The sequence below is a fragment of the Macaca mulatta genome, chromosome 6, assembly GCF_049350105.2.
Source record: "Macaca mulatta isolate MMU2019108-1 chromosome 6, T2T-MMU8v2.0, whole genome shotgun sequence".
Taxonomy (NCBI): Eukaryota; Metazoa; Chordata; class Mammalia; order Primates; family Cercopithecidae; genus Macaca; species Macaca mulatta.
This window is the reverse complement of record NC_133411.1, coordinates 178434190-178506278: the sequence shown is the minus strand read 5'-3', so window position 1 is coordinate 178506278 and position 72089 is coordinate 178434190. Positions and strand designations below refer to the sequence as shown.

General features: G+C 38.0%; 1 protein-coding gene across 6 annotated transcripts; it reads right to left on the bottom strand.

The window, feature by feature from the left end:
* Window positions 1-19869: 19869 nt before the first annotated feature.
* On the bottom strand, window positions 19870-40722 carry SPDL1 (spindle apparatus coiled-coil protein 1). Of its 6 annotated transcripts, none has more exons than XM_015141384.3 (12): window positions 40585-40722; window positions 36062-36243; window positions 33417-33593; window positions 31124-31318; window positions 30377-30526; window positions 30178-30276; window positions 29989-30099; window positions 27972-28112; window positions 26023-26126; window positions 25448-25635; window positions 23007-23352; window positions 19870-20591 (listed from the first exon to the last, which is right to left on the bottom strand). In XM_015141384.3, exons 2-12 carry the CDS (start codon window positions 36218-36220, stop codon window positions 20444-20446), a joined length of 1818 nt encoding a protein of 605 aa, XP_014996870.3. In that variant the 5' UTR covers window positions 36221-36243; window positions 40585-40722; the 3' UTR covers window positions 19870-20443. The 6 variants fall into 6 exon arrangements, with proteins under 6 accessions (XP_014996870.3, XP_014996869.3, XP_028705740.2 ...); XM_015141383.3 differs by lacking the exon at window positions 40585-40722 and adding an exon at window positions 40232-40409; XM_028849907.2 differs by lacking the exon at window positions 40585-40722 and adding an exon at window positions 40310-40409.
* Window positions 40723-72089: the final 31367 nt, after the last annotated feature.

The following is a 72089-nucleotide window of genomic DNA, read 5'->3' as shown; positions in this document are numbered from 1 at the left end:
AACAGTGAGAAACCTTGTTCTAGTTATGCACAATGTATTTAGCTATTTGTTCATTCTTTAAATCCCTTTGCAAGAGTTTCCCTAGTCATCTTGTGTTGAAATGATTCCTCTCCAGGAGATTCTTCAAGGAGGATCTGTGGGTACAAAATTTCCTAAGTTCTCAAGTACTTAAAACTGTTTTATTGTAGCCTTGATGAGTAAAGAATAGCTTTGATGCATATAAAATCCTTGGTTACATGGAGGAAGCTTAATTGCAGTTTCTTTATTTTTAAAAAGTTGTCTCATTAATATCTTCCTCTGCATGTTGTTTTGGGAAAGTTTGATATCAGATTATTTCTCTTGTCTTTGCAAGTGACTTGATCTTTTCGCTTAAGTTATTGAGGAATTTTTGTTGTTGTTGTTTTTTCAGACAAGGTCTGGCTCTATTGCCCAGGCTGCAGTGCAGTGACCCCATCACAGCCCATTGCAACCTCCGCTTCCCAGGCTCAAGTGATCCTCTTGCCTCAGCCTCCTGAGTAGCTGGGACTACAGATGCCCACCACCACACCCAGCCAATTTTTGTATTTTTAGTAGAGACAGGGTTTGCCCGCATTGCCCAGGCCTGGTCTCAAACTCCTGGATTCAAGTGATCTGCCTGTGTCAGCCTCTGAAAGTTCTGGGATTCCAGGTGTAAGCTACTGTGCCCACCCAAATTATTCACTGTTTTAAAAATCTAATAAGGTGTTCCCATTCAATTTTCTCTATTTAGAGTGTTGTGCCATGGTTTACTTCTTCTTCATTTTGGCTTTTGTGGGGGTGATGGGAGGAGGAGCTCATCAACTGAGTTAGTCTTGTTTTCTGTTTCTTTCATATAATAGTTTTGTATAGCTTTGGTTTGGTTTTGCCTATTTATGTCGTAGAAATTTGGCCTACAGCAATCCCCCCAGTAGTCTGTAGGGGACACATTCCAAAACCCCCAAAGCCATAGATAGTATCGAACAGGGTTGCTGTCAATCAAAACACGATTCTGTTCATGTCTTCCACCCACAGATTTAATGCCTTTTCCATGTTAACTAAGCATTTATCCCGTGCTATGGCTATAACGTTTGCAGTTTGACGTGTGACAGCAAAGCTAGTATGAATTTCTTTTTCCTTCATGACAAATAATTTCACAAATAGAAGATTTGTTCCTAATGTAGATCTAGAAACTTCAGCATGTGACTTTTTTTTCCCCTTGAGAACTTTCACCCTTTCACTTAAAGGAAGCACTTTATGGCTTCTCTTTGACATATCTGAATTGCCATCATCACTACTCTTGTACTTTGGGACTATTATTAAGTAAAATAAGGGTTACTTGAATAAAAACGCCAAGACACTGCAACAATTAATCTGGTAACCTAGATGGCTACTAACTGACCAATGGCCAGATAGCATCTACAGCATGGATACCCGGGACAAAGGGGCACAGGGCAGGACAAAACAGGATGACAAGAGATTTTATCATGCTACTTTGAGCAATGTGCAACTTAAAATTTACGAATTGTTTATTTCTGGAACGTTCCAGTTAATATTTTCAGACCATTGTTAAACCTGGGTAAATGAAACCACGGAAAGCAAAACCCAGATAAGGGAGACGGCGCTACTGTATTTTACAAGGTTCCAGGTTAAAGTGCTCCCCCTTCTGTCAGTACAGCAAAGCACAGTCTTTAATAAATAATTTTTGTTGTCTGTGGGTGGGGACATGGGAGAGGAGTTGTGAGTCCTCTGATATTTTGGTTCTCTTTTGTCTTACAAGAGCCTAACATAATACACTATAGGAGACATTTTATGTCTATAAGATTAACGATGGCCATCAGGCCACTATAGTATCTTCTAGAAATTTTATAGCTGTGCGTTTGATATTTAGGTCTAAGATCCAGTTTATTTTTCCATGAAACATATGAGGCCTATGTCTAGATTCATTTTGTTTTGTTTTGTTTTATTTCACATGTGGATATGCAGTTGATCCAGCACCACTTGTTGAAAAGACTATCTTACCACCACTCAATTGCCTTTGCTCCTTCATCAAAGATCAGTTGACTTTGTGTGGGTCTACTTCTGGGCTTTCTAATCTGTTCATTCATCGACTTGTCTATTCTTTCACCAACACCACACTGTACTGATTACTGCAGCTTTATATTAAACCTTGAAGTTGGGTAGTATCAATCCTCTGACTTTGTCCTTCTTCTCCCATATCGTGTTGGCTATTCTTTGTCGTCTACATTGCCGTATAAACCTTAAAACCAGTTTATTGACATCCATCAAACAGCCTGCTAGAATTTTGATTTGGATTGCGTTGAATCTAAAGCTCAAGTTGGGAAGAACTGATATCTTAACAATATTGAGTCTTCCTAACCATAATTATGGAATGTTTCTTCATTTATTTAGATCTTCTTTGATTTCCTTCTTCAGAGTTTTGTAGTTTGTCTCACATAGATATTGTACATATTTTGTTATAACAATTTCATTTTGGGGGGTTGATAGTGTAAATGGTATCATGTTTTAAATTTTAATGTACACTTTTTTATTGTTATAATCGTAGATAGGAAAGCAGTGGGCTTTTGCACATTAACCTTGTATCCTACAAACTTGTTATAATTGCTTATCAGTTCTAGCAGGGTGCTTTTTGTTGTTGATTATTGAAAAAAATAGTTTTATTTACTTCTTTCAAGACTGCAAGGCTCTTTATCTTTATTTCCCCTTTTTTGTCTTATTGCATGAGCTAGAACTTCCAGTGCAATGTTCAATAGGAATAGTGAGAGGGGGTATCTTGCCAAGTTTCTAATCATGAGGAATTCACTAAGTTTCTTACCATTAAGCATGGTGTTAGCAATAGGTATTTTGTTGATGTCCTTTTGCAAGTTCAGAAAGTCCCTCTCTATTCCTGGTTTGCATGAGAGTTTTTGTCATAAATTGGTGTTAGATTTTGTCAAATGCTTTTTCTGCATCTATTGATATTATCATGTAATTTTTTTGTCTTTAGTCTGTTGATGCAATGTATTAACTGATCTTTTGAATGTTGGACCAGCCTTGCATACCTAGAGTAAATCACATTTGGTTATGACATATTGTTCTTTTTGTACATTATTGGGTTCATTTTGCTCATACTTTGTTGAGAAGTTTTGCATCTTTGTTCATGAGAGAGATTGGTCTGTAGTTTTTTTGGTTTTTTTTTTTTTTTTTTTTGGTAAGATTTTTGTCTGGTTTTGGTATTGAGGTAATGCTGACCATGTAGAATGAGTTAGGAAGTATTCTGTCTGCTTCTATTCTCTGTTCAACTGTTTGTTCAACTGAATTCAACCGTTTGAATTCTACCAAAAGTTTGGTGCTTTCTGTTTTGGAAGGTGATTAATTACTGATCATTTTATTTAACAGGTATAGGCCTTCTCAGATTATACATTTTTCCTCATGTGAATTTTGGTAGGTTGTGTTTTTCAAGGAATTGGTCATTTTATCTAAGTTTTCAGATTTGTAGGCATAGAGTTGTTTGCAATATTCCTTTATTATCCTTTCAATGGCCATGGGATCAGTGGTGATAACCCTTCTTTTATTTCTAGTACTAATAATTTTTATCTTCTCTCTTTTCTTTTCTCAGTTAGCCTGGCTAGAAGTTTCTTAATTTATTGATCCTGTCAAATAACCTGCTTTTTGTTTCATTGGTTTCCTCTACTTATTTCCTGTTCTTAAATTCACTGATTTCTGCTCTATTTATTATTGATTTTCCTCTGCTTAGTTTGGATATAATTTGCTATTTTTTTTTCTAGTTTCCTAAGGTGGAAACTTAGAGCATTGACTTTTAGATCTCCTGAATGTTCTAATATATGCTTTTAATGTGAGAAATTTCCCTTGAAGCACTTCTTGCATTGCATCCCTCGATTTAGATCAACTGTGTTTTCATTTCCTTTTAGCTTAAACAATTTTTAAATGTATCTTAAGACTTCTTAAACTCATGTTATTTAAAAGTATGTTGTTTAATTTTGAGAAATTTCCAGCTGTCTTTCTGTTATTGATTTCTAGCTTAATTTCATCATGATCTGAGGGCATACTTTATATGATTTTTATTCATTTAGATTTGTTACTGTGTGTTTATGACTTCAAAAATGGTCTATTAAGGTGACAGTTCCATGTGAACTTGAAAAGATTGTTGTATTAGTCCATTTTCACACTCCTATGCAGCTATTACCCAAGGCTTGGTAATTTATAAAGGAAAGAGATTTAATTGACGCACAGTTCTGCATGGCTGGGGAGACCTCAGGAAACTTGTTATCACGGTAGAAAGGGAAGCAGGCACCTTCTTTACAAGGCAGCGGGAGAGGGAGAAGAGTGAAGGAGGAACTTCCAAACACTTGTAAAACCGTAGCATTTCATGAGGACTCATTCATTATCATGAGAACAGCATATGAGAAATCACCCCCATGATCCAGTCACCATCCACCTTGTCCCTCCCTTGATACGTGGGGATTACAGGTCAAGATGAGATTTGGGTGTGGACACAGGGACAAGCCATATCAAATGTGTATTCTGCTGTTGTTCTATAAATGTCAGTTAGATCCAGTTGATTGATGATGCTGTTCAGTTCAACCATATCCTTACTGATTTTTTTCACTACTGGAGCATCTGTCAATTAATAGTGGAGGGGTGTTGAAGTCTCCATCTATAAAAATGGATTTGTGTATTTCTCCTTGACATTCACTTAGTTTTTACCTCACATATTTCGACAATTTTAATTTATCTGGGTCTTTAAACTGGGATTCTTGCAGACAACAAATAATTGGGTTTCAGCTTTTTATCTACTCCAACAGGCTGTCTTTGAATTGCATTTTAACCATTCAGATTTAAAGTTATTTTGATATTGTTGGATGAATAGTTACCATATTTGTAGTTGTTTTTTATTCCCTGGTTCTTTGTTTCCTTTTTGTCTTCCATTCTTTTTCTGCCTTCTTTTGTTTTAACTGAACATTTTGTATGATTTTTATTTCTCTCCTGTCATCTTAGATTATCAAATTAAACTTTAAAAAATACTAGTGGTTACCCTAGAGTTTGCAATATATATTTACAACTAATCTAAGTCCACTTTCAAATAACACTATAGCACTTAACAGGTAAGGCAGGTACTTTATAACAGAATATTCTCAGTTCCTCCCTCTCATCCTTTATTACATTGCTTTCATTAATTTTACTTATCCATAGGCTATAATCACCCAATACATTTTGTTGCTCTTATTATTATGAGCAAACTGTTATCTGTTAGATCAATTAAAATAAGAAAAAAGGTTTTATTTTATCTTCATTCCTTCCTTGTCTAAAGTTCTTTCTTTCTTTATGTAAATCCAAGTTTCTGACCTATATCATTTTTCTTCTCTCTGAAGAACTTCTATGAATATTTCTTGTAAAGCATTTGTACTGTGATACATTCCTTCATTTTTTGTTTTTCTGAGAAAGTATTTCTCCTTCACTTTTAAAGGATAATTTCACAGGGTGCAGAATTCTAGACTTTTTTTCAAGACTTTATTTTATGCCACTCTTCTTTTTCTTTGCATAGTTTTTTTTTTTAAATTTTATTTCCATAGGTTATTGGGGAACAGGTGGTTTTTGGTTACATGAGTAGGTTCTTTAGTGGTGATTTGTGAGATTTTGGTGCACCCATCACCTGAGCACTATACACTGCACCCTATTTGTAGTCTTTTATCCCTCACTCCCTTCCCACCCCTTTCCCCTGGTCCCCAAAGTCCATTGTGTCATTCTTATGTCTTTGCATGCTCATAGTTTAGCTCCCACTTATGAGTGGGAACATGTGATGTTTGGTTTTCCATTCCTGAGTTACTTCACTTGGAATAATAGTCTCCAATCTTGTCAAGGTCGCTGCAAATGCCATGAATTCATTCCTTTTTATAGATTACTAGTATTCTATCATATGTGTGTGTGTGTGTGTGTGTATAGTGTATATATATATGATGTGTATATATATATGTATTATGGGAGAGATAAGGATCCAGTTTCATTCTCCTCCATGTGGCTAGCCAATTATCCCAGCACCATTTGTTGAAAAGGGTGTCTTTCCTCTCTTTATGTTTTTATTTGCTTTGTCAAAGATCAGTTGGTTGTAAGTATTTGGGTTTATTTCCGGGTTCTCTATTCTGTTCCATTGGTCTACATGCCTATTTGTATACCAGTATCATGCTGTTTTGGTGATTATGGCATTATAGTGTAGTTTGAAATCAGGTAATGTGATGCCTCCAGGGGAAACTGAAATTATATTAAGCACTCCCTCAGACCACAGTGGAATAAAACTGGAAATCAACTCCAAAAGGAACCTTCAAAACCATGCAAATACATAGAAATTAAATAACCTGATCCTGAATGATCATTGGGTCAAAAATAAAATCAAGATGGAAATTTAAAAATTCTTCAAACTGAACGACAATAATAACACAACCTATCAAAACCTCTGAGATACAGCAAATGCAGTGCCAAGAGGAATGTTCATAGCCCTAAACACCTACATCTCTTTCTCTTGTCTGATTGCTTTAGCTAGGATTTCCAGTACTATGTTGAATAACAGTGGTAACAGTGGACCTCCTTGTCATGTTCCAGATCTTAGAGGAAAGACTTTCAGTGTTTACCTATTCAGTATGATACCAGCTGTGGAGTCTGCCATATATGGCTATCATTATGTTGAGGTATATTCCCTCTATGCCTAGTTTTTTGAGGGTTTTTATCATGAAGATATGTTGACTTTTATCAAATGTTTTTACAGCATTAATTGAAATTGAATTTTTGTTATTTATTCTGCTGCTAAGATGTATCACATTGATTGATTTGTGTATGTTGAACCATCCTTGCATCCCAGGGATAAATGCACTTGGTCATGATGAATGATCTTTTTAATGTGTTGTCGAATTTGTTTTGCTAGTGTTTCCTTGAGAATTTTTGCATCAATATGCACCAGTGATTTTGGCCTGTAGTTTTCTTTTTGTGATGTGTCTTTGTCTGGTTTTGGTATCAGGGTAATACTGGCCTCACAGAATGAGTTTGGAAGTCTTTCCTCCTCCTCTATTTTTCCAAATAGTTTGAGTAGAATTGGTATTGGTTCTTTAAATGTTTGGTGGAATTCAGCAGTGAAGTCATCAGGCTTTTCTTTGGTGGAAGACTATTTTTTTTACAGCTTCAATCTTGTTTCTTGTTATTGGCCTGTTCAGGCTTTGGATTTCCTCATTGTTCATTCTTGGCAGGTTTTACATATCTAGAAATTTACCAATTTCTTCTAGATTTCCCAATTTATTGGCATATAGTTATTCATAGTTGCCATCAGTGATCTTTTTAATTTCTGTAATATGGATTGTGATATCTGTCTTTTCATCTCTAATTTTATTTATTTGGGTGTTCTCTCTTTTGTTCTTAGTCTAGTTAAAGGTTTCTTAATTTTATTCAGCTTTTCAAAAACTTTTTGTTTCATTGATCATTTCTATTGTTTTCTTCATTTCAAGGTCATTCATTTCTGCTCTGATCCTTATTATTTCCTTTCTTCTACTGATTTTGGGATTGGTTTACTCTTGCTTTTCTAGTTATTTAAGATGAATCATTAGGTTATTTGAAATTTTTTCTTCTTTTTTGATGTAGGTTCTCATAGCTATAAACTTTTCTATTAGTACTGCTTTTGTTGTATCCCATAGGTTTTGATATGTTGTGTTTCTGCTATCATTTGTTTCCAGAATTTTTTTTTTTTTTTTTTTTTTTTTTTTTTTTTTTTTTTGTGACACGGAGTCTCACTCTGTCACCCAGGCTGGAGAGTGGTGGCATGATCTTGGCTCCTGCAACCTCCACCTCCTGGGTTCAAGCAATTCTCCTGCCTCAGCCTCCTGAATAGCTGGGACTACAGGCATGTGCTGCCATGCCTGGCTAATTTTTGCATTTTTAATAGAGACAGGGTTTCCCCATATTGGCCAGGCTTCTATCGAACTCCTGACCTCATGATCCACTTGCCTCGGCCTCCCAAAGTGCTGGGATTACAGGCGTGAGCCACTGGCACCCAGCCCAGAAATTTCTTAATTTCCTTCTTAATTTATTCGTGACCCGCCGGTCATTTAGGAGCATATTATTTGATTTCCATGTGTTTATATAGTTTCCAAAATATCTCTTGTTATTGCTTTCTAGATTTGTTTTGTTTTGTTTTTTGTTTTTGGTTTTTTGCATTGTGGTCAGAGAAGATGCTTGATATTTCAATTTTTGCAACGTTTTAAGACTTCTTTTATGACCTAACATATGGTCTATCTTTTAGAATAATCCACGTGCTGAGGGAAAAAATGTTTATTCTGCAAATCCTAAAGTGCTGGGATTACAGGAGTGAGCCAAATAAGCTGTCTTCATGCTCACTCATTGTTTTCTTTGGCTTGATCAATTCTGCTATTAAAAGACTCAGATGCATTCTTCAGTATGTCAATTGCATTGTTCAAGCCCAAGATTTCTGCTTGATTTTTTAAAGTTATTTTGATCTCTTTGTTAAAATTATCTGATAGAATTCTGAATTCCTTCTCTGTGTTACCTTGAATTTCTTTGTGTTTTCTCAAAACAGCTATTTTGAATTCTATGTCTGAAAGATCACATATCTCTGTTTCTCCAGGATTGGTCCCTGGTGCCTTATTTAGATTATTTGGTGAGGTTTTCCTGAATGATGTTGATGCTTGTAGATGTTTGTCAGTGTCTGGGCATTAAGGAATTAGGTATTTATTGTAGTCTTCACGGTCTTGACTTATTTGTACCTGTCCTTCTTGGGAAGGCTTCCCAGGCATTCAAAAGGACTTGGGTGTTGTGATCTAAGCCATGTCTTCATTAGGAGGCACCCCATGTCCAGTAAGGCTGTGGTTCTTGCAAACTCATAGAGGTGTCATCTTGGTGCTCTTGGGTAAGATCTGGAAGAATTATCTGGATTACCAGGCAGAAACTCTTGTCCTCTTCCTGTACTTTCTCCCAAACATAAAGAGTTTCTTTGTGCTGAGCTGCTTGGAGCTGGGGACGGGGGTGACACAAGCACCCCTGTGGCTACCACTACTGGGACTGCACTGGGTCAAACCTGAAGTCAGCACAGCACTGCTTCTTACCCAAGGCCTGCTATAACCACTACCTGGCTACCACCTACATTCACTCAAGGTCCTAGGGCTTGATAATCAGCAGAGCTTTACAATCAGCAAGTGGCAAAGCCAGACAGGCGTATGTCCTTCTCTTCAGGGTGGTAAGTTTTCTTAGGCCCTGGGTAAGTCCAGAGATGCCATCCAGGAGCCAGGAACTGAAATCAAAAACCTTAGACATCTATCCGGTGTTCTATTATACTGCTGCTGAGCTGACACTCAAAGCATAAGGTGCAGTTCTTCCCACTCCTCCCTCCCCTTTTCATAGGCAGTGGAGCTGGGTGGTCACCCCATGGGCATCACCTCCATAGGCCCACAGGCAGTACTGCCAGGCTACTTCCAGTGTTCACTTAAGGCTGAAGGGCTCTTCAGTCAGTTTGTGGTGAATGCTGGCAGGCCTGGGGCTTACCCTTCAGGGCAGTGGGCTTCCCTCTGGACCCAGGACAGGTCCAGAAATGTCATTTAAGAGTTAAGGCCTAGAACTGGGGATTGCAAAAGCCTGCTTGGTGCTCTATCCCCCTGTGGCTGAGCTGGTACCTAAGGTGCAAGACAAAGTCCCTTTTAATTTTCTCTCTTCTTTTCTCAAGCAGAAGGAGTCTGTCACTGTAGCTACTACAGCTGAGAATGTGCTGAGTCTTGCCTGAAGGCAGAGTTTCACCCAAGACCCACAGTATACTGTCTGAGTATCACTAGCAGTTAGTCAGGGTCCAAGGGCTCTTTAGTGAGCAGATGATGGGTCCTGCCATAACTGGGTCCTTCTCTTCAAGGCAGTGGGTTCCCTCTGGCTCAGGATGTGTCTAGAAATGTTGTCCAAGAGCTAGGGCCTGGAATGGTGGCCTCATGACTCTGCCTGATGCCCTATCTTACTTTGTAGTTGACCCAGTATCCAAGATGCACAATGAAGACCTCTTTGCTCTTCCCTCTTCTCTCCTCAAGTACAAGGAATCTGTTTTGGAGCCGTGAGCTCTACAGCCTGTGGCTGGGGGAGGGGTCATGCAAGCACTCCCTTAACTGCTTTGGCTGGTGTCCCAGTAGGTCATGTGCCCCTCAGTCCACTGGCTCTGAGTCCTGGTCAGCAGTAGGACTCACCTAGGGGTTGCAATCCTTGTGACTTAGTCTGAGTTTCAAGTTGACTTAGGATGCCAGAATACTTTAGCCTGGTGGTGAGGCTTGTCAGAACTCAAGTTCTGGCTACTTGGATATGTAATTCCCCTCTGGCTAGAGCTGGTCTATATGCTCCCTCTGTGGGTGGGCATCAGCTGAGTTAAGCCAGTTTTGCTTTCTACTGTGACAGAGCAGCAATGAGTTTAATGCAAAGTCTACTAATTGCTGTGCTTTTCTTCCCCAAGCACACAGATTCTTTCTCTGTGCCATGCTGCCACTGTGGAGGATGGCAGAGAGGAGGCATCAGCAATTCAAGATTGTCTTTCCTACCCTCTTCAGTGCCTCTTTCAGTAATATGAAGTTAAAATCAGGTCCTTTGAGTGCTCACCTGATTTTTATTTGTTATGAAGGTTCTTTTTTTGTGTGTAGGTAGTTGTTAAATTTGGTGTTCCAGTGGAAACTTCTGTTTGCCATCTTGCTCCCCACCCTTCTGTGGGATATGTTTTTACCCACTTAATTGTCTCATTTGATGCACAAAAGTTTTTAATTTTGATGAAGACCATTTTACCTATTTTTTGTTGTTGTTGCTTACGCTTTTCATGTTATATCTAAGAAATCATCGTGAAATCCAAGGTAATGAAGATTTAGCCCTATGTTTTCTATGAAGGGTGTTATAGTTTACTTCTTACATTTGGGTCTTTGATTCATTTTTGAACTTATACTTCCATATGAAGTGATGTAAAGGTCTAACTTCATTCTTTTGCATGTGGTTATCAAGTAGTTCCTGAATCATTTGTTGGAGAAACCATTTCCTCCCCATTAAATGGTCTTGCTACTATTGTTAAATATCAATTGATCATACATGTACAGGTTTATTTCTGATTTACTTATAGTCTCATTTATTTCTCAATTATATTCCATTATCTATGTCTATCTTTATGCCAGTTCCACACTGCTTTGTTTCCTGTCTCTTTAGTAAGTTTTTAAATAGGACTGTGTAAGTCCTCTAACTCTGTTTTTGTTTGTTCGTTTGTTTCAAGATTGTTTTGGCTATTGGGGTCTCTGGCAATTTTCTATAAATTGTAGAATCACATTTTCATTGGGGTTTTGATAGGAATTGTATTGAAGCTGTAGGTCACTTTGGTTAGTGATGTGAACTGAATGTATCCCCCTGCCAAAATTCATACTTCAAAATACCAACTCCCAATGTGATGGCATTAGGAAGTGGAGCCTTTGGGAGGTAATTAGGTCATGAGGGCTCCACCCTCATGAATGGGGTTAGTGTCCTTATAAAAAGAGACACAAACTTATTCTCTGTCTCTGCTCTTCACCATGTGGAAGATACAAGAAGATTGCCATTTGCAGACCAGAAAGTGAGCCCTCAGCAGGTACTGGATCTGCTGGCATCTTGATCTTGAACTGTCTAACGTTCAGAACTGTGAGAAGAAATGTTAGTTGTTTAAGCTACCCGGTCTAGAATAATTTGCTATGGCAGCCCAAACTGACTAAGACAGAAAGTATTGCCATCTTAACAATATTAAGTCTTTCAATTCATGTACATGAGATATCTTTCCATTTATTTAAATCTTTAACTTCTTTCAATAATACTTGGTAGTTTTCAGTGTTTAAAAGTTTCACTTCCTTGGTTAATTTATTCCTAAGAGCTTGTTCTTTCTGGTGCTGCTTAAATAAAGTTATTTTCTTAATTTCATTTTCCAATTGTTCGTTGCTAGTGTATAAGAATACTACTGATTTTTGTATGTTGATTTTGTACACTGCAACTACTGAAATAATTTATTAGCTCTAATAGATTTTTGGAGAATTCTTTAATATTTTCTGTGTGAAAGATGATCTCATCTGTGAATATAGGTATTTTTACTCCTTTCTTGATTTGGATGCATTTTGTTTCTTTTTCTTGTCTAACTGACCTGGCTATTAATTTCAGTACAATGTTTAATATAAGTGTCAAGATCAGACATCCTTTTCTTGTTCCTGATATTAGGGGAAGAACTTTCAGTCTTTTACCAGTAAGTGTGATTTTTTCATACTTTCATTAATTTTTTTCATTAATGCCCTTTAATTAGTTTAGAAGTTCTCTTCTATTTCTAGTTTGTCGAGTGTTTTAAAAATCATAAACAGATACTGGATTTTTTCAAATGCTTCTTCTGCATCAACTGAGATAATCAGGTCAGGGGTTTCCCCATCTTTGTTCTGTTACTACGGTGTGTGTATTGGTTCAAATAGTATCCCCCAAAAATTTATCCATTCAGAACCTTAGAATGTGACCTTATTTTGAGTATGGTCTTTGCAGATATAATTAGTTAAGGATCAAGATGAGATCATACTTAGTTAAGGTGTCCTTATAAGAAGAGGAGAGGACACACAGGGATGGAGATGTGGGCTGTGTGAAGACAGCCAGACATTGGAGTGATGGCTAAGAAGAATGCCAAAGATTGCCGGGAACCAACAAAAGCTAGGGAAAAATTTCTTCCCTAGAGCCTTCAGTGGGAGCAAGACCCTGCCAACAACTTGATTTCAGACTTCTAGCCTCTAGAACTATAAAACAGTACATTTCTATTGTTTTAAGCCACTCAATGTGTGATAATTCATTTCACCAGAAACTAATACAGTATATTACATTGGTTTTCCTATTTGAATTCACCCTTGCATTTGTGGGACAAATCCCACTTGGTCATGTTATATAATTCAGTATGCTGCTGGATTGAATTTGCTAGTCTTTTGTTATGGATTTTTGCATTTATGTCCATCAGGGATATTGGTTTGTAGTTTTCTTCTGATGTCTTGGTCTGGCTTTGGAATCAGGGCAATACTTTCCTCATAGAATTAGTTAGGAAATAATCTCTCTTCAATTTTTTGGAAGAGATTGAGACATCCTAGTTTTAGAAAGATCAGCTCTTTTTTTAAGTATTTGGTAAAGTTCACTAGTGCAACCATCTGGTCATGAGTGTTTCTTTTTGAAAGTTTTTTTGACTACTGATTTGATTCCCTCTTTTATAGTTCTATTGAGATTTTTTATTTCTTCTTGAGTAAGTTTTGATAGTTTGATTCTAGGAACTTGATTATGTCATCTAGTACATGTAATTTGTAATTGTTTATAGCATTCTCTCATAACCCCTTTTATTTCTATAAGATTGACAGTACTGTCCCCACTTCCTTATTTTAGTAATTTGAGTCTTTACTCCTTTTCCCTTGATCAGTCTAGCTAAAAGTTCATTAATTTTGATTTTTTCAAAGAACAAACTTTTGGTTCCATAGATGCTATTGTTTTCATGCTCTCAATTTCATTTTTTTTTGTTCTCATCTGTTATTTTCTTCCTTCTGCTGGCTGTGGATTTAGTTTTTTAGTTTTCTCTTTTAGTTTTAGTTCCTCAAAGTATAAAGTTAGGTTATTAGTTTGAGAGCTTTCTTTTTTTAAATGTAGGCATATACAGATATAAATTCCCCACTGAGGGCTTTTGCTTTCACTACACTTAACAAGTTTTGTTATTGTTGTGTCTTCATTTTCATTCATTTAAAAATATTTAAAAATTCATCTGCAAAATATTTCCCTAGTGACTTCTTCTTTGATTCATCTGTTGTTTAAATAGTGTATTGTTTTATTTCTACATAGTATTTGTGAATTCTCCAATTTTTCTTCTCGTTGATTTCTCATTTCATTCCATTGTAGTCAGAAAAGATACTTTTTCAACTTTTAAAATTTATTGAGACTAGATTTGTGGCATAACATTGGTCTGTTTTGCACAATGTTCTACATACACTTAAGAAGGTGTATTCTCCTCTTGGGTGGAGTATGGTACGTATTTCTATTAGGTCTAATTGCTTTGTAGCGTTATTTAAGTCTCCTATTTCTTTGTTTATATTTAGTTTATATTTATTATTGAAGAAAGTCTCCAACTTTTCTGATGAGTGCTGGTCTCTATTAAACTATTATTAAACTGTCTATTTTCACTTCTGTTCTTGTAGCTTTTGCTCCAGATATTTAGGGCTCTTGTTAGGCACATATGTTTATAATTGTTTCTTCTTGATAGATTGACACTTCACTGTTCTATGTCCTTGTTAGATGTATAGGCTCATGTTTGCCAGAGTTCCGGGATTTGGGGCCTGATCAAGGACAAAGATATGGCCATGAGAAGCAGTTCCACAAAAGCCTTATTGAGTGGTGCGGAGACAGAGTTGCACGAGAGGTAAGTCTCTCATAGCATGAGATTGCCCAGAGCCTAAAGCAGGGCTGGGGCCATCTTCCAGAGGGGAAGAAGGCAAGGAAACTCCTGGGAGAGAAAGGGTCCAGAGAGTGGGTTAACATGTCCAGGTGATGCGGCACAATGGAAAGTTTCTGGGTTAGAGAACTCTAAACAGTAACAGTGGTTTAGGACCACATAACTGCAAGATTCTCTCTTATCAATAAGCAAGAGCTGATGCGGGTGAGGTTTTGCTGGTTATGCAAAGCAGGTAGGCACTAAATGTCTAAGAATACCCTTGTTTGGGCTATTTTTAAAATAATTCATTGTGTAAAAACTTGGGTTTGCTGCTGACAGCCTTTTGAACTTCTGGGTCTCAACCTGCAGTGAAGAAATAAGCTGGGGCCCAATACACAGAGGCCATCTTTTATATACTAATACAAACAAGTGCATTTTATATACTAATGTTTTTGTATTTTGTTTGTTTGTTTTTGTTTTTGAGACGGAGTCTCACTCTCTTGCCAGGCTGGAGTGCAGTGACGCAATCTTGGCTCACTGCAACATCCGCCTCCCTGGTTCAAGCAATTCTCCTGCCTCAGCCTCCCAAGTAGCTGTGATTACAGGCATGCACCACCACGCCCAGCTAGTTTTTGTAGTTTTAGTAGAGACGGGGCTTCACCATGTTGGCCAGGATGGCCTCGATCTCCTGAGCTCGTGACCCACCTGCCTCAGCCTCCCAAAGTGCTGGGATTGCATGCTTGATACACTGCGCCCGGTCTGTATATTAATGTGTTTCATCAAATACATACTAATGTCTTTATATACTAATGTAGTATATACTACATTATACCACTATACTACTCAGTATATACTACTGAGTGTCAACTGGATTGGATTGAATGATGCAAAGTATTAATCCTGGGTGTGTCTGTGATGGTGTTGCCAAAGGAGATTAACATTTGAGTCAGTGGGCTCGGAAAGGCAGACCCACCCTTAATCTAGGGGTACCATCTAATCAACTGCCAGGGCAGGTAGAATATAAAGCAGGCAGAAAAACGTGAAAAGACTAGACTGGCCGAGCATCCCAGGCTACATCTTTCTCCCATCTGGACCTTTTCTGCCCTCGAACATCGGACTCCAAGTTCTTCAGTTTTGGGACTTGGACTGGCTCTCTATGCTCCTCAGCTTGCAGACAGCCTATTGTGGGACCTTGTGATCACGTGAGCTGGTACTTAATAAACTCCCCTTTTTATCTCTCCTATTAGCTCTGTCCCTCTAGAGAACCCTGACTGATACAGATGGGGTTTCACCATGTTGGCCAGGCTGAGCTTCTGGCTCTGGGTGGAGATGCATTTAATGGGCTTCCACTGGTTCTGCTTAGAGGAGAAGAGGCTCAAGGCCTTAGATATGAGATAGGCCAAGTTAGGTGGCTATATTTCTTTAAATACACTTTGTTTTGTAGATTTAACTTTGGATCCACATATGTATGTAATTATAAAAAAATTAAAATATTAAAAAAGCAGTATCTATACAAACTATTTCCGTCATAAACTTGCCTAAGTCTAACATTTATATGGAAGAGGTGAGATTTGGGTTCAGATAATCTAACTACAATCTTGACCATTATGCTAAACTATGTAACATTAAGAGGCATAACAGGTAAAGCACCTAACAAATCAGTAAACATTAGCTCCCTTCCACCAATGCCTTACTTGGGGAGACAACACACATTAACAAATGGTTTGCTACCTTCCTTCTAGGCCCATACTAAGGGTTCACTATATTTAATAGTGGAAACTGAACAAATCAAGGCTATGATTTTAAACTTTCGACCAACAAGGTCACTTTTTGAGTAATAATGGGGAAAAATGTGCCTACTGGAATAGGGTAATAAGTTAGTCTTACATTTTCCTTACAAAAACAAAGATTTGCTAAACAGACCTATTTTTGTATACCCCTTGGGTACTTGAATAAAAGTGCTCATCAAAATGGAAATACCTCTACTTCTTCTGTTTTCTGTTCAGATCACTATGTATCCACTAACATCAGAGTCCCACATCTTATTTGTCAACAACTCCTGACAACTTTGCTTTGCTTAAACCGTATCTTGAATCCAACTACCATTCTATATTCCCACTACGACTGTTTCAGTTTGTGCTTACATTTCCTATTTGGACTATCAAATGGTCAAACTAGTCTTTTTTTTTTTTTTTTCTGCCTCCATTTAAATCTTTTTCTATATTTATTTTCTATTATGTTCTTGGACTTTTACTAAAAATAAATTGAATGATGGCACTATTTTGCTAATATCAATTAACAGTTGCTTCCCATCACTTACAGGGATGATTTTTCAAAATACATTCCTAGAAGACTCAAGACTCAATAGAACACCTGTCTCTAAGGGAGGGAAGGCAGAAGCTAGATGGATAAGGTTCCCTTGTCATCCCTGTTCAACCTTCAATCACAATTGCTTAGTTTGTTTATGTCTGTGTTTTTGTTTGTAAAAGGATTTCCCAAATTTGAGCTCTTCGCAATGTTGCTTGTAATTTATTCAGATTTAATTTACTATTGATTGCTATTCACAAGTCCTAAACTTCCAGTCATTTCTAAGTCTTCAGTTTGCTGAATTAGAAATGTCGTTTCATGCCTTTATGTTTTGAGGAGCCATTTCTTCTACTTGTAGTGCTATTCTCTATTTGGCTCAGGAAACTTCTTAAACAACCTCTTCTTGGAGATGACAAAAATCTCTAATGTTCCTAGGCAGTTTCATTTCCCTCTCTCTGTTCCTATAGCACTTTGTACACAATGTCATTATAACCTCTATTTTTTTCATCTAATTTTTTCATCATTTATGAGCACCTGTGACTTTGGATGAGTAACTTAACCTCTTTGGTTTCATCGTCTTTAAAATGGCAGTAACTGTAATATCTAGCTCAGAGATGTTGGGAGGGTTTAACATGGTAATACATGAAAGGGCTTGGAAGAGTGCCTAGCACATTAGGTTGATTCAAATTTCAGATAAAACAATTACTAGTAACACCACCACTACCACTTCTCATCTACGTGGGTGTTTTAAACTGTGAGTTTTAAGGGCTTGGTTTTGTATCCCTAGCACACAGCTCATGTTGGAAGGAATTGATCTACATTCTCTAATATGCTGTGTGAATATGATCACTCATTTGATATCCTCAGCTTGAAAATACTTGTTCCTGATATGGTTTGGATTTGTGTTCCTACCCAAATCTCATCTCAAATTGTAATCTCCAGTGTTGGAGGGTGGGCCTGGTGGGAGGTGATTGAATCATGGGGGCAGATGTCCCCCTTTCCTTTCTTGTAATAGTGAGTTCTCCTGAAACTTGGTTTTAGTGTGTAGCACCAGGCCCTTCTGTTCTGTTCCAGCCACGTGAAGATGTGTCTGCGTCCCCTTCGCCTTCCACCTGATTGGAAGTTTCCTGAGGCCTCCCTAGCCATGCTACCAGACTGCAGAACCAAGAACCAATTAACCCTCTTTTCTTTATAAATGATCCAGTCTCAGGTATTTCTTTATAGCAGTACGAGAAGGGACTAATGCAGTTCCCTAGTGCCTTCAGCTTCTTTTTGCAAGACATATTATTTAATATTTAATATGAATATTCTGCTTAGAGTATGTTTTTTGCAGAAAATTCAAACAAGTTTATTGATTTATGTAGATTTATGTAGTAATTTATGTTAACTTATAAACAAGCTTATGTAATTTAATTTCTTTTTATCTATGTTTCAATAGACTCTTTTTTTTTTTTTTTTTTGAAGACAGAGTCTCACGCTGTCACCCAGGCTGGAGTGCGGTGGTGCCATCTCGGCTCGCTGCAACCTACGCCTCCGAGGTTCAAGTGATTCTCCTGCCTCACCTTCCAAGTATCTGGGATTACAGGCATGAGCCACCATGCCTAGCTAATTTTTTTTTTTGTATTTTTAGTACAGACAGCGTTTCACCATGTTGGCCGGGCTGGTCTCACTCCCAACTTCAGGTGATCCACCCGCCTCAGCCTCCCGAAGTGCTGGGACTACACGCATGAGCAGCAGCTTCAATAGACTAATTGGAAGAGATGCCCATTGTGAATGTCAACTTAGCTGGCCCACAGTGCCCAGATACGTGGTTGAACATTATTCTGAACGTTTCTGTGCAGATGTTTTCGGATGAGATCAGCATTTAAATCAGTGACTTAAAGCAGATTGCCTTCTCTAATGTGAATGGGTTTCATCCAAAGAATTGAAGTCCTAGATGGAAAGACTCAACTCCCCCAGCAAAGGGAAATTCTGATGCAGACAGCCTTTGAACTTGAACTGCAGTGATCTCCCTGGGTCTCTAGTGTGATGGCTTTCGGACTGGAACTCAACATCAGCTCTTCCCTTCCCTGGTCTCCAGTCTGCTGGCCCACCCTACAAGTTTGGACTTGCCCCCACAACCATGTGAACCAATTCTTGAAAATAAATTTTTCTCTATACACACAAACACACCCTACTGATTCTATTTCTCTGGAAAGCCCGAATTCTCCTACCTATAGAATATATGAAATTAAGTTGTAAAACTATAATCATTTAAATGAAAGAGTATTTGGAAAGTTTACAATTAAATATATCTATCTGCATATATATATATATATGTAGATGCTCCTTGACCTACAACGGGGTTATATAATTCGATATACCCATCATAAGTTGAAAATATTAAGCCAAAAATGCATTTAATACACCTAACCCAATGAACATTATAGCTTAGCCTAGCCTGCCTTAAACGTGCTCAGAACACTTACATTGGTTTACTACTGGGCAAAATCATCTAACACAAAGTCTATTTTATCATAAAGTGTTGAATATCTTATGTGATTTATTGAGTACGGTACTGAAAGTGAGAAACAGAATGGTCATATGGGTACCTGAAGTAGTTTCTACTGAATGCATACTGTTTTTGTATCACTGAAAAGTTGAAAAATCATTAAGTCAAACCATTATTATGTCAGGGACCATCTGTATATGTACACATAATTAACCATAAAATTATACATAAAACTATACATAAGAGAATTAAGAATTCCTGACATTTATTTTTTCTCCTTATTTTCCCCGCTTTTTTTTTTTGAGACAGGGTCTTGCTGTGTTGCCCAGGCTGGAGTGCAGTAGTGTGATCACAGCTCAACTACAGCCTCGGCCTCCTTACTGGGCTCAGAGGATCCTACCACCTCAGCCTCTGGAGTAGCTGGGACAACAGGTGTGCACCATCATGCCCAGCTAATTCTTTGTATTTTTTTTATAGATACGGGATTTTGCCACGTAGCCCAGGCTAGTCTCGAATTCCTGCGCTCAAGCGATCCACCCGCCTCAGCCTCCCAAAGTGCTTTTTATTCCCTTTTGATAACATCCTGTTACCTATACAGAGTAAGAAATTTAAGGATAAATCATTGCAGTTTTATTTAAAATTTTAGACACAATTTAAATCATGTATATAAATACAAAGATGAACATCGGTTCTTTAAACACTGACAAAATCCTGAAACAATATAATGTATATTTTTTAGCCACGTTTCCTATTTTTACAACATAGTTTACAACTTTCCTATTTTTACAACAGTTTAAGGCTAAGTTTATAAAAAAAAGTACATAGGAAAATATAATGATTTGAGTGTTCTCAAATACATGGCTCTGAAGGTAGATTACTTAAGTGTTTTTATTATTTAATCCATATACAATGCAGCAAATAGATACATTAATTATAACATTTGCCTTCAGTTAACAGTTTATTCACTGCCACAGAAGCTCCATGAAGGGTCATCACTTAAGAAGCTCTTCAGGTTAGAGTCAAGCAAATTCTGAACACTTGGTCAAAGGAACATGAAAATGCCAGGTCCTGGCACAATGAATAAATAACCCAGAAGGTGATATATGTCAGATAAAGACAATCTTAAGCACCACAGTAACTTTTGAGGCAAGTGGTACCATACTCTTATTAAAGAAAAGTCTTTATTGTTGAGGGCACTGGGTCTCTGGAGTAGATTTAGAGGACACATATAGAATAGGGTGTGATTTCTTACAAGTTTCTTTTTCCAATTTGCTTGCAGTTTCTTTTCCTTCTTTAACTTCTGTTTGAAGCTTTGATTCAGCAGCTAACCTACAGGCATTAAAGTATCCACTCTGAATTCAAATGTGGTTATGAAGGATGGAAGAAACAAACCCCCAGTATAATGGGCCTCCAATGAGGCATGGTATTCAAGGAAAAAAAATATAGTTGATTCTAATACTATTAAGAATATTAAGTCACTGGCTCTCTAAAAGAGTCTTTTTATATCAATAGGTTCAATTATTATTATTTTTTGAGATAGAGTCTCACTCTGTCGCCAGGCTGGAGTGCAGTGGCATAATCTCGGCTCACTGCAACCTCCACCTCCCGGGTTCAAGCGATTCTCCTGCCTCAGCCTCCCAAGTAGCTGGGACTACAGGTGTGCACTCCCACATACAGCTAATTTTTGTATTTTTAGTAGAGACAGGGTTTTACCACGTCGGTCAGGATGGTCTCGATCTCTTGACCTCGTGATCCACCTGCCTCAGCCTCCCAAAGTGCTGGGATTACAGGCGAGCCACTGCGCTGGGCCGATTATTATTTAAGTCTAAAGAGTATCTTTAAAAAGTCATGGCAAGGCCTAAATTAAAGAATTAACATATGACAGGGCCCCTATCAAGATAAGCACACCTAACACAAAAACTGAAATGTTACAGCAATATTTTAACGTTAACATGACATACAAAAGGCAAGACAAAAATAACATGGAATCTTGAGCTGCATGAATAGATGTCTATTTGTTTCTTATTAAAAAAGTGAGTTTCAACTAGTAGAATAATAAAGAAAAGATAAATAGTAGAGAGATATTCTTAAAGGCATGTAAAGATTCTTAGCAACAAGAACACTCATTAGTTTTGTAAAGCATACAACAGTAAAGTTCCCAATAAAAGCCGTATTTATTGTACCAAAATTATCTTAGGATTGTGTATCTAAGTTAAACATGCAGAAAACAAAGAGTTGGAAACATCTTGAAGTTAGCAGATGGACTCACACACACACACAAACGTTTTGTGGTATTTTATTTTTTGTTTAACAAGACAAAAAGTTTCCAACGTGCTACTTGAGTCAATTAGCCACATACATTTGCTTAGGTGATTTTTATCAAGCAAAAAAAGGCAGAAAAAGGAATGAAGACAATACAGATAGCAAGGCTGGCACTTATCAATTCTGGAAATTCACCTCCAGAAATATACAGTGGTCAAGGATGTTTATACAATGCATCACATACATATACACAGGCATAATCTGCTGGATTCATTTCAGAACTCTTTGAAACCATGTGTATGTGGCAGATACTCATTTGAAGTTACTTTTTCCTTAAGAATAGTAAGCTTTTATTTTATGTGACTCAGAGGTTATAACATTATATAAAACTCCAAGGAGGGAGTAATAAATTACTATCCCTTATAATAATAGCAGCTAACATTGTTAAAGTGCTTTTACTGTTGAGTATTACATTTAGTAGCACTGAAGACTTGGAAATCAGATAAAACATATAAGGAAGCCCTTTTACACTGGGCTGTGTCTTACTCTCTCTACTCAAATGCACATTAGTAAAATGTCTTATTAATCTGTCTCTACTCTCTAAGACTAATGTAGCCCTAGTAGCACCTTCAAGATTACATTTCATATGAGATAATCCAGGCTAGCTATTGGCACATCTTTTTGAATGTCTAGATACTTGTTTTAAATGCCTCTAACAATTCCATTGCATGCATCCTCCATCTTTCACTTTCTCCAATTTCCTCATTTGCTTCTTCTGCTGTGCACATGCAGAACTCGAGCCTCAGCCACTCCTACTTACCTTTCCCTTCCATTCACTTTCTCTTACCTTCTGACCTTGATTATTTTTAAAGGACAAAGCCCTTGGGACATTAATTCCTTCAGACACACATATCTGACACTATTTCTTTCAGTCAAAAACTCAATTATGCAGAAACTAGAGGCTTTCAAGTTTTGGAAACAATGAAAAGCTTTGATATGTAAAAATGTCAAAATAAGTATTCAAGCCCATTTTTGAAAGCCTAGGATAAACAACTTCAAAAGACATAAAAAATTCACCTAAGTTTTCCAGAAGGCTGAAATGTCTCAGACTACCAGAAAGCCCTTTGAGAAAGTAAGTTGATTTTTCTTTCATGGCCATGCTTGAACCAGGAGAAAAATAACAGAACATTTATTCAAACTGATAAAACATTCAGAGATGTGTTAAGACTGATATTTCCTTTCATGAAACAGAAACATGTAACTTTTTAATGTGATTCCCTTATTCAGGAGTCCTTTCCCTTTGCAATCAGTTTAGTCTTTCTTAAAGTTCTGGAAAAGTTGAAGGTAGGTAGATGAAATTGAGGAATTATACTGCATGCAATAGTAAGAAAGTAGATAAAGAAACAGACAGCACAGTTCATGCAGCGAGAGAGGAGAGATGGAGAGGTCTGCTGGCTGCCTGGAGGAAAAGAGGACACTGACCTGGGAGAGTTAAGGGTGTTTCCACTTCTTTCACTTAAGGCCTCAGCGTCAGCTGGAACTCCTACGAGTTTCACACATTTCTTTTCCTTCTTCAGCTGCATATCCACGGGCAGATTTTTGTGAGGAGAGAGACTGACTATTGGTGTGTGTATAGAAACTGATTTTTCTAATTGCAAGTTGTTATCTTCTAAACTGTTAGGACAGCACTGTGTCTCCTCTTTCTGAGGTGGTAATCGATAAACTTCTCCCCCGACAGCACTGTTGTTGACACATGTATCTTTAGAGGTGGTAATATCCACAGGCAGCACCTCACGCCTCTTTTTCAGTACAGGCACTTCAACTGTCTCTGAGAATAAAAATGAGTGGGGACAAGAAAAAAATCTAAGAAAACAAAGACACAATCAACACAAGAAGCCAGAACTAGTTATACGTATACCTTTTTCACTTCTCTTAAAATCAAACCATCTCCTCACTGAAATGCATCGTTTGTTTCTACCTTTTATTCTTTATCATGGAATCTATATAAACTCTATATTTTAAAGTTTATTTGGCTATATATTTTTCCTTGGGAATTCAACATTTTGACTCTAGGCATGAAGGCTTCAGTATTCTCTCCTGGTGTTTTGATAAAGGTGGTTCATAAGATCTCAGGGTGGAGATGAAGAGGCAGTGGCAGAGTCCAGGTTCAAATTCTAATACTCGTATTTGACAGCCACGTCTTTTTAACCTCTCTGAGCTTCATTTTATCTGTAAAATGGGGATTAAAAGCACCCACTTCACTTGGTATTGTGTGTTAGAAGGATGAAATGGTAAGAATAGGCCAAACTTTCTGAATATTGGTAATATATGCCTGCTAGCTCTACCTACAAAATATAAGCAGAATTGGACTACTTTTATGATGGATACTTCCCTAATCCAATCCTATCATGTCTCATCAAAGACTACTGCAATGCCTTCTATCCTCATGGCCTAATATCATTCTATCTAAGCAGGTCATACACACAGCCACTGAATTAACTGCTCTGATAGCTTTTCCCTATGCCCATTACCAATGTGTTTCATTTTCAAAATCAAAATGTTCGTGGAGTCTGAGGAACCCTGGTAGCACAAGGGGTTGCTGGTTTTGCTCTACATTGTTGCTTTTAGACCACGATTTCCCCTTTTCTGCCACTGCTCCTTTGAAACCCACACTACCCTGCCTCTTGTCTATTTGCAGTGTTCAGTTCAACAGATGTTTGAAATTCATAATGGATAATTCTTAATCAGGGGAGCCTATCGGAATCATGGAAGAAAAAGAGTAAGAGCAAGAGAAGCCTTTTAAAATTGTGTAAAAACCTTCCAATTTTTGGCAACCTCCCCACTATCGCTGAGAATCATAGCAGTTCACTGAGACAATATGAGAGACTGAGGCATGTGCAGAGTGCAGGGACAAAAACTTGTTGAGAATCCTTAACCTAAAACACGTAACACTCTTTCAGGGAAGGGGCGTTGTAGAACCATCACATTCTTATACTCCTTCACACTTGGCCTTTTGTTTTTGAATTTATGTACAGTAAACTTCACTCTCTGTAGTATATAAGATGCAGAGACTGTATGGTTAGGCTACTTTCTAGCTCAGTCATTAGACTTGCTAGATGTTTCCTAATATGTTTAATGTTCTTTCCTTTTTCCCCCTACTTTTGGGGGAGAATGTGGTCTTGTTATATTGCTCAAGCAAATCTCAAATTCCTGGGCACAGTTATCCTCCCGCCTCTGCCTCCCCAAGAACTGGGATTACAGGCACGAGCCACCACACCTGGCTCACTGTTCTTCTTTAATAAAATAATTACCAATATTTAGTGAGGAACATGGCCCCTGAGAATCAAGACTGCATTTCTCAGCCTTTCCTGTCGGCAGGTGAGGCTGCATGACTAAATTCTGCTCAACGGGATGGCAGCAGACCAACAAACACAAGAAACCTGAAATCTGGATACCATGGAGTGCTTTCCCAGTCCTGGAAGGCCTCCTCCAGACTTCCATCAGAGGCAGAGATAAAGACCCACCTCCTTAAAGTCTCCATTACTTTAGATTTTCTAAAAACAGTCCTACCTTGTATAGCTTCCAAACATCAGCTGCTTCAACATAATTAAACTATGAGGTATGACATAAAATACTGTAATCTTAAAATGGGAAAGTCTCAAATCTCAAGTTTCTACTATACAGTATGATGAATTTTGATATCCAAAAAGGATACATGTTATATTCATGCACACCCAGTATCCAGTTCTCTCTGAATTTTCCTACACATTTTACATAATAAATTTGCTTTATTAACTATAGGTATATAACTACAAATGAGTTTGTAAATAGGATTTGCATAAAACTACAGTAAAAAAAAATTTGGTATAATTTCTCAGGATTACTCATGATTTAAAAGACAAAAATATATGAGACATATATACCTTCAGGTTCATATTTTAGTTTTAATTCATCTAGTTTAGCTCTCAGTTTCATATTTTCACTTTCTGAAAGCTGGAGGCATCTTTCATTCGCAAAAAGTTTTCGCTCAATATCCAGAGCCCGTTGGCTCTCAAATAATGCTTTCATTCGCTGTATGGACAATTCACCTTTAGTGCTTTCAATTTCTTTGCTATGATAATAAAAAAAGGAGAACCAATGAGTATTAAAACAGCATATAATAAGTGTAGGGGTATAAATATTTCACTGCATATTTGAACTCTTAGTTAAAAATACATTTTTCTGGGTTTTTAGTAACAAAGAAAAAATAAACAATTTAATCCTTAACAATAGTAGTGTTAAATTTAAAAAATACTCATGCAATCTTGAAAGGTAACAGACAAGGAGGAAATACTCTTTCAAATGTATTCATGCATAAATATCTGCACAAAGATATTTTTGTTACCTTTCTTTTTGGAAAATTTCCTTTGGCAATTTCAAAAACAACTTGTAGTCACTGACACCACTATTATAAGCAAGTGACAGGTCCATCTTCCCATCTACCAACCCAGACACTTACTTTAAGTTATCTAGCTTCATCTGAAGTAAATCTGTATAATAGGTGTTATCTTCCAGAGCACCAGAGTCGACTGAAGGCTTAGATTCCATACTTTCATATAAATTCTTAAAAAAGCAAAAAAAATTGTATTAAACAACAAATAAAGTTCGTTATGTTTATTAGTAACGGCACCATCACTTCCTTGGCGTGTACTACACTAAGAACTACCCATTTAACTTATTTGCCTTCTGAAGTAGGTAAAATAATTACTATTCCTCTCTTAGAGATAAGGAAACAGGCTCCAAATGCAGAGGAAAGTAAACCAAGAAGAGATGATCTGAACCCAAATCTGACTCCAAGGCCTAGGCTTCTAGCCTTACCTATATGCTCTGGCTTCCTTCCCTCTCCTGGCTTTTAAAATAGAAAAATAAATGCCTGCTGGATTGAATTCTGGCCTTTGTAACAAAACCATAAACTGGAAAAATATGAAAGAAAGATGAGAGCCTTACATTTATATTTGGTGTCCCCCTCTTCTGAGGTTCTTCCCCCCACCCCAGGCAAGAATGTAGTGCAAACTCTTCTGAGACTGATGGAAACTATACATTTCTCTAGTGGGATAAAAAAGGTAAATGTGCTTAAAAACTTGAAACAATTTCAGAGGTTATAAATAAAATTCCCGATTTAAGGCCATAATTTTCAAAGTACAGTTCTGAGCCCACTGATGGAACACATAAGGCTGCCAATTTAACCAAATTTGTAGTTCTTTCAACAGTTTTTATAAGACACAGAAATAAAATTTTGTAAACTTAATTAAGATTTTATGACATACTAATGGCTATAATTTAGAATGCCTAAGGGGTTATTAACATTTACAAAAATTTGTCATTTATAAACTTTAGTTCATTAGGAGGTTAATGAAGATATCGATGTTCCCTAAGTTAATTTATAAAATCTTAAATTGCATGCAATTTTAATAGAAAGCCAACAAGCTTTTTTTGGTGCTAGGCAAGATGTTTGTAAATGAAAACTAACATTCAAAAATAGGCAGGAAAACACTGAAAATTAAAAAGTATAGTGAGGAAATAGTCCTACCAGATAAACATACTTTAAAGCCTTCATAATTAATAAAACAGTGTGGTACTGACACACACAGAAGCAGACCAATGGCATACACAGAAAATTTAGAAACAGACTCAAGTATACATGGAAACCTGATGTATGATAAAGGTGTCAACTCAAATCACTGGGCTCAAGATCGATTTTTTAACAAATGACTCTGGGACAAGTGCCTACTTATTTATAGGAAGATAAAATTAGATTTATACCTCAAATTATACACAAAAATAAACTTCAGTGGTGATCAGATATTTAAATGTAAAAAATGAAACCACACACGTATTAGAAAACATGGGTGAATTCTTATACACACACACACACACACAAATGCTTACACAAATACCATTATCCACTAAAATAAACCAATGTTCCTTGAAGAAATGCTAATCCCAGGGCTGGGGCAGGTGAGCTAGGAAAACCTTGTTGTGCCATAGAGTAAGGAAGTATTCAAGTAAGAGCACTTCGACTACCAAATCTAGGACAATTTGAGTATCAGAGTAAACAAAGCAAGCAATGGATTATAACTCATAGAATAAAGAATCCATAGCGCTATACTGATATAAATAAATGAATGAATAAGTAAGGGAAAAGATTTTTCTTTGCTGTCCCTTTATTAGAATTCCAACTAATAAATATAGAAGTGATGGAATTACCCATTTAGCAATCATCACAGAATTGTATTTCAGGCAAGAATCACCAACGGATGTTTAAGTATAAGGAGAAACAGGCATTTACTTAGTCTCAAAGTATCTCCCACAAGATACTTATTAATATTTTAAACTTAAAATACAAACCAAATTTTAAGGTATTCAAATCAAAATTTGGATGTGTGTTTTTTTAAGTGTTACACATACCTTAAATTTCTCCAGATTTCTAATTTCACCTAAAAGATGTTTTATTTCACCATTCTTCTGTTCCAACATGGCAAGCAACCGTTCCTGCTGCTCAAATTCAGTTTGAGACCCTTTCATCTGTAGCAACGTGGCGATTTGTAACTAGAAAAATAAAAGCACCCCCTCTAATAAAATTAAGTGAGAGAAAGATTCTGATAACTACTTTTTTGATATAATTCATAGTTTATACTACATTACTTTGAACTCATTTTGGAAACAAAACTAATTAGCTATTTCTAATCTAATAATAAACTTTGTTGTAGACATAACATTTGAATACTTATTCTGACTACTTATGAATGATAACTGAAGTCTGTAACATAATTATTTGTACTTTTGTGAAACATAAAACTGACCTGCATGATTGTGGTCTGAAAGGACACCACTGAACTGGTAAGTAAGCCCGGCCAAATGCTGCAGACTGCTTATCATAAGCACTCGCTCTCATTAAGGTTCTGATGGGTTTCTCAAAAATTTTAATTAACTTTAATTAAGTGAGAAAAACTAAGCTACTGACAGCCACAAATGTTAGATTCACAAATGACATGAAAAGCAAAGATAAAAGGCTATCTTGGGATAGTGGGGCAATCTTCAATACACCATGTTTTAATTTTTTAAGAGGAGCACTCGACTTACCTAATTATACCTACCCGCCCCCCCCAAATCTGGAGTTGCAAAGCTATCAAAGGGAAATTAAGTAGACTCTACACCTAGCATTTCTTTCTGTTTTTGGAAATTTCTGGAGTTGAAAAGAGTGCCTATTAGTTTAAATATAGTTTTGAGTAAAGCAAGCAAAGATATGAGGTTGCAGATGACTTTTAACATTTTAAAGGATATCCTTTTTGTTCCTGTTTCAGATTGGAGGCTAGGCCCACTTAGCCTAAGATTCAGAATGCTTTTAGTCTCTAAAGATAGTTTGGGACATCAAGCAACATTGGCAGATTAAAAGTATCCCTGACAAATACTGTAAGAAAACTAAAGTAAATATGAGAAAATTTATAAAGAAATACTTCCCAGATAGGAGAGAGTCTCAGGAAATGAGGCAGCACGATTTGCCTTAGAAATAAAATTCACAGCTGTTGTTCATTAAACACTCATTTGCCAAGTAGCAGGTAAGTATTTTACTACACTTTCATTTAACTGTAGGACAATTCTAAGAGGGGGTTCTATCATCTCCACTTTATAGATGAGGTACTGATGCTTTGAAAGTTAAAATATTTGTCCAAGGTCACAGAGCTAGAAAGTGACAAAACTATGATTCAAACCCAAATCTATCTAACTCCCAAGTTTAATCATTAACCCATTTCTTTGGCAAAGCCCATCATCTGAATAAAAGGAAGGAAGCCTTTCCACATTCCAATTACTACCTCAGTAGAGCAAGGCACAATGGATGAGGGATCAGTATTCTAAGGATGGTTAAAATACTGAAATCTTTCTAATTTCCACATTTTTCTGCTACCTCTTATTTGGCTAGAATGACAACCAACAAAATCCGTAAAATTAAAAAGGTCTGTGTGCTTGACTTGAGGGGCTACAAGGAAAGGGAACCCTGAATAATCCAAATTTCACTCCACAATAAGCCTTGGTGAAAGAGCGAGGAATGGTGAGGCAGCGAGTTTCAGCTGAAGTAGGAACACCAGGGCTATGCCTGGAAAGACATCAGGCCAAGAATAAGAAATAAATACTTTTCTTTCTTCTACTCCATAAAGAAAGATTTAAGTCAAAGCTAGTGAGTAACCAATAAAACAAACAAAAAAATCATTGCTAAACATACTATTACTAAATATTTATTCCAAGATTTTTAAAGTATAAATGAATCTTTTGATTAATTTCAAAACTGATTTTTTGAAATCATGCAGTTCTAGAAATAACTATATGTACACTCCTTGTAGGAAAAGATCGTTTCTTTGATGTATTCAGACATGTAATGCTGACATAAAATTTGTTTAATAAACCTTTGATAGTGATAGTTCTATACCTTCATTCTCTGCATCTGTTCCCTGTTAAATACATTTTGCTTCTTTAGTGACTGATACTTGACTTTCATACTGATAAGCTGACGTTCCATTGCTGCCCTTCGATCTTCTACCTACAAAATATTAACATGCTTAATTGTTCTGGTAGTAAAGGAAAATGCCAATTTAGCAGTTAGAATACTTGTAAGTACCTCTGCAAACAAAGAGTTGCCTTTACTATTGGGGTCCAAAGCTTGCTGGAGTGCCTGGTCCAACTGTACCTGAAGATCTTGATTTGCTACACGAGCTTTCTAAATTCAAAAGAAAACAATTTAGGCAATAGACATTAGATTAGCAAAAAAAATAAGTTATGATAAATTGGAAAAGATGATGTTACTATAATCATAGTACCTCTAGGGCATTATAGTAAGAAACTGCTTCTTTCTCTCGCTCCTCTTTTTCCTCTTTAAGCCGGTCTACCTGGCGCATTAGGTTAGTAATAAGAAGTTCTAGCTGTTCTTGTCTGTATTGTAGTTCATTCACTTCTTCTTTGAGGGTGGTCTATTTAATAGGAATTGAAAAGGAGGAAATTCTCTTGAATAATCTTTCATTTGGCAGCTGCTCAGTTTATCTCAGTTGTGGTTCACATCCAAAATTAAAACTAAAGAACCAGTCAAAAGTTGTCAGGTACATACTAAAATAACAGAAATTACTATTACTGTTAAATTTTTCACCAAGGAAACAAATGATTTTAGAGACTGCCCTTTTTCCTCTATGAATTGCAGGCTTTAATTTTTAATTAAACTTAGCTTTCAACAAAAAAACTAAGTTCACATGCATTTCAGCTTCCACTGAGCCAACTTTTTACACTGGGCTCTTAACGATAAAAACCGGGATCAGAGTATATGCCTCTAAATTCTTCCAGAGGTTTCATTAATTTAAAAGAAAGGCTGCCCTACATAATCATACAATCTAAAGCTATATTATGATTGAAGTCATCCACCTAAAAAAACCCCACTTTTTAATTAGTTAGATGCAAATTAGGTCAAAAAATGTTTCAGCCTTCAAACTAGCTCTTAAGAATTACTACCAAAACATGTAAAAATATGCCAGAAAAAGAAAGAGAAAACCCTGAGAACCACATGCCATAAAAATTACCTTCATGCTCTCCATTTCTGTCAGCTCAATTTGAAGAGCCAGCATCTCTGAAGACATGCTTTCCTGCACACGTTCAGACATTACACGTAGTTCCTCCGATTTACAAGAGAGGAGTTCCTTCTGATGATCTACCTGGTGCTTCAGCTGCTTTTCACTAAGCCTAGCTTCATCTAATTCCACTTTCAGTTTTTCTATCTAAAGCCAAATTTAAAAAAAGTCATAAATTGAAAGTTATTTTCTCTCTAAAAAAACATCACTGATTGAACCAAACTTACTGAATGATGACATTATTGCAGTTTCCTATTTGCCCAAGATTAGGCATCTTTTAACAGATAGTGACACACCTTGTTTAATAAACATAGAAACAATCCATGAGTAATCAGGGTGGGTCTGGATGCCTCAGAAGCAATCTGGAGGCACTGTGATGCTGACCACTTGGCTACTGTGTGAATAATGAGTGACATGAAGAGAAACAATGGAAGCAAGCAACCTGGTCAGAAGGCTACAGCAGTAGTCTAGGGAAGAGATGATGAAGGTCTGGATTGGAGTGGCAGTAGCATCATAGGTGTTTTGTAGGTCAAATTCTTAGAACTTGAATTAATGTGAGAAATAAGAGAAGAAAAGGTATTGAAAAGAACTCCAAATTTTGGCACAAGTGATTTGAGAAAATCAGTAAAACAAAATATTTCACAAATTTACTCTTTGCTTCACCAAAAAAAAATAAAAGCCATCTCTATAATAATTAGCCTTACCTCAGTTGCTGAATACTCCCTATATTACTCTCTTGTTTAGGTAATGAAAGCTATTGCAAAAATAAAAATAACAATCAGAGGGGGGAAAAAGCACATCATTATCAGTCATTAGGGCCTCAAATCCGACTAGTTTCAGACAAGCTGGATGATATTACCTGTCAGAGTGGTATGCAAGATGATTATATATTACACAAAGGCATATTTAGATAGCCATGTTTGTTTTAGTGTATAGTAGGAAAAAATAACCAAGCTTAAATATGTAATTTCGGCCAAGCATGGTGACTCAGGCCTGTAATGCCAGCACTTTGGGAGGCCGAAGGGGGCGGATCATGAGGTCAGGAGTTTGAGACCAGCCTCACCAACATGGTGAAACCTCGTCTCTACTAAAAATACAAAAATTAGTCGGGCGTGGTGGCGCACACCTGTAACCTCAGCTACTTAGGAGCCTGAGGTAGCAGAATCGCTTGAACCCTGGAGATGGAGGTTGCAGTGAGCTGAGATCAGGCCACTGCACTCCAGCCTGGGTGACAGGGTGAGACTCTGTCTCAAAAAAAAAGAAAAAAAAAGTAATTTCATTGATGTTTCTTAAAATCAGTAAACATTTAAAGAGAGTCAGTGAGAAATTAAGTAATAGTATAGGTGGTATACAGAAAAAGAAAACTCTTAGAAGCTGCTATACAAAAAGCTGAAAATTGGATAACAGACTTCTGAGAAAGGAGGACAAAAGTCAGGCAAGTTTTAGTAGAGAGGTGTCTGGAAAAGTCAGAGTATAGACTATACACAAAGCAGATCCATGATAAAAAGTTCTGGATTCCTTAGAAGCAACCTGAAAGCACTGGGTAGCTGGAAAAAGGGAAAACCACTGACCAATCATTTATCTTGCTTTTATGTTTGAAATGGAGCCAGTGTTACATGTTGGTAGACTACATAGAGTGACACGGCCTTTGGAGTCAGACAGCCTTAGTTCAAACGTAGATGGAGATTTCTAGCTCTTGAATTATGTCCAATTTACTCAGTCTGTCTAAACACTGGCTCTCTCATCTGGTATATGGAGATAATAATGGTACCTTCCCACAGAATTATTTTAAGAACTGGATCGCATGTATTAGTTTATCTTCAGTAAACAAACTACAAAGTGTCTTCTGTAATGCATATTAACTAGTAAGAAACTACTGGTCTGTGTTACAGAATTACAAAGCATACCACTGACTGCAGGGAAGGCTAGGAGACCAGGCTTTCTGCAAGGGGACTGCTGTACTCACTATCAGCAAGGAGGCCATGCTAGTCACTAAACTAAACCTTCACAAATATCCAGCAACCAAAATTAAATAACTGTATTTAATTAGTAGGATATAATTTATACAAGTCCCTTAGACAAACTCTTGCATCTCAGTGTTCCCACCCCCAATATTAAGATAATGAAGACTTAGATCTTAGCTATTTTGCAAAGCTGACACTTAAGAAAATCTTTATCATCTAAAGTTTACAGATGGTTGCATAAATATGTAATATTTTGCACTGAAATACACAGATATCCCAACCTTTGATTTTAGTTCATTCACTTCCTGTCCATGGCTTCTGCTTAGTTGTTCTTCCAATTTCTCCAGGTGCATTTTTTGTTGTTGTTTAATAGCTTCACATTCACAGCTCAAACTTTCTAACATTCGGCTCTTGAGTTCAACTTCTCTTTGAAGGGTATATTTTTCTTGTTCATAACTCTGAAAACAGATTCAATTACAATTCAATTACATAAAAATAGCCTAAAGCCATTACATATAATCAGTTTTCAACTTAAATTGTTTCATTCTTATTTCAAGCATTTGCTGCTTTCCAAATAACGAAGACATGTTAAACCTGGAATAACCTTGGAGTTAATCAGTCTTACTAAACCCCTGAGGTGTATTTCCAGACTATGGTAAACCCATGCAAGGGACAGCTTACTGCTTCTGTGCCCTGTCGAGGAAGTAACATGTGCTGCATGGTATGTCAACATGTCAAGTAATCTCTGCTAACAACAAAAAAACATTTAACAGCACTTCAGCTTTCCTCATGAGAATTATTAGTTTGATAATGAGATGCTCTGCTTGTAGCTCTGAACACAATGTAGTAGTAGTAAAATAGTTGAAAAAAATACTCGATTAGCCTTTACTTTCAGAATGTAGTCATCTGAGAAATGTTCACAAAATGTCTATCAGAATGAATGCAGTGCTGAGACAAAAGGAGTAATTAAAAGGGCTTTTGCTTACTCACAGGGAAGTTTAGACATTAAAAACATTACAAGTATGAACTCTTTCAACAAGCTTTAAAAAATGATAAAATATTCCCCTCCAAACCCTTTTTATTTTAAAGGAAGGCAAAGAGTATTAACTGCTAAACACTGAAATTTGACAAATTATAACTCAAAATGATTAAGTATAACAGTTTTATTTTCTACTACTAGTGATATTTGTAATCTTCACCTTGCCTTTAAGACTTGGCACTGAGTTCTTGCTTTACAACAGTACTATGTAGAAACACAAAGGTTGCCATCACTAGTTATTTTTACCTGTTACAGATATTTTTTACCTGCCATATTTACAATGTTGAGATTCAAGTTTAAATATGTTACTGAGCATTTGCTAAATTACCCAGATTTATTTATTCATTCTTTTAAGAAATAATTGTGTGGCAGGCATTGAGGATACAGTAGTGAACAAGGCATACAAAATTCCCTCTCTCATGGAGTTTATAATCTAGAGATAATTAGCAATGCAGATAATTAAGAGTGAATGAGGGCTGGGCACAGTGACTCATGCCTGTAATCCCAGCACTTCGGCAGGCCGAGGCGGGCAGATTACTTGAAGCCAGGAGTTCAAGATCAGCCTGGCCAACACGGTGAAACTCTGTCTCTACTAAAAATACAAAAATTAGCTGGGTGTGGTGGCACACACCTGTAATCCCAGCCACTTGGGAGGCTGAGGCAGGAGAATCTCTTGAACCCAGGAGGGGGAGGATGCGGTGAGCCAAGATTGCGCCACTGCATTCCAGCCTGGGCGACAGAGCAAGACCCTGTCTCAAAAAAGAAAAAAAAAAGAGTGAATCAGGGTAACTTTACATTACATAGTAAGGGTTGGCCTCTCTGCTGAGGTGACATTTAACTGAAAGCTGAAGTTTGAGGACTCAACCCAAGAGCAATGAGGGGTAAACAACTCAAAAAAAAGGCAATAGCTGGCGTAAAGCCCATAAGGGAGGACTAGTATAGTCAAAAATAAGGCAAAGCAGTTTGAGATGATGTCAGAAGGTTGGCAGGGGTCAGATCACATAGGGATCTACAAACCCAAGGAAAGAGCTCAGATTTTGTTGTAAATGCAATCAGAAGCTGTTGTATGGTTTTTAGCAGGACTGTGGCATGACCTTTGGTGTATTTTCCACAACCACTTGGACACTAAGTGAAGAACGAATGGCATGAATGGCAACAATGGAAGCAGGCAACCTGGCCAGAAGGCTACAGTACTTGTCTAGGAGCAATGATGGTGATCTGGACTACAGTGCCAGTAGCAAAGATACATGCTTTGTAGTCCAGTTCTTAGAACTTATTAATTAATGAAATGTGAGAAATAAAGGGAAGATATTGACTAAAAGTTCTAGATTTTTGGTAAAGAAACCAAAACTATATATAAATCTTTATATACCAAAGATTTTTGGTGTTCAAGAAACTGAATGCTATTACGTTTACTAAATAAGCTAAAGAAAATCATAAAAGAATATTTGGGTAATGGACAGGGAATCTACTCTTCTGTGTTAAGTGTGAGAAGTCCGTTAGTGGGCAGTTGAACACATAAACCTAGACTTTAGAGGAGAACTAAGGGCTTGGTGTAGTGTCATGGGGCACTTAGATGTTTAGAGGTCTGAAACAAGCAAGGTCATCTAGGAAGTGTGCAGACAAAGCAAAATCGGGTAGCAAATTGGCAAAGAGAGTAATGATAACTTTAATGATAACTTGATCTTTCAAACTCTGAATATACTAGGTTGGAAAGAATAATAGGAATTCATTTAGTTCATTCTTTTTTAACAGAGATGGGGCAGGGTGGGAACTAGATCTAAAATCTTCAGAAAAGAATAAACTACTACTACTATTAATTGCTAAACAGGACAAATCTTCAATAGCTAAGCACACTCTTGCAGACAGAGGAGTCCAGAGTCCTACCTCAGTCATGGTCATCATTTCATTACGACATTTATCCAATTGATTCTGTAATTCATTTTGACTCTCCACAAGTTGTAAACCATACTGTGCAGCTTTTAGTCGCTCTTCTTCAGCCTCTTTGAGCTTGCATCGAAGATTTATGACTATATCTGTCTCCATGTTCTTTTCCTTTTTTTAGCCACCTGTAAATAGAGGAAATAAAACTACTTAAGCTTATACAAAAAACTCCATGCAATAATATCAATCATAGAAGAAATATATCTACTAAATTCTACTGCTGTATAAAAACATTACAATTTTCTTTCTGACTAGTAAGTAGTGAAATTTGCATTCTTGTTCCATCAGCAAGAACTGTTCTAACTATTCTGTTACTGATTTGGGATCAAAAATTAAAGAGTGGAATAGAATACATTTAATTTTGCTTCTAAGCAGTTCAACATCAGAAAACTGTTCAGTTGTTGTACGCTAAACTTCCTTAAATGTTAAGGTCAAGTTGGTCTCATAATTGGACCGCTATCCATATAATCAAAATTAAGGGAATAACAAAAAAAGTAATCAAGAAACCTCATAGTAGCAGGTATGGTGGCTCATGCTTGTAATCCCAGCAGCTGGGGAGGATTGCTTGAGGCCAGGAATTTGAGACCAGCCTGAGCAACACAGCAAGACTCCATCTCAATCAATCAATCAATAGAAATAAGGTGGGGATAGTGCATGCCCCTGTGGTCTCAGCTACTTGGGAGGCTAAGGAGGGAAAACTGATGGAGTTACAGGCTTCAGTGAGTTATGATCATGCCAATGACAGAGCAAGACACTGTCTTGAAAAATAATAATAACAATAATACCGCCAGAAAAGGAAGGTCTGGGTACTATAAATAAATAAAATACAAAAAGGCAGCTGTGAATAAGGCTCATAAGGTAAAGTAAGGAATATCATGTCTGTAATTTTTCACAACAGTGTTAACTTCCTGTATATATTAAATCTGCTTTCTTGGAAAGAGATTCACTAGTATTTTTCTAGTTATTCATAAAAGTATGCAAAAATAGAAACCATATGGACAAGAATTAGAGGATGTTGCTTTCATTCCAGATTTATGAACAAACACTTAAACATTATATATAGAAACATTCCACTTTAATCAACCTTACTAATTATCCTTTACTATTTGGTCCCAGCCTCTTAAGCAAGACTCAAACTCACCTTTGCCTTCAAAGGGCACCAGGCCATTACAAATGTTCCCCCATGTTTCAAGTCAATTTAGTCATTCACTGAACAAGTATTTCTTGAATGCCTCATATACTAGGTTCCACTCTGGGCAGTTCAGATTCATTAGGGAACAAAATGGACCAAAAATAAGCTCCTCCTTCATGCAACTTACATTTCAGGAGGGGAAGATAAACAATAAGTCATAGAATATTAATAAATTAGAAAGGAGAGATGAGAAAAAAATAGAACAGAATAAGAATCTGGGAAGAAGAGACAGGTGATGTAACTAGGAGGTGGAAGATGAGAGAATCAGCCATGTAGCTGTTTAGGAGAAGAATGTTCCAGCAAGAGGGGAATCTCTAAGGCAGGAAGAAGCCCAGGGAGTGAAATCTAAATTTGGGTAAGAGATAGTAGGGAGTGGGTAAATCAGGTCATCATAAGGACTTTGGCTCCTACTCTGGGTGACACGGGAAGTCATTCCAAAGTCTGGAGTAGAGGATCTGATATAATTTAAAAGGATCATTCTGGCTGCTATGTTGACTAGTTAGAAGGGGAACAAGGCTGGAAGCAGAGACCATGTGAAATGGCTCAGACTAGGGTGGTAGCATAGGAGGCTGTTAAGAAATGGCCAGATTGTGAAGGTTTTGAAGGTAGGGCCAGTATGATTTTCTGAAAGATAATGTGGAATGTGTGAAAAAGGGAAAAGTAAAAAATGCCTCCAAGCCTTCTGGCCTGAGCACCTTGTAAAACGGAACTGCCATCAGCTGAAGCACTGATGTAAATCATGTTTTGGAAAGAAAATCAGGAATTCAAGTTCTGAACATGAACTACATCAAGTAGGCAACTGGATATATGATAAGAGGAATCTTGGCTGGAGATGTAAATTTGAGAGTTATCAGTCTGTAGAGGATAAAAATATTTAAAGAAAAATGGACCAAGGATTGAACCCTGTTAGGAGGTAGGGAAGAAGACAGCGGAGAATCATGAGTGACCAGTGAGGTAGAAGGAAAACCAGGAGTATGTGTTGTCCTAGAAGGCAATAAACAGTGTATTAAGGAGGTGGGAGTAATCAATCATGTCAGATGCTGCTGCTAAGGCAATTAAGGTGAGAACAGAGAACTGGCCATTGAATTTGAATTCCTGGAGGTCTCTGGTGACAAGAACAGTTTTGATATACAGGTGGGGGTGAAAGCCTAACTAGAATGTCTTTGAGAGAAAATGGTAGGAGATAAATAAAGATAGCAAGCACAGGTTGGCCGCAAAGGACAATGGATAAATGGAGCAGCAGTTGGAGAGGAAGTAGGGACGAGTTTTTTGTTTATTTTTAAGATGCAAAAAAATAACAGTGTTTGTAGGCCATGGGATAAATCCAGGGGAGAAGAAAAACTGATGATCTAGAAGACACTGGAGAATTGCTAGTGATGTCCCTGAATAAACAGGATGAGGTTTAATGTAGAGACTGGTTTTAATAGAAGCATGGATATTTCATTTAAAGAAAGCAAAGTATATCAGTTCAGATGCTGATATGCAGGTATAGTGGTGGAAGTGTGTGCAAGTAACCTTTTAACTGCTTCAATTTATCAATGAATTAGGAAGCAAGGTCTTTAACTGAGAATGAAGACAAGGGAAGAGATACAGGGTTTTAAGAGAGAAAAAAAGGTGTTCTAGGTAATCTCAGTTTGGCAGTCACTGCTCTAAAATGCAAGACCTTTTCAAAATCTGTACATAATAGGGCCAGCCAACTAAATGTTGTACTGTTTACAATAACTTACATTTGTTGAGGATTTACCATTTGCCATGCTAAATGCTTCAAATATATTATCTCATCTAATTCTCTTGTAAGCCTGAGTTAAGTAAATACTGTCATCTCAACCACCAAAATAAAAATAGGGTTAACCTCAAGACATTGCAGCCAGGCATTACCTAGAGAAGCCAAAAAAAATTTGCTCTCATTTATTCAAAAGATTTGCTGGAATTCTTACTGTGTCAGACACTGTGCTAGTGCTGACAACACAACGGTAACCCAAAACAATATTCCTGTCTTCTTGAATCCTGCAGTCTATTAGTAAAAGACATTAAATCAAGTAATTGAACTATCAAGTTACAAGTATGATAAGCGCAAGAGAGAGAGATGTATGCTACCTGGGCGCGTAACAAGGGGGAGCTGTCCTAATCTGGGGGGCAGCGTGTAGAAGGGAACATGGACCAAAAAAAAAAAAAATTTCCTGAGGAGGTAACTTTTCAGCAGAAATCTAATGGATGAGAAAGAGTTAACCTATCAATCTACAAAGAGAGAGAGCCGTGGTTGATTAAAAGCTACAGCTAATGTGTGGCAGACATTGTGCTTGGTGCTTTATACATTCTTATTCAATCTTCTCAACAAATTCTAGGGTTGAAGGTATTTCCCTCATTTTATAAATGCAAGCTGAGGCACAGAAAGTTTAGGTAACTTGCTTAGGGTTACCCGCAAGTTAAGAGGCGAAGTGAGATGGGAACTAGACTCTACCTACAAACCCCGGTGCTGCAACCATTTTTCTGTCCTGCTTCTCAAAAATACAGCACACACTAAGTATTTAGGAGATAGGAAACTCTGGGAATCAAACTGCCTGAGTTCCAACCCCGCCTCCACTACTCACTGGCTGCACGAACGTTGACAAGTTATTTAATGTCTTGTTTAATCATCTATAAAAACAAGCAAAATTAACACCCACCTAATCGGTTATTGAAAGGATTAAATGAGATAACGAAGGAAAAGCAATTAGGGTAGAATCTGACACACGGCTGGGGCAGTGCTGTCCAGCAGAAATATAACGCGAGCCATGTACGTGATTTTAAATGTTCTAGGAGCCATCAGGTTTTAAAAAGTAAACACAGATGAAAAATTAATTTACATATTTAACCAAATACACTCAAAACACTATCATTTCAACATGTAATCATTATAAAAATTATTAGTGAGATATTACTCTTTGTGCGCTCTCTCTGAAATCCAGTGTGTATCTCCCATCAGCACATTTCTCAGTTCGGACTAGAGGCTACCGTACCGCACAGCGCAGATCCAGTGGCGGTTATCGTTTTGAGTACCCGGCAACCGACCCGGCCTTCCATATTTGAGCAGAATCCAGGGCGGCGAGGCGGTCCAACGGAAGATTAGACCGGCTCGGAACCCAGTGTGTAGGACCCCAGGGTTCCGGGGAAGGAGGTGTTTCAGCTAAAGGCCTCGGCCAAGACCCTGGGCCCCTAGCTTTCTTCAGGGCCTATTCGACTGTCCCCACTACCGCTCTCCACACCCACCATCCACCAGGCCCCTTGCCCCTACCTCTCACGCCTGTCCCCTGCTGCCGCAGCCAGCGGCTCTTAATGGGAGCTCAGGGCGTCCACATTCATTCAGGACGCTAACTCCACAGTCGCTGGCCCATTCACTCAGCTAGTTCTCGGGTAAGCGCCAGGGCTTTTTGAATGCAGTTCCCGCGAGAAGTCCCACGTCTCACGAGATGTCCGCCCAAGCCGGGCGTAAAGGAAAAACTAAGAGAAACGCCCAATGCAGCGTCCCGCCCCCTCCTTCAGCTACTGGCGCGCCGTGGGCTTGGCGCAGGCGCAGACGTGGCTCCTTAACTTACAAATTGTACCTTGGGCTGGTTTCATGTATGTCTTCTAAGTATCCGCTTTTAGTTTCCGTGTTTTGGTATTTTGTTTGTTGGTTTTTTTTTTTTTTTTTAACGACAGTGCCTTCTAGGGGAACAGTGTCGCTGGGCTGGACGGTAGAGAATCACCTTTGGCACCATCGTGCGATCTCATGCACCCTACCCGTGGTAATACTGGCGTTAACATTTGAGTTCCCACCATGTGCTAAAGTTTACAGATTATCTCAGTTAAGCCCGCAGCCTTATGAGGTAGATATTACTCCTCATTTTTTGCAGAGAAAAACAAAGGCTGAAGAGAAAAAGTGCCTTGTCCGAGTGGTAGAACTAGAATTGAATGCAGTCCAAGCTGTTTGCATGTGTTTTTAATAATAATGTTTTGTAAACTTGATGCCTATTATTCAAAAATTGAAGCAATCAGAAATAATAATAGCTAACATTTAGTGAGCACTGATGAGTCCTAGTAACTGTTATAGGAATCATGTCGTTCTTTTGAGCCCATCTTTTCTTGCCTATTTGAGGACTTGGCTCTAACTGCTCTTTTTGGCAGCTTCAGTTTTTTCTTCTCTATTGGATCTTCCCTATCAGCTCATAAACTTCATGCAATGATTGCCATAAAATCATTTCATGATTTCATTTTTTAAAATAATCCTTCTTGACCCCAATCAGCAACCACCCGATTTGTTTTCTTTCCTTTATAACAAAATTTCTGGGGGAAAAAAAATCTTTACATCCATTATCTCCATTTTCTTACCTTTTGTTCTTTTGTTTGTTTTTCCCACTTTAACCAGGATTTGGTCCCAACCAATACTGTGAAGTAGCTCTTGTTAGGTTTACCAGTGATTCCTACCTTGCAAAATTCGGCAGTCAATATTTAGTCCTCAATTCTGGTGAAATTTGACAAGAGTTGCTTGCTCTCGTTGATATGAGTCTTTATGTATTGGGATGCCACACTCTCCTTGCCCTCCTCTTCTCAGTTTCCTTTGCAGACTACAATTTCTGCCTGAGCTAAGCCAGACTGAAAGGGTTGATCTGAGCTTTAAGATTGGCAACAAATTGCTCAGAGTGTAGTCTCACAGATGGATCTGGGGCTCTAATGAACCAGACGCTCATTCATTTGTAATCACGCCTATGTTCTTGGATAAATGAAACAAATTCCATTTTCCCTGTCGTTTAACAAAGATTCCTTAACTCGGGAGCCAGGAAAAGATTGTTCTAGCTTAGGCCAGTCATGACTGGCTGCAATTAGGTAATCCAAAATCGATCTGAACTTATTTTTTCTCCTTTGTAACAAGAGAAGGTATACCCCATATTATTAATGTTTCTTCCTATCCTATTTTAAAAATATATATTTTAAACTATTAATAAGTCACCGCAATGTGTTAGGCATAGTGGAGGAATTCAGAGATGTGGTAAACTCGACTATTGCCTAAAAGATGCTCGCAATATAGTAGGAGATTTTAAAAAACAAATAGAACTTACAGGGCTGTAAATGCTATACAAGTGGTATGTGCCCCACACTAAAAGAGTTGTGTGAAGGTAGAGGTATATTTTGTCTGAATGTTCCTTTAAAACTTCCCAGTGCATGTGACACTTCAAGCAGGGCCTTGAAGGATGGCAGAGCTAAGGAGGGGTGCATTCTAGGAGAGGGGACAGCATTAGCAAAGGCACAGAGGCTACCCATGTCATAATTAAGGTCATTCTTTAGGGATGGCCTGAATACAAGGCTGCCAATACCACCACTGGACGCTAGATGTCACAAGTGAAATGAATTCTAGATGGGTTCTCCTTATAAGATAACTTACATGGAACTTCTGATTCACAGTACCAGATGCAGATCTCTGTACTCAGGCAAGGTCCGCATACTATGGCCTAAATACCAAAGGTCAGGAAAAAGCAAAAAACAGCAACCTTGTATCCGTTATTTTCCATTGACAAAAGGAGAGATGGGACTTGGCCTCTTCACACGGTAGTGGATTCACCAAGCATAGGATGGGAGTTTCGATTCTGGGAAACAACACCCCCCTTCCAATTTTGTGCCCCTCAGTTACAATTCCTAATACTATAGCTGTCCAGAACTGGGATAGACTCCTGTAGTGAACTTGTCATCATTTCCTTGTGACTGTTCCAGAAGAAACAAGAGGATTAGACTGTTACATGGTATTGAAATCTACATATATTTTGACAGGAACTTATTGAATGATCATTTGTTTTGGGCACTACAGATGAATAGTCTCTGTATTAAACGAACTTAGAGTTTAGTGGAAGAGACATTTACCAAACAGTAAACAGTAAATCCTTACTTAGAGGATGACTTAGGCTTTCTTGTTCCTTCACATTATTAAGTAGAGCTGCAAGCTAGTCTTCGCTGGGATCAAGCAAAAACAAGCTCAGGACTCTGAGACACAGAGTCTGCAAATAAGAATGCGATTAAGCTGTAGAGCTCTGTGATTTATAGTATGGTCTGGAATATGAAGTTATGAGAGTTACACTAAAGGTTGTGGTCACTGAAACTTGGGGGATGGCTGAGATGAAGAAAAAAAGCTTCGAGAGAGAACAGAGGGGTGTGTGCAGGACTTTTGAGATTGTCCTAATCCATGGCACAGGAGGAGAATAAGGATCCACAAGAAAAACACGAGCCATATGAGAAGAGATCAGGAAATTAAATTGTCACAACTTCTACTGTGATAATTAGATATCGAATGAATCATTGTACCAGGCAGGTGGATTTGACTGTTTAATAGTAATAATAATAATGAAACCCAGTCTGCGATCTCTCCTGTACTAACAATATCTAGCACCAGCTTGAACTCTGAGTGAGCCTTATTGCTGTACTATTTTTTCTTTAAATAGGGGAAATATTCTCTCAGAGAAAGGGTGCACCATCCCAATACAGTAGACATTTATCAGCTAACATCCTAGCATGAATTTCTTCCTCCTATTCCCACCAAGAGAATTCTGATGATTCTTTCGTGTAATTCCTATTTTCTCAATTTTCAGCCATATGAATTCTTTAAAATTGATGCTACCTTTCATCTCTAGGATAGCCCATCACCCTGGTTACAGTAATTGGTTCGAAGATGTGCGTGTGATGGAATCTAAGTCAAAGAGATTTTCCACTGGGACGGCTAGATAAATGGATTTTGTTAACTGCCTCTGTTACAGTCTGAATTGTGTCCTTACCCCCATCGCCACCCTCCCCCCATATTCATATGTTGAAACCCTAATTCCCAATGTGAACTGTATTTGGAGACAGGGCCCTTTAGGTTAAATGAGGCCACGAGGGTGAGGCCTTAATTGATAGCGCTACAGTCCTTATAACAAGAGGAAGAGACATCAGAGATAGATCCCCTTCCTCTTTATCTCTCCCTCTCTTTCCCCCACTACTCCCAAGTGCACACAGCGAGAAGGAGGCTGTCTGCAACCCAGGGAGAGAGACCTCACCAGAAACCAACCTTAGTCTTGGACTCCCAGCCTCCAGAACTGTGAGAAAATGTCTGTTATTTAAGCCACCCAGTCTGTGGTATTTTGTTACAGTTGCCTGAGCAGATTAATACACCCTCTGTACTTAAACTTCATAACCCAGAGCTTCTAGCTGCCAACTTGGGGTTCATGAAAGACAAATCTGCTTGAAAGAGAGGGAACAGAGAGTTCTGGTCATGCCATTTGAGCCCTGTATCAAGCTGTCATGAAGCTAGAGCTATCCCTGGACTGTTCAGTTTTTGCTCCAACCCCAGAGCTTCACTTTGAGTTTTCTGTTTTCTGTTGTTTGCAACATAAAGATTTTTTGTTGTTGTTGTTTGATTGTTTGTTTTTGAGATGGTGTCTTACTTCGTCACCCAAGCTAGAATGCAGTAGTGCGATTTCGGCTCACTACAACCTCTGCCTCCTGGGTTCAAGTGATTCTCCTGCCTCAGCCTCCCAAGTAGCTGGGATTACAAGCGTCCACCACCATGCCTGGCTAATTTTTGTATTTTTAGTAGAGATGGGGTTTCGCCATTTTGGCTAGTCTGGTCTCGAACTCCTGACCTCAACTGATCCGCCTGCCTTGGCCTCCCAAAGTGCTGGAATTACAGGCGTGAACCACTGTGGTCAGCCAACAACGTAAAGGGTTTTAACCAATACACGTAGTAATACTTGTGTCTCATCTTGAGTAGAATAACCTGTGACGTTGAACCTGTCAAGTTCCCATTCTACATTTAGGCTAAAATGGAAAGTTGCTAATTTCCAGAGACTGGATCTGGCTTCTTTTAGAAGAAAATGCCTTAGTTGAATGAAAAGAAAGTCTTATCCTAAATAAAGGGGCTTAACGGAGGAAAATAAAGATTCAAACAGCTTACATGGAATCCCTTTCTTCGTTCCACTTCAGACTACCACCACACCACCTCTAAACTAACTTCTTCAGGTGATTTTAGCACCTAAGCAGTTAGAATTAAGACTACATGTTTGTATTAGTTACGGTTTTTACTTGCTAAGAAGTGTACTCACTCTGGTTGGTTTAAGATATACACATATATTAAAAACGAGAGTCCTAACTTTCGCAGCCATTTAAAAGACTGTAGCTGTTATGTATTCCTCCTCTCTAGCACCCATTACATATCCCGTATATATTTTGACAGTCCCTCAACTACTTGGAGGCTCTTTATCCAGTAAAGCAACCCCAAGCTTCACTCTCCAATAAAACATATTCGTAGCCGTGATTTAGATTACTCACTATTCTGTTGGCCCAAATTTATTTGGCCCAAATCAGAGGGATAGGATAAAACTTGGGGTCTTTTTCTGTCTCTAAGGGCTTGACACTGTGACACCGTACTCTTCTGTTTGTATCTCAATTCAGTTGAAGGAAATGGTTGCTGATCTCATAATGTTTAGGTTAATGTATTTTATTTCTAGGAAAATCCACTTGGGATTGCCCAGTGCACACGGTAGACATGGAAATTGATCATCAGCATCCCCAGGTAAGCAACTGGATACCCCTATTCAGAACTACCAGCCCAAAACCCACCTCCTGCCTGTTGCCACTAGGTGACAGTCTTTGCAAATATTTTGTTTGAAGGAACCCTCTTTCTGTAACAGAAATTAGATTCTGTTGGGAAATGTTTCTTTGCTAGTTTCAGTTAGATTTGCCAAATGCCCATATTTGTTATAATCTACACTCTTAGTCATTTGAGATCATAGTTATTTCTCATCTGGAACACTCTTTTCCTCCCTTTATTTAGTTCACTCTTCTCATCCTGTTCGCTGGAAAGGTCCTATAACTAATGGTGAAGCACACAATACATGTTCTGGAGTCAGCATCTGGGTTTAACTGCAGGCTCTGTTACTTCCTAGATGTGTCTACCTTTGACAAGCCACTTGCTCTTTTTAAGTCTCAGTTTCCCCATGCACAAAGTGGCAAAATCAAAGTGTCTAATTCAATAGATAATCACTAACACTTCTAAAGCTCCTTTAGCATAATGTCGGTAAATGGGAGCTGTTATTATTAAGAGCACTGTCTTAGCTTAAATGTCACTCCCTCCAGGACTCTTTTGCTGAGTCTCTAGTCTAGGGCACGTCCCCTGTGCTTCTCCTTCAGGCCACTTATAATAGCTTGTAGTAATTTGTGTAATTTATGTCTGCCTCCCTCGCTAAGCTGTATCTCCCAGCAAGTACCATAGTGCCTGAAACATGCCGAGGGCTAAAGTTAAGTTTGATGAATGAATGAAAAAATGCATACTCAAATCACTAGTATCAAATGAAATTCATTGATTTAAGTGGGAAATCTGTGAACTCTTTTATATCTGTTAGAGATCAAAGTAACTTGTAGAGAAATTGTTACTCTTAATTCTGAGTGAAAAGTGCTGAGCATTTATTAATCAGTTTACATGAAATCCATGAAATGTTCCTGAGTATACCAGTATACCAAATAACTAGTTTGGGGTATTGCTTCATTCACTTATGACAATGTAGGTGTCCCTCACTTGAACCAATTTTTTTCACCAAGAATTTATTTATTGATGTACTGTCTGTAATTCAAGCATTTTTAAATGTACTTGGGAACGTAGTATGTAAAATAATTGAAGAGGCCTCGAAAGTAAAGAATCCTTGGCTGAAGTAAATGTTCACTTTTGTGTAAATACTCAATTTCATGTATTAAGTTATCTTAAAGCAAGAGCTACCCTTCATGAACTTAAAGCTTTAAAACATATATTTCCTAATATTTTATCATGTCATAGACAGATTTTATGCATATCCTTCAAAACAAATCTGGCCCATGTTGTCCTATGAATATTTCAAACTAGAAAATATTGAAAACATTGTATAATTTCAGGAATCTTTAAAGTCATTTAGTTATGAAATGATCAACTGAGCAAGTAAGAAAGTCCAAAAGTAGTCACAAGAAATGTTAGATGTTTGTTTTTAAAAAATAGTTTTATGTTTCCAAAGTTTTCTCAAAATATGAAGAATGAGAAGGTTTTGTGGCCTTGAAATACCCTAGACAGACAGCAAAATCTCCTTTTCTTCCTACCATGGTGATAAATAAAACTTGAGGTGGCCCTGACAGTAGATGTGTTCCTTTCTTTGTATTAATCATTGCTTTTCTGGCCTGTTTATTTCTCCACTGCCTGAAGATGCTGGGGCTCTGGCTTCATCACAAATGAATCCCATCAACTCACCCATGACATGCTACACACTACTAGCAGTATTTGGCCACTTTTGATAAATTGTTTAGTTGTGTGAAATACTTCCCTAAACTGAAGTTCTGGAACTCATCAGGTGTCTTCTCTGACAGTCATATCTTTCTTTGGCTCTCAGATTACCCAAGCAGCTGGGGTAAAGCCCATATCCTCCCACAAAGCATGCTTCTTTGGAAATTTGTATCTATTGGCTTTGGCACTCAAGTAATGTTCTTGCATTCTCCGTCAAGTCAGGGATGAATAATCTCTTGAGGGTGAGTAACCTTTTAAATGTTGGAGGACTCACAGTTCCAGGGATCAGTGTGCATTTAGCAATTTGTAAGAAAGGTCAGCATCCCTTATGACCACATTTGTGTTAGCAAGGCACAGATTCTTCTTCTCCTTTGACTTAGTCTGGAGGTTGACATTACACTCTTCTTATGTCAATCCATCAGTTTGTGCAATCTTGATATACAAATGAAGTATGACTTCTGAGTTTCATGGGTGTGTAATCATTATCATTATATATGATTGAAAGCAGGCAGTTATAGAAGGGTCTTGGGTGACTGTCATTCTCCCATCTATAAAACTCCTGGCAAAGGGATTAATACACATCCTATAAACAGAGCCAGAGTTAAGTTCCTGAAAACAACATCCCATTAATAAGGTTTAAATCTTGAAGTCAACATGGAAAAAATAGGTTTAAAAAGTAACATCTAATTTGTTTTTCAATACGGTTGGAAGGTCAGATTTCATTTCTACTCCCATGAAAGTAATTAGAGCTGCTCTCATCTTAAGAAACAGAGGTATATTAGGGTCACACAGTGTTTTCCACACTTTGTTCTGTGTTAGAAACACCTGAGGAACTTTTACAACTCCTGATGCCCAGGCTGTGCCTAGCACTAATGAAACCGGAATGGCTGGGGTGGGTGCCAGGTGTCAGTGATTTTCAAAACTCCTTGGGTGAATCCAATGTGCAGCAAAGTTTAGGAATCTTGAGTTGAAGCAATCATACATTCTCTACCACACTTCAGCTTTTCTTCATTGCCTCTTTAGCTCAGTGCATCTTAACCTGCCTGCTCTTTAGAATCAAGGAGCATCTTTAAAAAATTCCATTCTGATTCATTAGGTCTAGGGCAGGGTGTACGCATCAGAAACATTCAGCTTTCCCATGTGACTCTGGCATGCAGCCAGGGTGTAGAATCTCTGGACCAGCAGATCACAGAAAGAGGCACATAAGGTGGATCTTTTGGCATTTTTCTGGCAGTTAAGAGCTTCATACATTTTAAAAATTCCTCTTCACTAGCTTTGTTGAATGAATTTTCTTCTTCAAAGCACTAGGCTGTAAAGTCCAACCATCTTTCTGAATCTGTTCATAGCAGGGTTACCTGATAAAATGCAGGATACCCAGTTAAATTTGATTTTAGCTAAATGAATATTTTTAGTATAAGTATGCCTATGTGATATTTGGTATTATAATAAAAATTATTTACTATTATTTGAAATTCAAATTTAACTTGTACCCTGCAATTTTATTTGCTACATCTGGCAACACTAATGGTGGGAGAGCATGGCTTATTCTTGGGAAAGTCAGCAGCTGAATTCGGGTGGAGCAGAGCACCATCCCTTGAAACTTCAGGGTTTGTGGCCTTTTAGCACTTACTTTTTGCTGCAAAGGTGGTAAATAAAGAGCCACCAGCAGTTTTGGAATTAAAAACTCCTAAAATCCCCCAGTGAGCCAAGAAGACGAGGAGGTTTACTGTGCAAGAACTAGGATGTGGAAAAAGGTGAAGACCTGAATCTTGAGTATAGGTTTTGGTTCCAGGAATCCCAGCTCTGTACTCTCTAAGGAATCACTATTTTGCCACTTTGAACTTTTTTGATGATTTCAAGTGCCTCAGACTTGCTTCCATACTCCCCAACCCCTTTCACATTTTTTTACACGTTATTATTTCTTCTTAATCTCTCTGAATATCAGATGCTTGCGGCCTTGGCTGAAATTGAGATAGTTTCCAGGTGGAACTGCTCTCATAACTCAGTGAGTCTGAACTAATGGAAACTTTGGAAGTCCTTTGCAGTGTTGTAAGCACCCCCTAATCTCAGGAGGCTTCCCAAGCAGTCTGGATACTTTTCTGCCTCAGTCTCTAAGGACTGTTCACTACTAGCTGATTCCTGAAATTTCCTTCCTTCCCTCCATCCCAAATAGACCTTGAACTGTAAATAAAAGTCGTGGGTGGGTGGATTTCTTAGCCAACAGCAGGTTCTCTACAAAGGGAAAAGGAGTGAGATTTCACGATGATTCCCAGAAAGCAGGTGTTATAATGATTTTACCAAATTGGAGCCTGACATTTTGATGAATAACTCTTGAGAACCCCTTATAATTTCCTCCATGGAGGAGATAGGCAAACAGGTAATATGTCAAATCCCCCTTTGCTGGTCCAAGTTTACTAATGGATGGAGGTGAAACAGGTGAAGCACATTAACTTTTAACCTGTTAACATTGATTGTTTTCACTAAGCATTAGGTACTCAAGAGAGAAATGCACACTGGCAGAAAGGAGACAAGACAAAGGGTGATAGGAAGGGGCTGGAAACTGGCCTGCATCTCGGAACATATTTGCAAGCCAGCTGGGCCCACTTTGCACAGATGTTTTTATAGGAGCAAGAAGGAGGGAAAAGTGTGCTAGCGTTGGATGCATTAGCACAGCAGTGGAATATCTTTGTTAGCATTTTTCCTTCTTTCTCACTGTGGCTGGACGAGGGTGGGGGCTTGGTCAGAGGCTTTGGGATAATTTTACTGCTCAACCTAAATTCAAGGAAATTATATACACTGACAATAAGACTTTTTACCAAGTTCATTTAAAAATGGTTAGTTTGTATTATTTGGATGTCAACTCTGAAATGCAAAGAGTTGCATGTTTATTTGCCTGTGGATAAAATAATCCAATCATCATTAGCTATTTGGAGAAAATATACTCAGAATTTATCTCCCGAGGCATAAATGTTGTGGTGGTTTTATTACAATATAGGTTTACTCCTCCCCTCCACAGATGATTGGTTTGGTCTTCCACTGTTTGGTGCTTCAGTTGCATGTCTATGTGATTAAGTGATTAAGGAGCTTGTCTGTAAGAAGGTTGCTTCTCTGTCTCTCTTCTTCCAGAAAATGGAAGAAGTCGGTTTTTTTCTGTATAATTTGTAGGTTTGCAAATTAGTGGCCCACCATTGTACTGTTTGGCCCACACACAGTGCAGAAGAAAAGAAATATTTGATTTAAAGTTAGAAACTTGGGAATTTACACACACACACACACACACACACAATGTGGATTTCCAGCATATTTTGAAAAATCAGATTTGGCTATTTTGTGCCCATACTTCTCATGTCAACAATCCACCAGTTCCTTGGATCTCATACTGGGTATGCTTTTTACAGTTCACCAAGGCCTGTCACTTTATCATTGGGTTTTCTCAAAAGGGCCAGATACAAGGAGACATTTATATAGCCTGTGTGTATAATTCCTGTATGCCTTTGAATTTGCCATCCATGCCATGAGGCAAGATTCAATTATGTTATCACTCCAATGTCCTCCAACCTGATTCTGGGATTCTTCTCCTTTATACAAATGAAGTTCTTAATATTGCAATAGACTATCTGATACTCTACTTGAGGAAAAATTTGGCTGTGTGGTAGCTCTAAAAGTCATTTTTGTTGTATTTCAATTTAGTCTGCTTAGCGTATGAATAAATTTATGACTAACGTAGTAACTCTTAAGTTGGTTTACTTCTTTGTGTTCTCAGTGATGAAGAATTAAAGTATCATCTGGATAAGCTCATCTATAAATGAAAAATAGAATTAGTAATTTGAATATTTAGAAGTGATTGCCTATACAGGTAAAATATAGCAAAGAGGTGCTTAACTTTGACTCTGCTTCGGCTGATGTCAGACAACTTTAACGCTAGAAGGGACCTTAGGAATAAAATCTGGCCCCTTCATTCTGCAGATAAAACTGAACTTAAGAGAGGTAAAGTGATTTATTCTTTTTTTGTTTTTGAGACAGAGTCTTGCTCTGTCACCCAGGCTGGAGTGCAGTGGTATGATCTTGGGTCACTGCAACTTCCGCCTCTTGGGTTCAAGAGATTCTCCTGCTTCAGCCTCCTGAGTAGTTGGGATTGCAGGTGCCTGCCACCACGCCTGGCTAATTTTTGTATTTTAAGTAGAGAAGGGGTTTCACAATGTTGGCCAGGCTGGTCTTGAACTTCTGACCTCAAGTGATCCACCCGCCTCGGCCTCCCAAAGTGCTGGGATTACCATGCCCAGCCAAGTAATTTATTCTTGGTCACACTGTGGGTTAGTGTCAGAGCTGGGGCCCAAATGATATCTCTTTTGACTTTAACCAAGGCTCATTGTATTTTAATTACCCTTAATTGCCTGTAATTACATAGATACTGGTTTAGGTTTATTTCTTAGTTTTCAGTGTTGTTTATTGTTTATTACAATAAGCATTATTTACAATGAAAATTATATTGTCATAATTCTATATTTATAAGTATCAGAATTGTGATGAAATTCTAAATTATTTCAAAGGCACTTTTCTTGAAAATATGAAGATGGCCCTTAATAATGAAAAATTTTTAATTTATATTTTGAGAAAGGCTTCCAGACAACAGGCAATGCTAACAGTAGTCGTCTTTGCATGTCTTTAGATGGCTTCCTCTGCTTCTTTGCTTTTATTATCTGTATGTACACGTTTCCCATAATGAATCTGCATCACTTGTAGAATTACTGGAATTTTTAAGCAGCTATGCAAAGGAAACAAAAGCAAATCCAGTCTGATAAAGACATGAAGCATTTGTATGAAATTAAAATGTTCTCACACCTCATTCATTCCTATGAGTGGGATATAAAGACCATTTCCTGTGACTCAAATATGCACACGCAAAGAGAAAAGATTTGACACTTTCCCACAGTGAGAGAAAAATGTCTGGTGGCCGTGATTGCAAGGAGGCATGTGCTGAGAGCTGTGACCTAGAGTGCATTCCAGGCTGAGTAGCACCAACTTTTAAGATTAAAAACCCAGCAGTTCCAACTCTCTTAACTATGATCTCTTCATAGTATCTGGCTGACCGACCTTGCCTGATATTCTGGTATAGACTTTTGGTTTCCTTGAAATTCTGAAAGCTAAGGAAAATTCAAATTCTGATTTACTTTAGCCTAGTTTCAGGGAACTTAAAGATAGGAAAGTTAGCACCCGCAGTCCAGCCTCCCTCCAAAGGTGACAGCTGTGTGGTTTCCAGGGGAAGAGTTTACTTGGATGGGGAGAGAAAATGCTTCTTGATAAATCATGTGTTTTTATGACTCCTGTTTCTGGGAAACCTGATACGTACAATGCACCTACACAGTTGAAACTTGACCTCTATTACTGCTTTATGTGTGATTGTGATTGTGATTGAGTTTGAAACCTGAGTGATTAAGGAGCTTGTCTGTAAGAAGGTTGCTTCTCTGTCTGTCTTACTCTTTTTTTCTCTTCTTCCCCTCTATCTCTCCTTCTATATTTTTATATAATGTTAAATTTTGTAATCAGCTGATTCTACTTTCTCATGCTCCTTAACTTTGATTTCTTAGAAAGATGAAGCATTGGAAAGCACTGCATAGCTCCATGTTATCAATCAGTTAATGTCTTCAGTCCTTTAATGTCCTCTCTGCACAGCTGGGATGCTTGAGAGAAGACTGTTGACAAGTCTTGTATGTGTGGAAGACACCATTTTACTTACTTTCCCTTTATCGTGGAAGGAACACAAGCCCATCTTACAAAAAGATACCTAGGTCCCCGGAAGAACAATTTTTATTCCGAATCTCAATAAAATATTCTGCCACATTTCTTTGTATCAGGAACTCCTGGAGTGAACGTTCTCTTTTTAAGTTTTGGTATGTTTCTAAATAAGTCATAAATCCATTCACACATACACACACAAACACATACACCTCTACTCTGCATCTATAGACCTCTCCGTTGCAGTTGGGATGTGGTGTTCCTGCTGATGGGGTTGGACAAAGGATCCTTTCAGGCAATGCCTAGTGCTATTTCGTATGACATGGGAGTGAAATCCCTCCACTCCAATTTTCCTGCCAAGTATTTTGGTACATTGTCTCTCTTACTTCCTCAGAGTCTGGAGTGACAAGCTACAGCCTCAGGCTGGAGTGGCTGAGGCTCTAACACATAGACAGGAGAGCATTTAGGAGTAGCACAGAGCATCTTCACTCTGAAGGAAGAGTAATTGAAAAATCCCAAGCTGCTCCAGTTGGTTCTTAGGTCATTCCTGGAAACAAACTTTGATAGCCCCAACTCCCACTTCATGAGTCTTCTTGCTTTTCCTCCTACAGTGATGATTCTCGCCCCACAATTCTCACCCTGAACTAAAACGTGCTTACACTTGCAGATGTTGGTATGGACAGTTCCAAAGGAGAGCCTTACCACAAGATTTAGCTTCTTTGGAGAGTCTTAAAAATAATTTTTCAAATAGTTGTTCATTTAAAATGCTACTTATGTTGTAGAACAAGTGAACCTTTCAAATTACCTTACAGTTTATAAAGCACTTACAGATATATATTTAGTAGAAGGAAATAGAGGTGTTCCCCCTATGGGAAATGGGCTGTGCCATTAGTCAGATCTTTATTGAGTGTGGGGTATTAATGCGCAATGTGCAGATTTGGGAAGGGAAATTCAGACAGACAGTATACCGAAGGAAAATGACCTGGGAAACACTGGCTCTGAAAGTCCTGGCCTAGCACTGTGGAGTGGGAGGTCCTGCTGCTGGAACCACACAGAACTTGATTCTAATCTCAGCTTTGCTTCTTCATAGAGTGGAGGCTTTGAAGCCACATTTCTTGGATCCAAATCAGGCTTTCACTACTTATTTTGTAAACTTGGGCAGCTTTCTGGTATTTCTTATCTTAGGAATGGAGACAATAATGCCACCTGATGCATAGTATTGTGAGGACTAAATGAGATATGATATACAATGTTGCAAAGGTGCTGGTGCATTATATGTCTTCAGTAAATATTAGCTATTATTCTATGAGTGATATTAGCAATGGCCAGTCACATGACTGCCTCCTATTCAATGTCCACATATGTAAAAGGGAAAAAGATAATTGTTATAAGGATTCATAGAGGGCATGTGTTTTGTTAATTTAATTTTAACCTTTTAATTTAAAAAATTACAAATACATGCAAAAATAAAAAGACTAATGTAAATAACCCTCATGTGCCCATCATCAAGCTTCAACACTGATCACTTTTTGCCATTTTTCTTTCAATTATTTTCCCACCAGTTTTTGTTTCTGGGATGTTTTCAAGCAAATCACAGATAGCGTATTATTTCAACTATAAATTCTTCAGCATGTAGGTGTGGAAGATTGTTTTCGAGATGGCCACAGTGATTCTTCCATGAGCAGCCCCTTTGCAGTGTGACTTTGCAGCTCATCCCATGAGGAAGTAGTCTGTTTCTCAGCACCCTGGAATCTGGGCTGGCCTTGTCATGCACCTTGACTAATGAATGTGGCAAAAATAATGTTATCGGATTCTAAACCCATGCCTTGTAATTCCTAGGCAAAAGAATCTGAACCTATTCCATGTTGCTGACATTACCAATTCATAAGTAAATAACACCACAAAGTTTTGAGTGGTTTACGCACTGACAGCTACCTAATATAGTAATGTGTTTTTAAAAATCCCTAACACAGATATTCATATATAATGAACATGAAACTTTTAGCTTCCTGTCCAAAGGACAGAACTCACAAGGCATGAGACATTTTATAACCCTGAGAGTGAGTGTCAGTAGCTGGGGTTTGTGTGGAAGTAGTATTCCATGACATTCATTCTAACCAAGAACCTTCTGTGGCTGAATTGTATATTCCAGCTCAAGATCTAAAGGATACTGATCCTTGCTCTAAGATGATAGTTCGTAAGCTTTACTGGGTTACAGTCTCCTTTGAGAATCTGATGAAATCGGTAAGAATTCTTCACAGGAAAAAATAGTGTACTTGTACACAGCTTCCTTGCTACACACACACAGATCTCTATCTACCTATAGATAATGTGTGTGTGTGTGTGTGTGTGTGTGTGTGAGAGAGAGAGAGAGAGAGAGAGAGAGAGAAGCTTGCTAACATCATAGGGTTTGTGGACCAGCCAGTGCATGGATACCAGTTAAGAAACTATGCTGGGTGCTGTGGCTCAAGCCTATAATCCCAGCTACTTGAGAGGCTGAGGTGGGAGGATCACTTGAACCCAGGAGTTCAAGACCAGCCTGAGCAACATAGCAAGACCCCTTTTCTTAAAAGAAATTTTTTAAATTGGCTGGGTGTGGTGGTGCATGCCTGTAGTCCCAGCTACTTAGGAGGCTGAGGCAGGAGGATTGCTTGGGTCCAGGAGTTCAAGGCTGCAGTTAGCTATGATTGTGGCACTGCACTCCATGTACTCAAGCCTGGGCCACAGAGCAAGACCCTGTCTCTTAAAAAAAGAAGAAGGAGAAGAAGAGGAGGAGGAGGAGGAGGAAGAAAGAAGCAGAAGAAGAAGAATAGGAAGAAGGAGAAAGAAGAGGAAGTACAAGGAGGAGGAGAAGAAAGAGGAAAGAAGAAGAAAGAAGGAAGAAGGAGGAGGAGGAGAAGAAAGACGGAAGAAGAAGAAAGAAGGAAGAAGAGAAAGAGGGGAGGAGGAGGGGAGGAAAGGGAAGGAGAATAAACTCTAGTCTTACTTGAACAGACCTCTACGTGTATACCCAAAACTGCATAGTCAACTCTAACTGCCAGATAATCTGTTTGCCAGATTTCCACTGCTGTTGCTGTTGCAGCTACTTCTGAAAGAGGAGTAACTGTGGTATGGCTTTCTGGCTGCATTTTAGGTTTAGGGTCTAAAAGCTCCTTGACCAGTGCTTGGTTTAACCAGATTTGTTTCAGAGTCTTCCGAAGCTCTGGGTTCATTCTTCCACCTCCCACCCCTTGACCCTCGTTTAACCCAAGCATTGAGCAATATAATGCTCAGGAATTTAGTTGGCAGCTCCCAGCAGGACCTCCGCAGCTATACCTTACCATGCTGCTGGCGCTGTCCGATGTGCTGGATGCTTCCACCATGTCTTGGCCTGTGTGTTTCTTGAAGATTTCTGTTGATAATTTATTGGGCGTAGGTAGACTGTAAATATTGCCTTGGTTCATATTTTATCACTGCTTGATTGCTGTCTAGGCTATTTATTTACCACGCATTAGTTTGTTCATGGTCCTATTGATGGAGAAGGCTAGCCCTTTGGCCACTGAGTCTATCCTTTGCTAATACCCCATAGGGCCAGAGGTCCCCAGGAATAGGTGAGGGTGGAAGGAAGCAAGGATATGTTGAGGACAAGAGAGCCAGCCCCAAACTCAGGTGAACTGAGAAGTTGGAATGCCTCTAAGATTGATATTAAGGTAACTTTATTGTTCAAAAAAGAGACAAATGACAGTTACAGATTATTAATAAACCTACAGAAGTACTCACCCCACATCACTGTCTTTCCCCTTACTTTGCTTTAGTCTTTGTAATAGCACTTATCACCTTGCATAATAATGCATGTTTTTTGTTGTTGTTTGACTTCCTCCATTATAATGTAAGCCCCATTAGACCATGGGGTTAATTCCCTGTTCCATCTCCAGAACAGTGGCTGGCACATTGTAGGTGCTCAGTAATTATTTTAATTACTCTTTGAACAAATGGATGAACAATTGAATGAACTGTCGTTACTAAATGGGTGTTCTCCAAAGTTTTTTTTTTTTTTTTTTTTTTTTTTTTTTTTTCCATAATTGGTGCATGTAGGAATCTCCTAGAAAGGGCCTTTACAAGATGCAGCTATCTGGTATATATCTTTAGAGACTCTCATCTTTAGTATCTGGAGGATTGAATTCCAGAATCAGATATTTAAGCTCTTCGAGTGATGCCAAGGCAAGTGGTCCTAGGAAAGTATTTTGAAAAAGTTGACTTATGTGATTTATACCCCCACAAAGATGTGTACCAGGAATACTTAGCAAAACAATAGAGTCTCATTTTTTCTCCTTGCCAATTCAGGACATGTCAAAATAATAAGTCAAATATAATCAAAATAAAAAATAATCAAATAGGTAACTCAGTAACTCATTCTCATTTGAAATAGCTTTCTTCTGTTTTTTTCCCCACATCTTTTTACTATTTCCTTTTCTTTTCTTTTTTTTTTTTTTTTGAGACGGAGTCTCACTCTGTCGCCCAGGCTGGAGTGCAGTGGCCGGATCTCAGCTCACTGCAAGCTCCGCCTCCCGGGTTCACACCATTCTCCTGCGTCAGCCTCCCGAGTAGCTGGGACTACAGGCGCCCACTGCCACGCCCGGCTAATTTTTTGTATTTTTTAGTAGAGACGGGGTTTCACCGGGTTAGCCAGGATGGTCTTGATCTGCTGACCTCGTGATCCGCCCGTCTCGGCCTCCCAAAGTGCTGGGATTACAGGCTTAAGCCACCGCGCCCGGCCTACTATTTCCTTTTCATAGATTTTTCTAAACAGATGCACATCTCACAAAAGCTGAAAATTCCTCTTAACCAGCTATTTCTTTCAAATTGAGAAAAAATTGGTAGCAGTCATTGAGAATGCAGAAAGAAATGTTTGAAATATTGTCAGACTCCCTTTTGCTGTTGGACTCTTTTGCTGTTGGACTCTTTAATTTAGAGGGCATATAGGTTACCTAACCCCTACAACAAAAAATCCATTAAGCCTCTAAGGACACAATCACATGATTCATTAGAAATATGAATGATTGGCTGGGTATGGTGGCTCATGCCTGTAATCCCAGCACTTTGGGAAGTTGAGGTGGGTGGATCACCTGAGGTCAGGAGTTCGAGACCAGCCTGACCAACATGGTGAAACCCCGTCTCTACTAAAAATACAAAAAAAAAAAAAAAAAAAGCCAGGCTTGGTGGCACATGCCTGTTATCCCAGCTACTTGGGAGGCTGAGGCAGGAGAATCTCTTGAACCCGGGAGGCAGAGGTCGTAGTGAGCCAAGACCGCACCATTGCATTCCAGCCTGGGCAACAAGAACCAAACTCCGTCTCAATATATATATGAATGATTTAAAAACACTTAGAAAATGTTAAGTCTTTTTACATATTAAAGAAATATGAATTAAAAGAGTAATAAGAATTCTCACTGCTGGTTTGGAAAAAATTAATGTCTAGAATGGGAAAACAGACCTTCCCTTACCCCAAAACAATCACTTCCTACATGGCTTGGAACAAGCTTTCTAAAGAGCAGCTTGGAAATAAGTGTCAAAATTTAAAGTGTGGATATCCTTTGTCCCAGCAATTATATTTGAGGGAATGTATCCTTAGGACATCATTTGACCAAGATGTATTTTCAAGGATATTAATGGATGGGCCATTTATTAAATCAAATATTTTGAGATAATTTGAATGTCTACCAATTCAGGGTTAATAAAATTAGTTGACATATTTCCATACAATAAAATTGGCTGATATTTATCGAGCACTATTATTTGCCTGTCACTCTACTAAGTGTATTACAGGGATTAACTAGCTTAATTTTCACAACAATCCTCTACATAGATAGTATTATTATCTCATCTTAAATATGACAAAATTGAACCACAAAGAAGTTATGCAGCTGGTAAGTGGTCACATTGGGGTGACACCCAGACAGTCTGGGGTGATCTGTGTTCTTAACACTGATATTTCATAATGGGATATAACACAGCAACCATATGCAGAGGGAATGAGGATATATTCAGTAGATGAAAGCAGATATCAGGAGAACTTAGCATAGTTACAGAAAGAACAGAGTGGAGAAAGGAAGAAAATATGTGGAACGCTTACAAAACATGTTTTAATGGGAATATACCAAATATGTTATGTAGGGAGTTACTTTTAGATGACTTTCACTTTCTTTTTATAATTCCCTACAATAAAAATTCTTGTTAAATAAGCTTATATTTCTTTTACAATTAGAAAATATGTTTTTTAAAAATCAGCCAACTGCTAGCCTTAATGTATTTTGGCAAACCTTGAGGCGGTCTTTCCTGTTTGAATCAATTGGTATTGTTTTTTCCTGCTAACATTTCCTATAAACCAGTGCCTTCAAAAATCTCAATTACTCAATAGTTTAAAGTTGGCTCTATGTCCATATTTTAATGAAACCCTAGATAACTATCCTGGGAGTTGTAATTAAGGAGATGTGTAGGAATATGAAGATATAATACAGAAATTATTGTGGTAGACATGGTTGCTTGGCTGACCCAAAAACCATTGAAAAGACTGAGATTTCCACAATTCAGGCTGGAGAAGCAAAGTCATAGGCACTTTGGACCTAGAGTTGGTCATGTAACACATGAAACCAAAGGAGTTGGCTGCTGCAGGAGCTTCTATAAAATACTTTTTTTTCCCCCCAAATAGAAAGATAAACCTGGATGGCATGCCTCCTGCCTCTACTAATCTTCCAGCTCTTCAGTCAGTCATGAGGGTATGATTTTTGCAGTTGTGGCAGCCAGTTTGTGAACTTGAGGTGACACGATAAGGGAAAGATCAAGGGATATGCAAGGGATACGCTGACCGTAACGTTGTGATGCTGCTGAGCGAAAGCCAGCTAAAGTCTACCTCCTGGCTTCTTGTTATGAGAGAAAAAGAAAGCCTTATTTGTTGAAGCCACTGTTTACTTTTTCATTAGTTGCAGGCATGCATATTCCCAATGGATACAGTGCTCAAAATACTCAGATATTATTCTTTCTTGAATTTCAGCAAATGTTTCATATCTTCCCTTGCAAAGAAATATTGTTTGAATCATTTTTAGGAAATCTAAAAGACTGAAATTCAAATTTAGAGTTCATCCGGTTAACTTTCTTTTTTGACATGCAAAATTAGTATTTAGGGAGAATAAAGGATTGCCACAGGGTTATAAGACTAGTGGTTATTTTCTTTTCTGAACAGCAGAATTTTGCATGAGGACACCTTCAGGTGGCTATTTGTGTTGTCTACAAGTCATAAGCCATAAGAGTTATGGTAGATGATGTACAAGATGATAGATAAGAACATTTTACAGCATCTCAATAGATAAATTACTGACAAGAAATATGTCTGCTCCTTACCCTGAGCATGGGAACTGCTGGCTGATGGATTCACAGAAGATATGAGTGTAAGAATGCTTGCCTGGGTGTCCTGGTAGCTGTTCTTCATCATAAGCACTTAAGGAGTCATTTTGTTGGATGATTTTGGTCACTGATAGAGGCTGAGATATGCAAGTTGATGGCCGTCGACAAAGCAATGACCTCATTATTTTTGTCTAAAAGACCAGCTCAATCCCTGCTGGAACATCGTTTTGGGATTTCTGTATCACTTATAGCTAACGTGTCTAGCTTTGCCACTTACATTTCTAAAATGTCATTTTAGAATGAAGCTTAAAAAGAAAGTGGGAGGAAGCTGAGGGTATAATATAGAACCCTGTCCACCAGTTGTGTATTCTAATCAGTTCATTTAAATGCGTGTGAAGGAGCCACATCACAAAATGACCTGAAAAATCAGACCATAGCGCTATATCCTAAACACTTGTGATTCAGGTCTCAGCTCATACGTAACCTTCAATGGCACATTCCCTGATCCCTCGATCTGATGCAGTCCCACATTTGCTCTATGACATCACTCCATTTTTGTTTCTTCTTGGCTTTTACCACTATCTGATGATTATTTTATGGATTCTGTTCTTTGTTCATTGTCTTTCTCCCCTCTAGTACTTGAGAGATAGCCTGACTCCCTTTGTCTTGCTTGCTGTAGCATTCTGAGTGAAGATGTCAGGCCTCAGACTAGAAGTTCCATAAATGTTTGTGGAATGTACAAAAGATGGTCATGATACTCTCTGTGACAATTTTGGCTTCTTAGGTGACTACATTGTCTTTTAAGGGTGGGAGGGATGACAGAATACCTCTCCTCATTTTCATTGGTATGTCAGTCAAGCGCTTATGCACCTTAGTCCAAAGAGTTACAATATAAATATGTAAAAACAATGTGGGAATGATTAGAACTGGCACATGCCTCAGTCACAATCAAATTCATATTTGTGCATGTGCATGTATGTGTGTGTATGTAGGTACATATACAGGTCAGGTTTATTTGTTTTTGCCTGAGTGGCCAGTGGTCTTGGTTACTGAGAAAAAGATAGATGTTTAAATTGTACTAGAATTATATAGATATTTTCACATTTAACTGAGTAATATGTTATACAGATATTTTCACAACCTACAATTGATCCTGTGCTCTGTGCATGCATATGAATTGATCGGTGAACCCAATATAAAATGCTCTGGAAATAAGGCAAGCATTAGCCTAGCTTAGGAAACCTGCAGCAAGATTGATTGGAAGGAAACCTAGGCGTATATGCAACCACTACATAACTAGATCAAGAGCTTGACATTGAGCCCAAGAGAAAAAAGCCCATAGAGAGTCCCAGAGCTCCCCAACCCACTCTCAGGATAGAAAGTCATGTGGGATGTGGTGTAGCAAGAGCCTTATTCTGCTCCAAAGAGCAGCTAAGCTGCCAGCAAAGTAAACTCTCGGAGTAAGATAAAAACATTAATTACGGATGTCAAGATTAGAGTTTGCTTTTTCTGCAAATTCCATGGGGTCTCTAAGCAACTTGATCTTTGAATCCCTGGGGTACTAAAAATCTACAGAGAAGAGATTGTTATCTTAATGTTGCAAAAATCCCCACCTTGAATGCTGCCAAGTAAAAATCCAGCTTAATGACACAAAGTAGAAGGAATATTTCTTGTCTTTTCTTTCTTTAAAAGAGGACTGATATTCGAACACAATTTAAGCTGACAATTATAACTGTAAATTCTTCCAAAATTCTATGAGTATACAAAGTGCCTTGCCTGAGCTTAAGGAAACAACTATGCAATCACAAAAATTGGATTTTGATTTTGGAAAGTCTTTCTACATACTACTTTTAAAATGTATTGGCCAACTTAAAAATGTTTGTCACCTCAGCAGAGAGGCACTTCCCAGAAGAAGAACTTGACTGCTGGAAGGCGAAAAGCTGAGCCCTCATTATTTGATATTCATAAATGTAAAGTCGCCTTCTTCTCTCTTTTCACCCCAGTCCATTAATACTGATCACAGGGGATCCCTGGGAAGAGAATACAGATTAAATTACCAGTGTTCATAGTAGATAATAAATTACTACTCTCCAAACAATATGTGTTAGAAAATATTGTTGTGCGTATAGACTCTCATATCACAGAAACACTGGTATGTAAAAAATGTAACACTCCATTATTTTTTCTCAAGCACAGAACTTCATATCAATCCAGAGCCCCCATTCTGTGGAATAAATTTAGTGGAGTGGAATCAAATTAGTCAGTTATGGGTAAAATCAGTCTTTCCAGATTAAACTCAGTAGTTTGAGCATTTCTTTCTCTCTACCCTTCTTCCTGGAGTGGCAGGTAGCATCATGGCATCAGGGAGAGAAGACCACTGTCAGCCATTCACTAATTCCTCTACGGTATGGGAAATGATGCAAAACCTTGGGTGATGTGGTTGGCTGCCCTCAGCCCTCTTGGCCCTCAACATCCCATGCAGCCTTCTTTACCTTATTCCTCTGTGCAAGGTTGCTGCCTCCCATGAATCCAGGTGAGAAGTGGAGTACAAATTCCCTTTACCATCATATTCCCAAACATACTCTAGTACTTTTCCTTTTGCAACAAACACTATCTCAAACACTAGCTCGTTTGCTGAGAGTCCCCGACTAGCATCTCACTGTTTAATTTTTCTTTCTGATTCTCTTGTCTCCCATATAAAAAGTGTGTTTAGCTTTGAAAAACCTCAAAAAGTCTTACAACCTTCACAAAAGTTGTAAGACTAATATAATGAACATTTGTATATCTTTTATATAGATACAGTAATGATTATGTTTTTTGTCTCATTTGCTTTGTTTCTCTCTATCCTTTCTCTCTCTCTCTCTCTCTCTCTCTCTCTCTCTCTCTCTCTCTCTCTTTTTCCCCTGAATCAATGGAGTTAGTTACCTACATCATGTCATTTCACCCTGAAATACTTCACCATCTGTCTCCCTAGAATAAAGCATTTTCTTACCTTATCAAATTTGGGGATTTAGTATTGATGCAATGCTATTACTAATATACATACATATCCAACAATTTTCACTTGCCCTAGCAATGCCCTTCTTAGAATGTTTTCTTTCTCATCTAGGATCCTATCTGAAATCGTTGACTGCATTTAGTCATCATGGATCTTCACTCTTCTTTAATTGAGAATATCAGCTCCAAGAATGACCTTGTCAGAGTGCAGCAAGGCTGGGGAGGTGAAGGTTGGGAGGGAGAAACCTAGTCCTTGGTTTTTAAAGTTTAGAATCCAAGAGATTAATTCTTTTGTTGTTATTTGCATTTTTGCATTTAGATGTCTAAACTGTGAGCAGTGAGTACCAGCCAAGGAAGACTGAAGGGGGAACAAACCATGCTAGTTAATATTAATATTACACTTCCAATTATTGCCCTGCCCAATGGATTTGTATCTTTCATTGAAGTGGATTCTTCTCCTGTGAGAGTTTTTGACAGTCCCCCCGTGTCATCTTGTTCTGCCTTTCAGAACTCAGTTTCTGGAGGACAATGTCCTTCCCTCTCATCTTGGTCTCTCTGTCCTCTGATTCCCTCCTTACAGGTGTACTATTGCAATTGATGCCAGAGAGCGAATTCTTTTAGCTGGCTTTTGGAAGGACTTTTTGGACACGGCCTAAAATTTAAAGGACAATTATGTGAATCAAGTATGAAATCAGTGATATTGCAGAGGAAAATTTGAAGGACCCTGGTAATGAAGTGAATTGCTTTCGCACAGGCCTAATTTAGCTAAAAGCCTCAGTAGCAGCTTCAAATTAAATATTGCAAGTTAAGAGTGTCTTTGTGTTTTGATAGTCTCTGAAAATGTTTTTTTGGAGAATGAGCTCAATTTATTAATTACAGCTGATAACTTCTGAACTTTAAATCAGTCACAGGCTTCTAGCTTAACAATGTCACTACTTTTGAGATGCTTGTATTAGAAAACTGACAACTTTATGACAATGAAATAAAAGCCCTTTGTGCTATTCTAAACAATATTTTATTTGACATCAGGGAGATATTGTGTGAATACTTCATTGGTGGAAACACAGAAGAATAATTATTCTTTTTCAAATAATAGCATAAACAGTTGAGCTTGGATTCTGGGGTTTACTCAGTAACTCTCAGAGCATGATTTGCTGCTGCTGAGATGTACAGAAAAAAAGGAAAGAAAAGGAAAAAGAAAAGAGACCCTTTTCTTTGAAAAACAAGTCACAGACTGGGAAAAAAAATTATCTATGTATCTATATGGCAAAGGGCTATGTCAAGAATATACAAAGAACTCTTACAGTTCAGTAAGAAGGCTAACAATTTAAAAAATGGGCAAAAGGTGTAAACACTTCGGCTAGTAAGTACACAAAAAAGTGCTCAGTAACGTGAGTCATTAGGGAAATGTAAACTACAGTGAGATGTCACTTCACACCCACTAAAGTTAAAAAGAGAGTGTTAGCAACCCAAATGTCCATCAACATGTGAATGAAGAAACAATTTTTATCATGTTCATGCAATGGGTTCCTACTCAACAGTACAATAAGCAAGGATGAAGCAACAGCAAGCATGGATAAGCCTCAAAATAGTTATGCTGAGTGAAAAAGTTAGGTAAAAATGAGTCCATATTGTATTATTCCTTTCATATAAGACTCTAGAAAATGCAATATGATCTATGGCAACAGAAAACATACCAGTGGGTGCCTGTGAATGGGCATGGAGAGGAGGCAGGGTGAGGGGGGATGGATTACACAGGAACATGAAGAAACTCTTGAGGGGATAATGCATGTGTTCACTATTTTGATTGTGGTGATGGTTTCATGAGTGTATAGCTATGTCAAAACTCATCAAATTGTACATATTAAGTATGTATGCACATGTGTATACATAAATATATGTAATTTATTATATGTCAATTATACCTCAATAAAGCCATTAAAACAAGAAAAGCATAGATTGGGAGAAAACATTTGCAGTACATAAAACTGGTAAAGGACTAATATTCAGAATATTAAAGGTGAAAAAATGTGGCTACAAATCAATAAGGAAAAGAGGCAACTCAATAGGAAAATGGAAAAATTTCTCTAATGGAATATATATCTGAACACAGTAATGTGAAAGTAAAAAGCGGGAGGAAGGTAAATAGAGTTAAAGTGCTTGCACATCTTTGAGTTTCTTGGGAAGTGGCCAAGATACTCATTTGTGTTAGACTTGGATACGTAAAGAATGAATATTGTGATTTCCAGGAAAACCACTATCAGGTGAGAATGTATGACTAATGAGACAATAGAGACAGAAAAGTTAATAATAAAAATATTTAATCTAAGGGAGATATAAAAAGAGAAAATAGAATGGGTGAGAGATTTTAAGACTGTTGACTTAAATTTGCAATAAATTATTAGTTTATAAAATTTACAATAAATTATTAGTTTATAAAACTAGGACATATATATATATATGACTTAGTTTGTTGTGTTTGTGTGCAGATTTTTTATACTTTTAAACTATTTCAAAATAAAAAAATATAAGTAGACAAATAAAAAAGACAAATTACTCACAAAGAAGCCAAAAACAACACTGACTTCTTTTTTTTTTTTTTTTTTTTTTTGAGACAGAGTCTCGCTCTGTCGCCCAGGCTGGAGTGCAGTGGCTGGATCTCAGCTCACTGCAAGCTCCGCCTCCCGGGTTTACGCCATTCTCCTGCCTCAGCCTCCCGAGTAGCTGGGACTACAGGCACCCACCACCTCGCCCGGCTAGTTTTTTTTGTATTTTTTAGTAGAGACGGGGTTTCACCGTGTTAGCCAGGATGGTCTCGATCTCCTGACCTCGTGATTCGCCCGTCTCGGCCTCCCAAAGTGCTGGGATTACAGGCTTGAGCCACCGCGCCCGGCCAACAACACTGACTTCTAAACATAAACGATGGAAGTCAGGAGAGAATGGAACTATGTCTGGAAAACATGGAAAGGGAATAACAGTCAATTTGGAATAGAATGTCAAACAAAATTTTATATGAAGACAAAATTAAGACTTTTTATACAAATAAATACTAAAAGAATTTTTGAGCAACAGACTCACTGTAAAAGACATAATAAATTACTCAAGGGGAAGAAAAATGATCCCAAATTGCAGCACAGAGATGAAGGAAGTAGTGAAGAGCAATAGGATGAGAAATGTGTGTGTGTGTGTGTGTGTGTGTACAGATCTTTTAGAATAAATTGCACATGAATTCATTGTAGAAGTTTGGGTTTGCAGTTTGGATTCCCTGGGATGCCAGCTCTGAGGACTCTGAGACAGTGTGTTGTACAGGATGTTTATTAAAGGGTTCCTTTGGGATAAAAACCTGTGAAAGTGAGGGGGGAAGAAGAAAGAGTAGGCAGAGAGATTACCTTAAACACACTATTTTGTCATTGTTGAAAGTGTAAATCAAAACAATTTAAGGGTAGGGATTCTATCTTAAAGGTAGAGAAAGAGTCTTTGTTTTCATGTCCCTTGACTTATAGTTACAGGGTACTTAGGGAAGCAAAAATCATAGAGAATTAAAATATACAATAAAATATTTGTTAACAAGCTGACCATTTATAAAATTTGTTCTAACTCAGAAACACATTCTATGCTAATTAGTTGCCAACAACTCTGCCAATCTTTTACAATAGAGAACTTCTCTGAACATTTAACCAAATAATATAAATACTTAAAAAATGCAAGCGTATTAGCTTTCTATTGCTGCATAAGACATCACCACAAACTTAGTGGCTTAAAACAACACACATTTACTATCTCACAATTTCCATGGGGCAGGAGCCCTGGCATGGATTAGCTGGGTACTCTGCTCAGGGTTTCATGAATCTCGTAAGTCTGAAATTACAGTGTTAGCTGGGACTCTGATCTCATCTGAGATTTATGGTTGTCTTTCAAACATACTAGTTGTTGGCAGGATTCAGTTCCTTGTGATTATAGGACTCAAGTCCCCATTTCCTTGCTGGTTGTCAACAGGGATCGTTTTCAGCTCCTAGAGGCTACCCTCTTGTCTTTGCACATGACCATCTCCATGGGCAGTTTTCTTAGTCAATTTTTGCATTGCTATAAAATAATATCTGAGACTGGGTAATTTATAAAGAAAAGAGATTTATTTGGCTCACAGTTTTGCAAGCTGTACTAGTATGGCACCAGCATCTGCTTGGGTTCTGGTGAGGCCTCAGGAAGCCTTACTTATGCTGCAAGGTGAAGGGGAGCAGGCATGTCACAAGGTGAGAGAGGGAGCAAGACAGAAGGAGGAAGAGGTGGCAGGCTCTTTTTAACAATCAGATCTTGGGGTAACTAATAGAGTAAGAACTCATTACTGGGAGAATGCACCAAGCAATTCATGGGGCATCTGTCCCCATGACCAAAACACCTCCCATTAGGTCCAAACTTCAACACTGGAGATCAAATTTCAACATGAGATTTGGAGAGGACAAATACTCAAACTGTATTAGCAGTTCACACATGGCAGATTGCTTCTCCAAGGCCGACAAGAGGAGCTCATGCCAGTTGGCTACAACAGAGACTTACAAAAAGAATGACATATTACAGGTGTGACTATCCTGTCATATGTACAGTCCCCACTCTCACTCATGAGGAGGAAATTATACAGTTCATGTACACCAGGGGCCAGGAATCTTGGGAGCTGTCTTAGAATTCTACTTACTGCCACAAAATTTAATGACATCAGTGAAAATGATGTTCAGAGAACTGCTTGATTCCTACTCAGATCTATTGATCAGAGAGTAGGCCAGCTAACAAACCAAACCAAACCAAAACAAAACACATAGTAATTATAATGTTTCAAAAGGGAATGATTTGGCTATCAAAGGATTAAGAGATGCCCTTGGGAAAAAATTGTTAAATGCCCTATTTTTACAGAACACTCAGATAAACTGTCTTGAAATGAAGGCTGTGGTATTCACTTCCATTCAATTTATTAGACAAATTTTGTTTATCTAAATACAATTAAAAGCTGATTCTTTTTTGTCCTAATAATTTAGAAGGTAATTATAACTTAAATTTTATAAATTATAAAATAAAAATGGAAGTAATTTCATTTTTAAAAAATTTCATTGTGTAAAATAAAACCCCAATCACTTTTCCAGTCCCGCTCATTTATTATGAAATTTTGGTCCCTTTTTATACCACTTCATGTGGGCTTTATCTGGGAACAATTTTCCTTGGGTAATGAATGCCTACACTTGAAAAATGCATGATTTTGGGGGAGATGATTCAGTGTATCATATTTGGGGACTTTTGCCAGCTAGTGGTTAGCTATCATTCAAAGCTGCCACCCAGTTAAGAGGACTAAAATACCATTTTTAATATCTATGGGTATCAGCTCAGCTAGTAGACTGAGCATGAAACGATTCATTGAACCATAGTTTTAGTTTGTCCCAGGGATAATATTCAAAGTTATTTACAAACAGTAAGGCATGGTTACTGATTAATCAAAGTGGATATCTGCCATAAACAACCAGTAGGGGCATACTGGGGCATTTCAGGCAAATATCATCTAGTTTTGGTTATTGCATTTCACACTGGGCCAATGTCCTAATGCATTCCTAACCCCAGCTAATTTTACAAATTATTATGCTGATACCACACTAGCTAAAGAAAGAGGGTAAATTTCCTGTCAAACCATTTGAGAGTCCAAATCTTGGTGCTCAAGTACTTTAAAAGACTCATAGAAACTCTTCTTCTACCCCTAAACAATCTCCTTTCTTTTCTCAGAATGACATCCCTAAAGGGAAGACAGAATAAGGAGGGAGAGAGACTTGTTCAGTCTGCATTCTGGGAGACTGTACATGAGATTCCTTAGATTGAAACTCCAGATGTTAAAAATAAATTGTTATTATTACTATTTTTGTCTTGTAAAAAGAGGTGAGGAGAGAAAGAAGTCTATACTATATGGTCAGAGCAAAAGCTTTGTGCAATACTGGCTGCTAAGAAGCAGGTGCTTTGACTTTGGTGACATTTTCAACATAAAGTTAGATCAGTGCTAAGCCTAAGGGTTGTGCATGTCACGGCCCTAAAGGTGGGTGCCTGTTAAAGTTTTTTGCATTCAGCACCTCATCTGACTCATCGTAGTCCTGTGCTTGTATTAGACCCTTGACCTTAATAAACAGAGAATTCGTACATCTCCTTTCCTTGGAAACAGATTATTGAAACACTGCAAACATTCATGTGTTCAGACTTCTTTTCACTGCTCTTGTTGATCCTTTACTTATCTACTTATTTTCAAAAGTACATATATTTAAAAGTATATATATGTGTGTGTGTATATATATATGAATGAGTTGTGTTACAAACTTATATGGGTAAATGTTTGTAGAGATATATATATATAGACATATGTTTTACAAACATAGATGTATGTTTGTAAACAACTCCCCAAATGTAGAGATATAGAGAGGAAGAAAGTGAAGATCTCCTTTCAGGTCTTCCTGTTATCAGATTCCTCATTCCCTTCTCTAGAGATGATTGTTGCTCTTGCCTGGTCCTTCCACACTCTCTTCTATGCATTTGTATACATACAGATGCACATCTGCCTACACGAACTCAAAAAATTAAGAGGATCATCCTTTACATATTGTTTTGCAACATTTTATTGCCTCACAGTATACTTTAGAAAGTTTTCCATGGGAAGAGCTATAGTCTTTTTTTTCCCTTCAACTTTTATTTTAAGTTCTGGGATACATGCGTAGGACGTGTAGGTTTGTTATACAGATAAACATGTGCCATGGTGGTTTGCTGCACAGATCAACCCATCACCTGGGTATTAACCCAGCATCCCTTAGCTGTTCTTCCTAATGCTCTCCTTCCCCTTACCCCACCCTCAATAGGCCCCAATGTCTGTAGTTCCCTCCCATGTTCCTGTCCGTATGTTCTCATCATTTAGCCCCCACTTATAAGTGAGAACATGTGGTGTTTGGTTTGTTTGCTAAGGGTAACGGCTTCCAGCTCCATCCATGTCCCTGCAAAGGACGTGATCTCATTCCTTTTTTTTGGCTGCATAGTATTCCATGGTGTATATGTGCCATATTTTTTTAGTCCAATCTATCATTGATGAGCATTTGGGTTGATCCCATGTCTTTGCTATTGTGAGTAGTGCTGTAATGAACATGAACTTATGTTATAACAGCATGGCTTATATTCCTTTGGCTATATATATCTCATAACGGGATTGCTGGGTCAAATGATATTTCTGCCTCTAGATCTTTGAGGAGTAGCCACACTGTCTTCTACAATGGTTGAACCAACAGTGTAAAAGCATTCTTTTTTTTCCACAACCTGACCGGCATCTGTTTTTTGACTTTTTAATAATAGCCATTCTGACTGGCATGAAATGGTATCTCATTGTGGTTTTCATTTACATTTCTCTAATGATCAGTGATGTTGAGCTTTTTTTCATATATTTGTTGGCTGAATAAATGTCATCTTTTGAGAAGTGTCTTTTCATGTCCTTTGCCCACTTTTTAATGTTTTTTTTTTCTTGTAAATTTGTTTAAGTTCCCTGTAGATTCTGGATATTAAACCTTTGTCAGATGAATAGATTGCAAAATTTTTCTCCCATTCTGCAGGTTGTCTGTTCACTCTGATGATAGTTTCTTTTGCTGTGCAGAAGCTCTTTAGTTTAATTAGATCCCATTTGTCAGTTTTTCCTTTTGTTGTAATTGCTTTTGGCGTTTTCATCACGAAATCCTTGCCCATGCCTATGTCCTGAATGGTATTGACTAGATTTTCTTCTACGGTTTTTATAGTTTGGGGTTTCACATTCAAGTCTTTAATCCATCTTGAGTTAATTTTTTCATAAAGTGTAAGGAAGGGATCCAGTTTCAGTTTTCTGCATATGGCTAGCCAGTTCTCCTGGCACCATTTATTAAATAGGGAATCCTTTCCCCATTTCTTGTTTTTGTCAAGTGTGTCAAAGATCAGATGGTTGTACATGTGCAGTCTTATTTCTGAGTTATCTACTCTGTTCCATTGGACTATGTGTCTGTTTATGTATGAGTACTATGATGTTTTGGTTACTGTAACCTCTTAGTATGGTTTGAAGTCAGGTAGCGTAATGCCTTCAGCTTTGTTCTTTTTGCTTAGGATTGTTTTGGATATGCGGGCTCTTTTTTGGTTCTATATGAAGTTTAAAATAATTTTTTCCAATTCTATGAAGAAAGTCATTGGTAGCTTGATGGGGATAGCGTTGAATCTATAAATTACTTTGGGCAGTATGGCCATTTTCATGATATTGATTCTTCCTATCCATGAGTGTGGAATATTTTTCCATTTGTTTGTGTCGTCTCTTATTTCCTTGAGCAGTGGTTTGTAGTTTTCCTTGAAGAGGTCCTTCACTT

What these genes read in the sequence shown, in the direction of transcription:
- SPDL1 (XM_015141380.3), bottom strand. Translation starts at nt 36,220, where the DNA reads ATGGAGACAGATATAGTCATAAATCTTCGATGCAAGCTCAAAGAGGCT. An exon ending in CAGAAATGGAGAGCATGAAG is followed by an intron (nt 30,527 to 31,123) that starts GTAATTTTTATG and finishes CCTATTAAATAG; the next exon opens with ACCACCCTCAAAGAAGAAGT. An exon ending in CTTACTATAATGCCCTAGAG is followed by an intron (nt 30,277 to 30,376) that starts GTACTATGATTA and finishes TTTTGAATTTAG; the next exon opens with AAAGCTCGTGTAGCAAATCA.